Genomic DNA, 72,089 nt, shown 5'->3' on the forward strand with positions numbered 1-72,089 from the left:
AATTAAAACATTTTTCATTTAAGAGAGGTGATGGATTCATAGGACATTCATAACTTTAAGACAAAGTTACTAAATACTAATGATCATGTAATAAGACACAAACACAGATGAACACTTAACATAGGGAAAACGAAAAACAGAGAATGTAAGAACAAGGAATGAGTCCACCTTAGTGATGGTGGCGTTTCCTTCTTGAGGAACCAATGATGTCCTTGAGCTCTTCTATGTCTCTTCCCTGTCTTTGTTGCTCCTCCCTCATTGCTTTTTGATCTTCTCTAATTTCATGAAGGATGATGGAGTGCTCTTGATGTTCCACCCTTAGTTGTCCCATGTTGGAACTTAATTCTCCTAGGGAGGTGTTGATTTGCTCCCAATAGTCTTGTGGAGAAAAATGCATTTGAGGCATCTCCGGGATCTCATGGTGATGAGCTTCATGCGTCTCTTGAGATCCATGAATGGGCTCTCTTGCTTGCTCCATCCTTTTCTTAGTGATGGGCTTCTCTTCCTCAATGGGAATGTCTCCTTCTATGAAAGCTCCAGCTGAGTAACATAGATGGCAAATAAGATGAGGGAAAGCTAGCCTTGCCATGGGGGAGGACTTTTCGGCTATTTTGTAGAGTTCAAGGGAGATGACTTCATGAACTTCTACTTCCTCTCCAGTCATGATGCTATGAATCATGATGGCCCGATCCACAGTAACTTCAGATCGGTTGCTAGTGGGGATGATGGAGCGTTGGATGAACTCCAACCATCCTCTAGCCACAGGCTTGAGGTCCAGTCTTCTTAGTTGAACCGGCTTGCCTTTGGAGTCAATCTTCCATTGAGCTCCTCCCACACATATGTCCATGAGGACTTGGTCCAACCTTTGATTAAAGTTGACTCTCCTTGTGTAGGGACGTGCGTTCTCTTCCATCATTGGCAAGTTGAACGCCAACCTTACATTTTCCGGACTAAAATCTAAGTAATTCCCTCGAACCATGGTGAGATAATTCTTTGGGTTCGGGTTCTTACTTTGATCATGGTTCCTAGTGATCCATGTATTGGCATAGAACTCTTGAACCATTAGGATGTCGACTTGTTGGATGGGGTTTGTTAGAACTTCCCAACCTCTTCTTTGGATCTCATGTCGGATCTCCGGATACTCATTTCTCTTGAGCTTGAAAGGGACCTCGGGGATCACCTTCTTCTTGGCCACAACATCATAGAAGTGGTCTTGATGAGCTTTGGAGATGAATCTTTCCATCTCCCATGACTCGGAGGTGGAAGCTTTTGTCTTCCCTTTCCCTTTTCTAGAGGATTCTCCGGTCTTAGATGCCATCAATAGTAATGGAAAAACAAAAAGCTTATGCTTTTACCACACCAAACTTAGAATTTTGCTCGCCCTCGAGTAAGAGAAGAAAGAATAGATGAAGAAGAAGAAGAAAAAATGGAGGAGAGGAGGGAGAGGTGTATTCGGCCAAGAAGAGAAGAGAGGGTTGTGTTGTGTGAAAATGAGGAAGAATGAAGGGCTTTATATAGGGAAGGGAGGGGGGTAAGGTTCGGCCATAAGGGTGGGTTTTGGGTGGGAAATTGATTTTGAATTTTGAAGGTAGGTGGAGTTTATGAGGTAGGTTTATGGGGAATAGTGGATGCATGTGAGTGGTGAAGTGGTGATAGGGAAGAGAGATTGAGGTGATTGGTGAAGAGTTTTAGGGAAGAGTGTTTATTGGGAAGAGAGGATGAACATTGAGAAGAGGGAAGAGAGTGAGTGGTGGTAGGTGGGGATCCTGTGGGGTCCACAGATGCTGAGATGATCCTGTGGGGTCCACAGATCTTGAGGTGTCAAGAAATTGCATCCCTGCACCAATTAGGCATGTAAAATGCCTTTGCATGCAATTCTGGCATTTAAACGCCGAACTGATGCTTATTCTGGGCGTTCAACGCCCAAATGCAGCATATTTCTGGCGTTGAACGCCAGCCAGATGCTTGTTTCAGGCGTTCAGCGCCAGCTTTTCTTTACTGTGCATTTCTGGCGTCTGAACGCCAGGATGCTGCTTGTTTCTGGCGTTGAACACCAGACAGATGCTCCTTACTGGCGTTTAAACGCCAGTGAGATCCTCCTCCAGGGTGTGATTTTTCTTCTGCTGTTTTTGATTCCGTTTTCAATTTTTTTATTTATTTTGTGACTCCACATGATCATGAACCTAATAAAATATGAAATAACAATAAAAATAAAATTAGATAAATAAAAATTGGGTTGCCTCCCAACAAGCGCTTCTTTAATGTCAATAGCTTGACAGTGGGCTCTCATGGAGCCTCACAGATGTTCAGAGCATTGTTGAGACTCCCCAACACCAAACTTAGAGTTTGGATATGGGAGTTCAACACCAAACTTAGAGTTTGGTTGTGGCCTCCCAACACCAAACTTAGAGTTTGACTGTGGGGGCTCTGGTTGACTCTGTTTTGAGAGAAGCTTACTGTGCCTCTTTTCCATGTTTACAGAAGGATGTCCTTGAGTTTTAAACTCAAGGGAGTCCTCATTCAATTGAAGGACTAATTCACCTCTGTCAACATCAATCACAGCTCTTGCTGTGGCTAGGAAGGGTCTTCCAAGGATGATGGATTCATCCTCATCCTTCCCAGTATCTAGGACTATGAAATCAGCAGGGATGTAAAGGCCTTCAACCTTTACTAATATGTCCTCTACTTGTCCATAAGCCTGTTTTCTTGAATTGTCTGCCATCTTTAATGAGATTTTAGCAGCTTGCACCCCAAAGATTCCCAGTTTTTCTATTACAGAGAGGGGCATGAGGTTTATCCCTGAACCAAGGTCACACAGAGCCTTTTCAAAGATCATGGTGCCTATGGTACAAGGTATTAAGAACTTTCCAGGATCCTATTTCTTCTGAGGCAATGTTAGTTGATCCAGATCACTCAGTTCATTGGTGAACAAGGGAGGTTCATCTTCCCAAGTCTCAATACCAAATAATTTGGCATTCAGCTTCATGATTGCACCAAGGTACTTGGTAACTTGCTCCTCAGTAACATCCTCATTCTCTTCAGAAGAGGAATACTCATCAGAGCTCATGAATGGCATAAGGAGGTTTAATGGAATCTCTATGGTCTCTAGTTGAGCCTCAGATACCTTTGGTTCCTCAAAGGGAAACTCCTTATTGATCACTAGACGTCCTAGGAGGTCTTCCTCACTGGGATTCACGTCCTCTCCCTCCCTTACAGGTTCGGCCATGGTGGTTATATTAATGACCTTGCACTCTCCTTTTGGATTTTCTTCTGTATTACTTGGGAGAGCACTAGGAGGAGTTTCAGTGATCTTCTTACTCAGCTGGCCCACTTGTGCCTCTAAATTTCTAATTGAGGACCTTGTTTCATTCATGAAACTTACAGTGGCCTTGGACAGATCAGAGACTAAGTTTGCTAAATTAGAGGTATTTTGTTTAAAATTCTCTGTCTGTTGCTGAGTGAATGATGGAAAAGGCTTGCTATTACTAAACCTGTTTCTTCCACCATTATTAAAGCCTTGTTAAGGCTTTTGTTGATCCTTCCATGAGAGATTTGGGTGATTTCTCCATGATGAGTTATAGGTGTTTCCATAAGGTTCACCTAAGTAATTTACCTCTGCTATTGCAGGGTTCTCAGGATCATAAGCCTCTTCTTCAGAAGGCGCCTCTTGAGTACTGTTGGATGCAGCTTGCATTCCATTCAGACTCTGAGAAATCATATTGACTTGCTGAGTCAATATTTTGTTTTGAGCAAATATGGCATTCAGAGTATCAATTTCAAGAACTCCCTTCTTCATAGGCTTCCCATTATTCACAGGGTTCCTTTCAGAAGTGTACATGAACTGGTTATTAGCAGCCATGTCAATGAGTTCTTGAGCTTCTGCAGGTGTTTTCTTTAGGTGAATAGATCCACCTGCAGAAGTATCCAATGACATTTTAGCTAATTCAGACAGACCATCATAGAATATATCCAGGATGGTCCATTCTGAAAGCATGTCAGAAGAACACTTTTTAGTCAGTTGCTTGTATCTCTCCCAAGCTTCATAGAGGGATTCACCTTCTTTCTGTCTGAAGGTTTGAACATCCACTCTAAGCTTGCTCAGCTTTTGAGGAGGAAAGAACTTGGCTAAGAAAGCCTTGACCAGCTTATCCCAAGAGTTCAGACTATCCTTAGGTTGAGAGTCCAACCATACTCTAGCTCTGTCTCTTACAGCAAAAGGGAAAAGCATGAGCCTGTAGACTTCAGGATTTACTCCATTAGTCTTAACAGTATCACAGATCTGCAAAAATTCAGTTAAGAACTGAAAAGGATCTTCAGATGGAAGTCCATGAAACTTGCAGTTCTGCTGCATCAGAGAAACTAATTGAGGTTTAAGCTCAAAATTGTTTGCTCCAATGGTAGGGATGGAGATGCTTCTTCCATGTAAATTGGAATTTGGTGCAGTAAAGTCACCAAGCATCCTCCTTGCATTATTATTATTTTCGGCTGCCATCTCCTCTTCCTGTTCGAAAATTTCTGTAAGGTTATCTCTGGATTGTTGTATTTTAGCTTCTCTTAGTTTCCTTTTCAGAGTCCTTTCAGGTTCAGGGTCTGCTTCGACAAGAATATTCTTGTCCTTGCTCCTGCTCATATGAAAAGGAAGGGAACAGAAAAATAATAATAGGGATCCTTTTTACCAAGGTATAGAGGTTCCCCTGTGTGAGTAGAAGAAGAAAAGAATGTAATGTAAAGAAGGGAAGAAGAGAAAATTCGAACACAGATGGAAGAGGGGGTTCGAATTTGGGTGAGATGAAGTGTTAGTAGATGAATAAATAAATAGAAGGAGATTAGGGAGAGGGAGGATTTTCGAAAATAAAATTTTGAAAAGGGGTTAGTGATTTTCGAAAATTAGGAATGAAATCAAATTAAAATTGAAAATTGAAATAACTATTTAATTAAAAAGAATTTTTGAAAAAGAGGGAAGAGATTTTCGAAAATTAGAGAAAGAGAGTTAGTTAGGTAGTTTTGAAAAAGATAAGAAACAAACAAAAAGTCAATTAGTTAGTTGAAAAAGATTTGAAAATCAATTTTGAAAAGATAAGAAGATAAGAAGTTAAAAAAAAAGATATTTGAAAGTCAATTTTTTTTTAAAAAGATAAGATTTAAAAAAAAGATATGATAGGAAGATATGATTAGAATTAGTTTTGAAAAAGATTTGATTTTTAAAATCATAATTAATGACTTGACTCACAAGAAATCACAAGATATGATTCTAGAACTTAAAGTTTGAATCTTTCTTAACAAGTAAGTAACAAACTTGAAATTTTTTGAATCAAAACATTAATTGTTGAAGATATTTTCGAAAATATGATATAAAATTAAGAAAAAGGATTTTTGAAAAATATTTTTAGAATTTTTGAAAATAAATAAGAAAAATGAAAAAGATATGATTTTTGAAAAAGATTTTGAAAAAGATAAGATTTTTAAATTGAAAATTTGATTTAACTCATAAGAAACAACTAAATTTTAAAAAGTTTTGAAAAAGTCAACTCAAATTTTCGAAAATTTATGAGAAAAAAAGGAAAAGATATTTTTTTTATTTTTGAATTTTTAATGATGAGAGAGAAAAACATGAAAATGATGCAATGCATGAAAATTTTAGATCAAAACAATGAATGTATGCAAGAACACTATGAATGTCAAGATGAACACCAAGAACACTTTGAATGTCATGATGAACATCAAGAACATATTTTTGAAAAATTTTTTATGCAAAGAAAACATGCAAGACACCAAACTTAGAAATCTTTCATGTTCAGACACTATGAATGCAAAAATGCACATGTAAAACAAGAAAAGATGCAAAACAAGAAAACATCAAGATCAAACAAGAAGATTTACTAAGAACAACTTGAAGATCATGAAGAACACCATGAATGCATGATTTTTTCGAAAAATGCAAGATGAACATGCAATTGACACCAAACTTGAAAATTGACTCAAGACTCAAACAAGAAACACAAAATATTTTTTATTTTTATGATTTTATGATTTTTTTGGATTTTTCGAAAATTATTTGAAAAATAAAAATAAGGATTCCAAAATTTTTAATATGAATTCCAGGAATCTTGTACTCTTATTCTAAAGCTCCAATCTGAGGGTTAGACATGGCTGAATAGCCAGTCAAGCTTTAGAAGATATTGATACTTTCCATGTATAGAGCAACTAAGTGTGTGAGAATCAACAATCTCTTGTGATGATAAGTTGAAACCCCAGTCCAAAAGATTAGACATGGCTTATAGCTGGCCAGGATTCAACAAATCATCATGAAACACTAGAATTCATTCTTAAAATTTTAAATTACATAATAAGATTTTTGAAAAGAATTTTTTTTTCGAAAACAAAGGAGAATTTTTTTGAAAAATTTTTTTTTTGAAAATAAGAAGAAAATTACCCAATCTAAGCAACAAGATGAACCGTCAGTTGTCCAAACTCGAACAATCCCCGGCAACGGCGCCAAAAACTTGGTATGCGAAATTATGATCTTAGGTTGTGAATTGTTGTTCGAAATTGATTCCCTGGCAATGGCGCCAATACCTGGTGCGCAATATCATGGTCCAAGCATAACTTCACAACTTCGTACAACTAACCAGCAAGTGCACTGGGTCGTCCAAGTAATAAACCTTACGTGAGTAAGGGTCGATCCCACGGAGATTGTTGGTATGAAGCAAGCTATGGTCATCTTGTAAATCTCAGTCAGGCGGATATCAAATGGTTATAGTATTTTCGAATAATAATAATAAATAAACAGAAAATAGAGATAGAAACACTTATGTAATTCATTGGTGGAAATTTCAGATAAGCGTATAGAGATGCTTTCGTTCTTCTGAACTTCTGCTTTCCTGCTGTCTTCATCCAATCAGTCCTACTCCTTTCCATGGCAAGCTTTATGTAAGGGCATCACCGTTGTCAATGGCTACATCCCATCCTCTTGTGAAAATGGTCCAAATGCTCTGTCACAGCACGGCTAATCATCTGAGGTTCTCGATCAGACTAGAATAGGATTCACCCTCCTTTTGCGTCTGTCACTACGCCCAGCACTCGCGAGTTTGAAGTTCGTCACAGTCATTCAATCTCAGAATCCTACTCGGAATACCACAGACAAGGTTTAGACTTTCCGGATTCTCATGAATGCCGCCATCAATCTAGCTTATACCACGAAGATTCTGATTAAGAGATCCAAGAGATAATCATCCAATCTAAGGTGGAACGGAAGTGGTTGTCAGGCACGCGTTCGTGGGAGAATGATGATGATTGTCACGTTCATCACATTCATGTTGAAGTGCGAATGAATATCTTAGAAGCGGAATAAGTTGAATTGAATAGAAAAACAGTAGTACTTTGCATTAATTCATGAGGAACAGCAGAGCTCCACACCTTAATCTATGGAGTGTAGAAACTCTACCGTTAAAAATACATAAGTGAAAGGTTCAGGCATGGCCGAATGGCCAGCCCCTAAAATGTGATCAATATGATCAAAAGATGGTTCAAAAGATCATAAGATGTATAAAAGACTAGTAAAAAGTCCTATTTATACTAAACTAGCTACTAGGGTTTACAGAAGTAAGTAGTTGATGCATAAATCCACTTCCGGGGCCCACTTGGTGTGTGCTTGGGCTGAGCTTGAAGTTTACATGTGGAGAGGTCATTCTTGGAGTTGAACGCCAGTTTGTAACGTGTTTCTGGCGTTCAACTCTGGCTTGTGACGTGTTTCTGGCGTTTAACTCCAGATTGCAGCGTAGAACTGGTGTTCAACGCCCTTTTGCGTCGTCCAAACTCGGCCAAAGTATGGACTATTATATATTTTTGGAAAGCCCTGGATGTCTACTTTCCAACTCAATTGGAAGCGCGCCATTTTGAGTTCTGTAGCTCCAGAAAATCTACTTTGAGTGAAGGAAGGTTAGAATCCAACAGCATCAGCAGTCCTTCTTCAACCTCTGAATCTGATTTTTGCTCAAGTCCCTCAATTTCAGCCAGAAAATACCTGAAATCACAGAAAAACACACAAACTCATAGTAAAGTCCAGAAATGTGAATTTAACATAAAAACTAATGAAAACATCCCTAAAAGTAACTAGATTCTACTAAAAACATACTAAAAACAATGCCAAAAAGCGTATAAATTATCCGCTCATCAACGGCACAGAGGCGGCAGTGCAGCAAGTGCCCACCACTGTCGTGCTCTTTCTCTCTCTCCGTGGGTCCTTTGACAGCATCGTCCCCTAGCAATGATGGCGGCTTCACACAGCTCTAAGGGTGGCGATGGTTGTAGCAGCGGCGCCGGCCTTGGGAGCTCGGTGCCAAGCTGACGGTGACGATTCCTCCCGTGGCGGTGAGGACGCAGCTGGCTGCGCGACTCTCTCTCCCTCTTCGCGTCTCTTTCTGCCAGATCTCTCTCTCTCCTCCTCCTCTAGTGTGGGTGACTGGCGCGACCGCAAGTTGGGCGACGGTGAGGCGTGACAGATCCGGTGGATCGGTGGGGGCGGCAATGGCAGGAGGCGTGGCGGCACGCTCTCTTCTCTCTTCCCTTGCGTGACAGCCCTTAAGGCGTGACACGATGGTGTGGCAAGATGGAACGGCGGCGTTGAGCTGGACGGCGGTGGTACCCAACCAGCGGCGCCAAGCCCCTCTCCCTCTCCTTCCCTCCTTCTGGCTCAGTCTCCCCTTTTTTTTCTTATTTCCGTTCGTTCTTTTCCTTGGGTTCAGGAACCAGGTGTGTGTGTTTAGGATAGGGTTGCACAGTAAGGGAAACATGGAAGGGGGTGAGTGTGGCAAACATTAGGGTTAGGGGCAATTTAGTATTTTTGATAAAATTAGGGTAATAGAGTAATTGAAAACCAAATTTTAATCCAACAATAATATCTATAAAAATACTATGTAATTATTAATTTACAAATTTATTTTCAAATAGATATTCTAATCCCATGACTAAAGATAATTAAATTAGTTTCCTTTAGATCACAAGATAAAATAAAAAATCTAGTCATTCAAACTAAGGCAGATAAAACTCATTATTTTTTAATCACTAAAGTTTTAAATCAATAATAAGAAAATACTCGATTATATACAAATTTCTAGAAATCATATTCTTAAGTAAATAAAATAAATCATTAAATAACCATATTTAGTTTCCGAAAATTCGGGATCTTACACCGAGTCAGCGGTCATCCAATCTGAACGGGGGTGAAGCTCTAGCAGTCCATTCCCTTGGTGATCCTACTCAAAACACCACAGACAAGGTCTTTCGGATCAGAGAATGCTGCTCCTTTAATTCTAGCCTATACCACAAAGGCCCTAATTGCCCCGCACCTCGGCTGAACTGATGTCTCGAGAAGTCCATAATGAAGCCGTGGATTAGCCTTCTAAGAGATGTATAATCAAGCTTGTGGTTTAGTACTATTCCGTCAAGGACTCGCAAGAACCCATGTGAATAGGGATGACGGTCAAGTTACACTCCCAATTCATTAGGATAAAGAATGAAGATACATCTTAGAATAGAATCAAGCATAGATTGAAATAGAATAGTGATATTATTAATCCATAAGAATCAGCAGAGCTCCTAACCTTAACCTTAGGAGGTTAGTGACTCATGCTTACAGAAAAGTGATATGAAATGTATAGAGTGGGCAAGAACTGCGGTAGAAGATCCTAAACATGGGTGATCTTCTCCTATATATACTAATCTAATAACTAAGAATTACAGAAATAAGATAAACTAGTCTTGTAGTGCGAAAATCCACTTTCTGGGCCCACTTGGTGAGTGTTTGGGCTGAGCTTGAGTGAAGCCACGAGTTGGTACTCCCTTTTGGGCGTCCAATGTAAGAACCCGAGTTTTTCACGTAAAATCGTTTTAATAAAATAATTTTAGTTTCCATAATAGATTCAAAATTTAAAAGTTTTAATTTGAAAATATAAAGGTGAAATTTGATTTCAATGTATTTTCTGTGAAAAACCGAAAAAACTGCGAACCAACAGCCGAACCGGTCGAACTGATTCAAGTCTGTCCGGTACTATGTTTTGAGAAAAATAATATTTTAAAAATTGATTTATTATTTTGAAAGGATAAAAATAATTTAGAATTGAAAATTGAGCACTAATCTTAAAGGTTTGGCCTAAAGTGAGTCAAACAGACCAAAAATGCTAACGGGTTGGACCGGGCCCAAACCGGACCCAAGGCCCAACATATATAAGCTCATTAAATGAGTTTCTCAGCTCATTTTCACCCAAATAAGAGAGAGAGGCGCGGTTTTAGGGAAAGAGAGGAAAAGAAGGGTTTCACTATTCACCTCCATCTTTCGGGAGCCATAACTTGAGCTACGGAACTCCGATTGACGAGTCGTTTACGACCACGCGAAGCTCTCAATGAGCTCTTCCTTTCTATATAAGAAAATCTGGTAAGAACTTAAAACCCACTCCTCTGTTTCCTGCCCTAACTTCTGCATTTTTGGGGGTTTAGTTTTTGAGTGGATTTTGTAGTTTTGCTTGTTTAGGTGATTTGTAGTAGCGGGTAATTGTTGGAAATTACTCCAATCCTCTTTGGACAAGGTAAAATTGCTCATAAACCCTTGTGGTGTTGTATGTTGTGGTTTCTAGGTTTTGATTTTGTTATATATGTGATGTTAGATTGAGTTTTGGTATTTGTTAGAGTTGGTTGAGGCTTTGGATCGAGTTTGGTGGCTTCGTTTTGGTGTTTGGTGTGTTTGAAAATCAGCCAAGGTATGGTTTCAGTTTCTTTTATATAATATGTAATATTTCTGGACACTTAGGATAGTTGACCTTAAGATAGGATTGAATGTTTGAGTGTACGATTAATTGTATATAAATTTGATGCTTGATGATAAGTTGTATGAAGGTGTATGATGAGTGTTGTGAGTTATTTGTTGTTGATGAGGGACTAATGATATTGTTGATGAGTGGGAGGTTGATAAGGGGTATGAGGGTTATTGGTGTTAATGATATATTATGATGTGGGTTAATGTTGATGAGTGTGTATGTTGATTGTGGTAATGTAAACGTTGATAATAATTGCTAATATTGAGGTTATTTGATGACTATTGTTGAAGGATGTGAGTTTTATGAGGAATTGTAGTGATTGTTGATGGTTGATGATGATTATGAGTGTTTATGACGGTTTTGGATGATGATGATGATTTTGATTATTAGTTATTGTGGTTCATGTCGAAAGTAAATGAGTGAGGTGGTTTGATGAATTGAATGGATTGATTGATGATAATAGAATGAAAGAATTGATACTTGTAGCATTGGTTATTGTTGAGAATTTGAGTGGTGGTATTAAGGAAATTGGATGTGATGTTAGGTTGAATTCAAAGTTGGATGAGGTGAGTATTAAATGGCTTATATGATTGAATGGTTGATGTAGTTGAGAAATATTTGGTATGGATTCTTGGGTGAGTCTAGTATTTTTGGGTTGTGAATAATTGGTTTTGAATTGAGAGATTTGGTGAATTTGGAGCTTTAAGGTTTTTGGTAAAAACTAGTTTTTGGTGAACTTTGACGGGTCATAACTTGTGCCTCAGTTTTCAAAAGTTGTTGAAATTTGTTTAGATTTAAAATTCATTGAAAACTCTTCAAATTGATATAAAGTTTGTAAAATTTGTATTTTTATAAAGGAAGTTATGATCATTCAAAGTTTGGTGTCAAAATATGAAATTCTGCAATGTTGCAGAATTTTGTGATTTCTGGTATGTGCGCATGCATAGCCTTGTGTGCCCGCACACCCCTGTGATTTTTTGATACCTGTGCGCACGTACAGCCTTGTGCGTACCCACACACAGGGGAAGGCTTGCTGTTGGAAGCACTGGCACAGCCTGTGCACGCACACAATCAATGAAGATTTACAACCTGTGCGCACGCACAGCCCTGTGTGCACGCACACGTTGGGAAAGGCAGGCTGTTGGGGAGCGAGCACAGCTTGTGCGAGCGAACATAATTGAAGAATTTGGTACTTGTGCGTACGCACACCCCTATGCGTATGCACACGTTTTAAAATCCACTTGGGCGTACGCACGCACACCCCTGTGCATATGCACATGTCCTGTTTTACAACTTAAACCTTGTTTTTAAACTATTTCACCTTCCCAACAAGTTGTATACTTCTGTGACACCTATTTAAGATTCTTTAGCTTATTTTCGGGTATCAAAGCATGGGAAAGGTCCTAGGAGATTTAATTCGGGTTTTGCTTCGAAGAGTTAGAGAACAAAGGTTTAGATTTCTAGTGTATTTAGAATGGGTTTGGTTGAGAAAGAAGGAAGAGTAGTGAACTTGGTGATTACTGACAAAGAATTGAGAAACTGATGAACTAATGAGTTCGGAATGGAAATTTGATGATGGTTATGATGAGCTGAGGACAAAGAAAAGAATGATGATCTTGTTGAATATGGAGAGTGTGCCAGGCACTATATCCTTGGGTTAAGTACGATGAGAACTCAGCAAGGAATGATGATCTTGTTGAATATGGAGAGTGTGTCAGGCACTATATCCTTGGGTTAAGCATGCTAATGTGTAGGGTACTATGTCCTTGGGAATGAATTAGGATTAATAACCTTTTCTGTTGCAAGAGTGTGACAGTCACTATATCCTTGGGTTACGCATGCGAGTGTGCCCGGCACTATATCCGTGGGTGAATAGAGTGTGTCTGGCACTATATCCGAAGGTCAATAGAGTATGCCCGGCACTATATCCGTTGGCGTGGCAGAAAAGCTACATCCGAAAGGATGTGTCGGGTTGGCATTTATGGACCGACAAGTAATATCACGAGCCAGTATGATAGACATTCATCATATGCATCTCTTATGTGCTTGTTTACTTTGATTACTTGAGTTTGCCTAATTGTATAACATGTTTACTTGCTTCTTGAGTTACTTGTTATATATGAATACTATCTGTGCTTTACTTGCTTGCATTATCTGTGATTGTCTGGTGCTGAAAAGGATAGGAAGGTAGTGGCGATGGGTCGCGTGGAGGGTAGGTTGGTGAAGGTTGTGGGATACAGCGGTGTGGTTTAATATTAGTTAGAAATTCTCTAAGTTTAGATAGCCCTGTTTATAGTTTATGGATTAAGTTTGTTATTTTATTTCGTTAAGGCTTGAATATTCTGTAGCGATATGAAGTTCTAGGGTTGCCTTCGGTGTCCCGGAACCTTATATCTTACATTATTGGGCACTGTTACCATATTGAGAATCTCCGGTTCTCATACCATATTCTGTTGTGTTTTTCAGATGCAGGTCACAACCCACCTTGGTGAGTTGTTTGGTGGTGACAGAGCGGAGGATCTTCATTCTGTTTTTGGGAGTCTTTTGATTGTTTCTTATATGTCTCTCATCTTTTGTATTTATTTTTCCTAAAGGCTTACCTTTGAGAGAGCAATTTATATAAGCTGTTTTTAATTGTCAAACTTCTATACTATCTGTATATAGCTAGCCGGCTTAAACTCCGCGAGCCGAGGCTAGATTCTTATGCTACCATATTATTACCTCTTATCATATTATATATATGTCCTGTGCTTTAAGTTTGTAGCTTCGTGATTACAATTTGCGCTTTTAAATTCTGTCTTTGAGCTTAATCCTTCATCGGGCTTCTAGAATATGTTATTTCTTTCTACACAAATATGTATAAGCCTTAGAGTTATCGCAACCTTTGATTAACCTTTGCTTTATGGCTAGAGGTAAGGCTTAGGATAATCGGGATGTTACATCCAACGCTAGCTTTGAACTCCTGAATGGGCGTTGGACGCCAGCTACCCCCTTTTGGGCGTTGGACGCCAGGAATGGGGCTGGTAGCTGGTGTTGAATGCCAGTTTTGGGCCTTTATTTTCAAAGCAAAGTATGGACTATTATTTATTTATGGAAAGCCCCGGATGTTAGCTTTCCATATCCATTGAGAACGCACCATTTGGACTTTTGTAGCTTCAGAAATGCTCCTTCGAGTGCATGAAGGTCAGAATATGACAATATCTGCAGTCTTTTCTCTGTCTCTGAATCAGACTTTGCCAAAACTCCTTAATTTCAGCCAGAAAATACCTGAAATCATCATAAAATACACAAACTCAAAGTAGAATCCAAAAATATGAATTCTGCACTAAAACCTATGAAAATGTAATAAAACTTAAACAAAACATAACAAAAACTATATAAAAATTATACCAAAAAGCGTATAAAATATTCGCTCATTAGAGATTCCTCACCAAGGTGCACCACGATCACTTCTATGATGTGGTAAGGCACAAAAAGGTGATTTCTGAGGTTCCCTTCAAGCTCAAAAAACGGGAGTATCTGGAGATCCAACAAGAAATTTAGAGAAGGAATTGGGAAATTCTGACCAACCCTGTTTCAAAGATCGGAACACTTGCAAGAATTTTTTGCCAATGCTTGGGTCACCAAAAATCATGAAACGAGTGTGAACCCAAAGCCAAAAAATAGGCGCACCATGGTGAGATAGCAACTCTTGGATTTTAGCCCAGAAAATGTGAGAGTGGCACTACAATTTCCATAGATGCTAGGTGATCCATACTCTTACACTAGAAGGGTCAACTCTGACCATAGACTGGATCAAGTCCTTGCAGACATCTGTTTGGAAGGAGCACAGTGGAGGATGGACGCACAAGGCGAGCCCTACCAACTGGGTAGGCTTGACCTCAAACCTGTGGCTAGAAGATGGTTGGAGTTTATCCAACGCTCCATCATCTCCACAAGTAACCGATCTGAGGTTACCATTGACCGAGCGATAATGATTCATTGCATTATGCTTGGGAATGAGGTGGAAGTACATGAGGTGATACCTCAAGAATTATACAAGGTGGCTGAAAAGCCCTCCACCCAAGCGAGGTTAGCATTTTCGCACCTCATATATCGCCTATGCAATTCAGCTGGAATTGGCATAGCGGGAGATACCCTCATAGAGATGGAAAAGCCCATCACAAAGAGGAAGATGGAGCATATGAGAGAGCCTGCACATGACCCACAGCAAGAACATGTGTAGCTGCCTCCACCAGAAATCCCTGATATGCCTTAAGGGATGTATTTTTCTCCCCGGGACTATTGGGATCAACTGAATACCTCAAATAGGGGAGCTGAGCTCAGGCGTGGATCAGCTGAGAGTGGACCATAAGGAGCACGCCACCATCCTTCATGAGATGAGAAAAGATCAGAGAAGGTTGATGGAGGAACAGCTGAGATAGGGGCGGGACATAGAGGAGCTCAAACGCTCCATTGGATTCTCCAAGGAAAGTAGCAGCCGCCATCACTAAGGTTGTTGAGTCACATTATCTCTCTATTTGCTTTATTTCTATTTTCATTGTACTTTAATTTATTGTCTGTTTTCTATTCTAGTTCATTATCACATTTAGTATTTCATTCCTTTCTAGTTTTTTTTGTTTTATTTTGGTTATAAGATATCCATTGTATTTTCATCAAACTTGAAAGAAAAATTTTTAAAAGAAATAGTGAAATGCATTAAGTTTCGAGTGTATCATGAGTTATTCTAATTATTTTGATGTGGTGGCCTTTTATTTATCTTCTGAATATATGAGTTAACAATGCATAATTGATATTGGAGTTGAGTATGTTGGCTCTTGAAGAATAGTGAATTTAGAGAAGTATTATTGACTCTCTGAAAAATAAAAAAAATTATTGATTCTTGAAGTAAGAAAAAGCAGTAGAAAAAAAGAAAAAAATTAAAAATTAAAAATAAAAAAAAAAAGAAAATTCAAAAGAGCAAGGATCCAAGGCTTTGCATATCAATTATTAGGAGGGTCAAAATTAGCCTAAAAAGCTCAATTGAGCTGCTATTCCTAACTAAATGCTTGTGGTGTGAAGGTGTCAAGTCAAAAACTTGAGACTGAGCAGTTAAAGTCATGATCCAAAGCTAAAGAGTATGCTTAAGAACTCTGGGCACCACTGTTTGGAAATTAAGCAAAGCTAAATTTGAATCCAAAGGGTTCCCCCAGTTAAGTGCCTGTGGCATTTATGTATCTGGTGGTAATACGAAAAAACAAAACGCTTAGAGTCACGGCTAGATTCAAAGGTGGAAAGCACCAACAAGAAGCTGTGTTCAAGAATCAAGAAAAGCTAAAAGAAGAGAACCAATAATATCATCCGGGTTCTAGTTCCAAGAGATGTCAATATTTCTGAGCTTCAAGGAAAAGTGAGATACCAAAACTGTTTAGAAGTAAAGAGTTAATAGCCCCATTCAATTATTTGGAACTGAGCTTCATGAAAAACTCTAAGACTTATTGTATCATTCTCTCTTCTTTTTAGTCCTACTTGTTTTTTTGGTTGCTTGAGTACAAGCAACAGTTTAATGTTAGTGTTCTGATGAGTGGATATTTTTATACCCTTTTTGGTACTATTTTCTTAGTGTTTTTAGTTATATTTTGTTAAGTTTTATTATGTTTTAGTAGGTTTTCGTGCAAAATTTATATTTTGGATGCTACTTTGAGTTTTTTGTATTTTTCTTATAATTTTAGGTGATTTTTGGGTGAATTTGGCAAGTTTTGGCAAAGTCTGATTCAGAGGCAAAGAAAGGATAGCAGATGCTGTCAAATCCTGACCTCCATGCATTCAAACGAGAATTTCTGAATCTACAGAGGTTCAATTGACGCTCTCTCAATGGTGTTGGAAAGCTAACTTCCAGGGCTTTCCAGCAATATATAATGGTCTATACTTTTGTTTGGAGACGATTGCCCAAAACAGGCATTGAACGCCCAACTTACTCCCTTTCTAACATTCAACGCCCATGTAGGACCAAGGCCAGCATTGAACGCCCAAAACTAGCATTCAACACCTCCAAGGGAGCACAAGACAGCGCATTCACCCCTAGTGGGTGTTCAACACCCACTCACCCAAGTTGGACGCCAAGCTCAACCCAAACACTCACCAAGTGGGCCTAGAAGCGGATTTTTACACCTTTAGTTTAGTTTATTTCATTTTTGTAATTTCTAATTATTATTAATATCTTTTTAGGTCTAGTTATTAGTATAAATAGAAGGAATATCACCCTTGTTAAGGATCTTCATCTTCTTCGAACTTATCATACACTATATCTGTACAGTATGAGCGGCTAAACCTCCTAAGTTAAGGATAGGAGCTCTGCTCATTCCTATGGATTAATATCATTACTTTTTTACTTTAATATATGTTTGATTTCATTCTATGATGCATTGTCGTTCTTCATCCTTATGACTCTGGGGTGGAACTGGCGTATGACCCCTTATTTTACATGAGTTCTTGCGAGTCCCTGGCAAAATAGTATTGAGCTACAGCCCCAACAAGTTATCTGGGCTAATTGGGATATGTGACATAAAATCTCGTTAGTCATGGGTAATTAAGGTTTCTGTGGTGCTAAGACTAGAATCATAGAGCTTCATTCTCTGATCCGAAAGATCCGACCTTGTCTGTGGCGTTTTGAGTAGGATCACCAGAGATTGAATTGCGTGAGCTTCACCCTCGTCCAGATTGAATGACCACTGGTCCTGGCATTTGGTTTGGATCAAAGGAGATTAATGACTACTAGCACTGGCTTAATCACTTACAACCTTGCCATTAAATGAATCACTCATTGTTAAGGTTGTCAGTAAGAAGTATTAATCTGGAAGAACAAGCATCTCCGAGACCTTAACTGATTTCCTATCATTATTTCTACATCTTTTTGTTATTGTTCTGTTTATGTGCTTACAATAAACAACAACTATTTTTCAATTCGCCTGACTAAGATCTGCAGAATAACCACTGATTGCTCAATCCAACAATCCTCGTGGGATCGACCATCACTCACCTGAGGTATTACTTGGACGACCCGGTGCACTTGCCGGTTTAGTTGTGCGAGTTCTAATTTCACGCACTAGCTCTCAAATCGACTTCTTCTTGTTGAGGATAGTCGACCAAAAATTTTGCATTAATAGTAAAATTATCCCGGAAAAGAGTTTGACAACACAACATAGGATGCTCGTCATGGATTTTCGCGTTGAGCAAAAGTTGAGGAAGAGATACCATACGAAGAATCCAAGAACGAGGTGGTGGCGGATGAAAGGTGAGGAACAAAGAAGCTTCCTAAGACGGGTAGGAGAAGAGGCAAAGTGGGATGGGAATAAAATCTAAAGGAATAGGACTAAGAGACAAGGAGTCCTGGTGGTGGACTGCGAGTATACAAGAAAGGATAAAGATAAAAAGTGAGTTCTTTAAAGAGTGGTCTTTATGGCACAATGCAGATAATTGGGAAAAATATAAGATGGCAAAGAAAGAGACAAAAATGGCTGTAAGTGAAGCAAGAAGAAGAGCATATGAGGGTCTGATCTCTACCAGTCTTTGGGCACGAAAGAAGGAGAAAAAGGTATATATAGAATCGCAAAGAGCCGTGAAAGAAGAATGAGAGATTTGGATCAAGTTAAGTGCATAAAGAATAAGGATGGAGAGGTGCTGTCGCAAGAGGAGAGGATTAATGAAAGGTGGAAGAGCTACTTCTACGAGTTATTTAATGAAGGACATAAGACTCTTCCGAGCCTTGGTCGGTTATGCACAAGGGAAGAAGATCAAAACTTTGACTACTATCGAAGGATTTGAGACTTCGAGGTAAAAGAGGCTCTAAAGCAGATGAAAAATGGTAGGGCTGTAGGAGATGATAATATCCCGATTGTGGTTTGGAAGGGCCTTGGCGGAAAAGGTATCAACTGGTTAACCAAGATTTTTAATGAGATTTTAAGGTCAAAGAAGATGCCTGATGAGTGGAGAAAGAGCACCTTGGTACCTATCTACAAGAATAAGAGGGATATACAAAGTTGCGAAAACTATAGAGAGATCAAGCTCATGAGCCATACAATAAAGTTATGGGAAAAAGGGTGATAGAATAGAGGTTGAGAAAAGAGACACAAGTGACAGAGAACCAATTTAGATTTATACCAAGCAGATCCACCACTGAATTGATATACCTATTAAGAAGGATGATATAGAGGTATTGTAGTAATAAAAGGGATCTATATATGGTGTTTATTAATTTGAAAAAAAGCGTACGATAAAGTGTCAAGGGAGGTCTTATGGAAGGTTTTAGAAAAGAGGAAAGTAAGGATCACATATATTCGTGCAATTAAATACATGTATAATGGGGCCACAACTATTGTGAAGACCCAAGGTGATGATGTGACAGAGGAATTTCCTATTGGTATAGGATTACACCAAGGATCATCCTTAGGTCCATACCATTTTACATTAGTCTTGGAAGTACTCACAGAGCACATCCAAGTGCCTGTGTCATGGTGCATGCTTTTTGCCGATAATATCGTCCTTATGGGAGAGTCAATGGAAGAACTAAATAAGAAGTTGGACTTATGGAGAGAAGCTCTAGAAGTGTATAGTCTGTGCATAAGCCGTAGCAAAACGGAATATATGGAATGTAAGTTTGGTCTGAAAAGGAAAAACCCTAATATAGAGGTGAAGATTGGAGAAAACATCCAATGAAAAGTTAAAAATTTTAAGTATTTTGGGTGCATCATATAGGATAATGGAGAGATTGAATAGGATGTAAATCATAGGATCCAAGTAGATTAGTCAAAATGGCGGAGTGCATCTGGTTTTATATGCGACAAAAAAGTGCCTTTAAAACTTAGAGGTAAATTCTATCGCACTGCTATAAGATCGGCTATACTTTATGGTACGGAGTGTTGGGCGGCCAAAAGGGAGCACGAACATAAGCTGAGTGTGGCAGAGATGAAGATATTGAGATGGATGAGTGGTCATACGCAATTGGATAAAATAAGGAACGAAGATATAAGGGAGAGAGTTGGAGTAGCACCCATCGTAGAAAAGATGGTAGAATCGTGTCTCAGGTAATTTTAACATGTGAGAAGAAGACCGACAGAACACCTAGTCAGGAGGATGGATGAGATGGAAGATGGACAAATGGTGAAAGGCAGAAGAGAAGACCTAAGAAGACCATCCATGAGATGGTCAAACGAGACCTACATGTAAACGGTCTCTCTGTAGACATGATACATGACAGAGCTCAATAGCGTCGTTTGATTTATGTAGGCAACCCCACCTAGTAGGATAATGCTTTGTTGTTGTTGTTGTTATATATATATTGCCCCACTATCAAAATTTTTAGATCCATCCCTGCTTAGTTATAATATTACAAGAATGCTAGGGGACCAGCAACTTTTGTGATTTGTAGCCATCAAATAGTCATCAATGATGGTTTTAATGGTGTGAAATTGGTGTGAGATTTCATCCAATGACTTACTTTTCTTTGCTGGTTACATGCTGGTCAGAATTTAACAAAATATTATGTATGTATTATTCTTAGTATTATTCTTTAAGTATTATATATGTATTACTCTTTTTAAGTGTTGTTATCTCATTACCTTTTATTTATAATTATAGCATAAAATTTTGTGTGATAGGATGTTACAAAATCCACCGATAGAAATTTACCTATAGAAATTAAACTTCCACGCAATTTACTTTCTTCTCCCGCCCTTCTTCCCTACTTCCTTCATCTGATGCAAACAAAGCCCGAGAGAATTCCATTTTGGTTAAGTTTCTTAAATGTATATGGTATGTATATAGATATCTCTATTCATACATATATATGTCTTATTTTATATAAATTATACTTAATATAGCATATAGCTATACATCAGGCTTTTTTGGTTCAGCTATATATCATATATCCCTAACAACAAAAAAAAAAAAAAAACCGTTTAAAATGTAGTTTTCACATCCAAACCATGTTTGTTAAATGTTTAATGTGTTATTATAAGTATATATCCCTCAACGTCAGCAACAAATTAGTGTAAACGAAAACAAAATAAAAAACTGTCCCCGTTCCCCACCTGCTTTGCGATCTAATTATGGAATTAATTAGTGATTCCATAGTTGTAACTAGTGAACATTTACTATATATGTCGGAATTGCTCAAGGTTAATCTTGCAAAATATTGCGAGATTCTAACAAGGTTAGTCTTGCAAGCTAGCTTTGCCAAAACAACAACTCTTAATATAGAGAAATCACAATAACAGAATTTGTTGTTTCATCACCGAAATTGATGGCTCCAAATTAAGCCTTGAAACCTCTTCAATTTCCCCTCCCATTCTCAGCTCATTCGCCTTCATGTTATAACAAAACCTGTAAATAAAAAAACCCAACAAGAACCTCACCTTCATATCCTTTCATCATCTTCAAGGTTAAAGCAATAGAAAAACCTCTTTTAAAGGCTCAAAACATTTAATACAAATCATCTCAATTCTCTCATATTGCAATCTCGACATTACATGTCTAACATTTTGCCATCTTACCAGCTTCTAGAACTCAATGTCATATCCGCGCAAGACCTAGCCCTGGTGGGCCGATCCATGCGAAGCTACGCAGTGGCATGGATTGACCCCGACCGCAAACTTTCCACTAGGGTGGATTCCCATGGTGGGGTTAATCCAACATGGAATGACAAATTTGTCTTTCGCGTCGACGAAGATTTCTTGTATGACGAAGAGGCTGTAATAACGATAGACATCTACGCTATACATTGGTTTAAAGATATTCACGTAGGCACCGCCCACGTGCTAGCAGCTGAACATATGCCACCTCCCACCACCACTCGTCCGTACCATAACACCCACAAAAATGCGGGTATGCAGTTTGTAGGGCTGCAAGTTCATCGACCCTCGGGTCGCCCCAAAGGAATATTAAACGTTGGTGTGGCGGTTCTTGATAGCACAATGAGGAGCATGCCTCTCTACAACCCCACAGCCGTTGGATACCACCATGATGACATGGACATTGATCAGCTCAACCTTCAACAAGACCCTACGAAACCCAAGCCCGAGCTTCGGCGCACGAAGAGCGACACAAGCTCGATGATTGGGCCGGAAGCCGTGGCTCACGAGAAGCGAACCAAGGTTAAAAAGGGGAAAGCGAGTTCCGTGGTCACGGCATCTGAGGTAAGCCTCAAGAGTAAGAAAAAGGGTGGCTCTACTTTGAGTGGATCGGATGTTAGACCCAAGTCAAGGAAGGGTAAATCTGAGAAAGTGAAAAAAGCTAGCAAGCTTCAACGTTCGCCTGAACCAAACATCATAAACAATAACTACATTGGCACCCCGCAAAGGAAGGGTGCTGGATATGAAGTTAATCAATCACCAAATCCGCAATATTGGAATTCTCCCGCTATGGCTTATAATAATATCAACAGAGGTGGCGTCCGAGCCACTCCATTGCATGGAGCCACCCCATTGCATGCATATGCAGCAATGAATGCAGCTATGGAATACGGTACCCCGTACAGATCCGATTTGGGCCGGCCCATGATGACAGACTCAGAATTGGGCCCATCAGCCTCTGAGGTTGCGGCAGCCGTTGCGAGACAGCCGGTGGAGGAGGGGGACACTTCTACAATTGGAGGGTGGAGCTTGGACGAAAGCGTTGAGGGGTTGAAGCCGAGGGTGGAGAGGTGGCGGACGGACCTACCGACAGTGTACGACAACGGTGGAGACATTACTTCGACCCACTTCACAAAGTCCAAGAAAGACAACCATTCACGTAGACACACAGATGGTGATGATGAGGGCTTGTTCTCTTGCTTTAGTGTTATTTGTGGCGTTGAGTGTTCCATTGTTTGCGGTGGTGATCGGAAGAAAAAGAAGAAGAATCGTCGTCGTCGAGCTCAGTCCGCAGATGATGCAAGCTTTCTATGAGAAGGTTTAGGACTTCGGTTGCACTACATGCTCGTTCGTTCAACGTGAATGGATAAATGGGAATGGTCTTAAATGTGTAATTTCTGTATCATTATTATTCTTTTAATGTTTACCGAATTTGTTTATTAATATAATACTCTTTCTCAAACTTGAATTTCTGATTATAAAGAATTTGAAATTCCCTTTTGAAATATATTTGGGTTGATTTAATATTTCACTTTTAATTCAATGAGTAAGATTTCCCTATAAAGTAGCATAAAGTAAGTTTAATTCGATGGCCATTTTCCTTAATACTAATTAATGTATACATAGATCTATGTCTATATATCTTATATTTTACACAATAAAAAAATATCACTAATGAGTCATAATCTTTTGATTAGCGAGTGATATATATATATACTGATTCTCTTCTCTTTCTAAATGTTTAGGATCAATAATTTTTTTAAAAATATCCGAAATTCTTTCAATTCTATTCTAATCATAAATCGACAAAAAATGATATCGAAGAATGAGAGAAAAAAAAATCCCCGAAGTTTAGATTAAAGTATTATATAGTATTGTCTTCTGCTTATAAAATCAGTTGTTGCATATGTTTGTGATGGATGAATAAGATGAAAGTTTTAACCTTTTATTTAGTACTGAGGGATTTACAAGAAGAAAAAAAAATAGTACGGGTACAAATGTACAATTCTGGTGAAAGAAGAAAAAAGAGTTCAATTTTGTATAAATTTTGATGAACAGATTAAAATTTTGATGAATACCATTATTTTATGAATTTTGATGATCGATTAAAATGTATTATATCAACCACCCCCTCATCATTGAAACCATTCAAAATGTATTCAATTTTTATCTGGATCATGGATGTAGTTTGCTATTTATTATTATTCTTATTTTTATTTTTTTGGTTGATTCTTCTAGTGTTTCATCTCTTGTTTTTATTTTTTAATTAATTTTGAATGTGTTTCCATACAAATTAAAATAAATATAAGAGAGAAGGGCTATTTTGGTTATATAGAAGTGCTACACTGTATGCAAATTGAAATGAATATAAGTGGGTCTTTTAACTTTTTTTTGGCAATATCTTTTAGCGGGGGTTAGAATTGTGCTAATTATTTTGTCAAAAGTGGATCTTTAAACTTTCTATGTATGATCATGATGCTTGGTAAATTACTGTCAATCAGACCTCCATGTAATTGCATTTGTGACTTGTTTGAGATATGGAAATAAAGGCTTATACACATGATTTTTACATATTTTAAAACTTTTATGACTTGCAAAAAATTACTAGAAATAACGATTGATTTAGTAATTGGTATAAAATTTTTAGAAAAAAAAAATGTTGGTCGCTACACCATCGTTAAGTTTCATTCGCCAACTGATTTTAACGATTAACGAAAATAGTCACTAATAGCAATCAATTTAATGACTGATAATATTTTTCTTTGAGGTCGCTAAAATCAATCGCTATTTTTTAATTTAGCAACCGATTTAGCAACCAAAATAAAAAGTTAGTCTTTAATTTTTTTTATAACGTCCTGATTTTTCATAATTAAATGACATTTTGACGAGTCGTTTCTGAACTCTACAATAAAATAAATGATAATATGATTTTGTTATTATGTTATTTATTTATTTGTTTTATGTGCTATAATTATAATATAGTTTAGATAATAATATTATTATTATCGAATTTGATATTTGCTGATATTAGTAAATATCAATACTCTTTAATGAATTTGACATTGTTAATGCTTCATCGTATATTTTTTTATCATTATATTACTAATGTTATTTATATTAGTAACTTATATATTTAAGTCTACATATATTATTACTTTTGTTTTAATATATCTAAGAAAAAATATAGGGTACCAATATATTATCGGGCCTGCTACACATACAAGCAAAAAGGCCTTACAAGTGATACAAGCCCCCAGCCCACAATCCTTCCACACGCGCAGTGAATAACATTGAATGGAGCGTCATTTACACGCGCTCTACCCAAACGGTTGCACTTCGCGTAAACCGCTCCTTAATGGCGCACTCTTCCACTTCTCAAAGCCATTCAAACAAAACTCAACAGTTCCATTTTCGAGCAACATTCGAAAGCGAAGATATACAACTCGTCGCTAAGATTCGAAAATTCCATCAACACAACATAGAACTCTCGATCGAGAATCTCCAGAAAAAACGAAGTTATAATACTGAAGGTACGTTACGTTACTATTTTAGTCATCCTGTATACATTCCACATTTCGAAATCGAAGAACTAGGTTTTACTGTTCTTCTACATTGTTGTACGTTTTACTGTTCTTCTTGTTCTACGTCTCATTTTACAGTTAATAATGTTCTACTTGTTCTAGGTTTTACTGTTATTTTTGGTTCTATGTTACACTGTTCTTCGTAGTTCTTCTAGGTATCACTGTTCTTGTTGTTCTAGTTCTACTGGTAACTGATTTTTGGGGGTATATTCGGTAGTTTGGTGGGTGTATATGGAGTAATTTGTTGGGTGTATATGGCATAAATTGTTGGGTGTATATTTCTGAACTGTTATATTGTAATAGTCAGCAGTTGCAACTGTTCTTATATTTGCTTGTCCATGGGTGTATATTGCTTGATCTTGTAATGTTGCTTGACCTTGTAAATTATTGCACGTTTGAGTGATATCTGAATGATATATATGGGTGTATATAAGTCATATCTATGGGTGTATCTAACTCATATCTATGGGTGTAACTGACTCATATCTATGGGTGTATCTTACTGATGTCTATGGGTGTATTTTTCATTTCAGAAAAAATGGCAGTGAGAAACCAAGCCAAAAAAAATGTAAGAACAAATATTTGTCTTAGATGAAATCAGTTTTATATAATACAAATATATCTGACTATAATTTGGTTTTTGTTTACAGCAAACCAAAGACCTTAAATGCGCAACACATCTGTTAAATGAGAAATTCAGAAACATGAGTGAGGAGAAAACAATGATTGTGAGGGATTTGGAATTCGGTGGTTTGATGCACATCCCGCCACTAAGGGTGCATTACCAACTATTAAGGGAGTTGGCTAACAACTTCAAATTAGGGGAGAACAGACTGGAAACTGGATACGGTTCTTTTAAAATAACACCAAAAACAATAGGTGATGCGCTTGGCATCAACGCATCAGGTAACTCGCTAAAAAATATAGGTGTATATTAAATGATGCTTGGGTGTATTTAAATTGATGCTTGGGTGTATTTGAACTGATTTTCATACTATGTTATTTTTCTTTTTGTAGGAGATCTATTTCCTCAAAAAGTCAATTATAAGAAACTTTCTGAGGATGATAAAGAAATTTTTAGAAGATTCCAGGATAAGACCCTCAAAAGTCTTACAGATGAGATGATGGATATTGGCGTTGGTAACGAACAGGATCGCCTAATGTTCAAGAGGATTTTCATCCTCTATATACAAATGGCATTCCTTTTACTAACGACAATAAACAAAATCTCACCTGTGCACCTGACCCCAATTTTTGAGATGGACACCATAACAGAGCGAAACTGGGGAGGGCATGTTTTGAGTTTTATAATCAAGGGCATAACTGATTACAAGGACAAAAAGAAAAAGGCAATTGATGGCTGCCTCTTTGCCTTGATGATAATTTACTTTCATCTTTCTAAAAATAAAGACAAAAAAAGGGCAGAAAGACCTCCAAAACCATGGATTGCTAACTGGAGTAAGGAGAAGTTGGTCGAAAGAATGAGGGCGGAAATAGAGAAAAATATGGTAAGTGATCATAATATGTTGGGTGTATTTTTTTACCTGAATGTTGCTAACTAAAATTTCTAATGTTTCAGGGGATTGTAAAAATGGCGGAAACAAGAGAAAAAATGAAAAAAAAAATAGAGAAAAAAGAAAAAAAACAAGAAATAAAAAAAACAAAAAAAAGGAAGGCAAGTTCAACATCGTCTTCGGAGACAGAAACAACTGATAATGACAGTTCTACCTCTGAGTCTGAGACTCAAGAAGACTCAGAGGATTCACCAAGAAAAGAACCCAGCAAAAAAGGAAAAAAGTAAGTACCATACTTAGGTGTATTTTCTTTATAAAGTTGGATGTATTTTGTTTATCAAGTTGGGTGTATGTTGTATATCCAGTTGGGTTTATTTTGTTTATTAAGTTGGGTGTATTTTGTTTATTATGTTGGGTGTATCTTGTGCATTCATTTGGGTATATTTTATATCTTTAGTATGTTTTAAATAATGATTGTTTGCCTTCCAGAATGGACTCCAAAAAAGGAAAGAAGAGTCAAGAGGATTTTGATTCCGAATCCGAATCAACTGATGAGTAATGTTCTGAAATTATTACTCCTTTCTTTTAGCTTTATTATCAAGATTTCATGTATTAAAAGAGTGTCTCTTATTAACTTATAGAAGCGAGGAATCATCACCGGTGAAAAAGCAAAAAAAAAAAAAAAAGAAAAAGACACAAAGAACACCAAAAAAGTAAACACTTCTTTGGATAATATTTTGTGATAAAATTAATTTTTATTTCTGATTCATAATTGTTTTTTCCACCCAGGACACAATCTAAAAAGAAAAAGGTTGTTGTTGAGCATTCATCTCCTGAAGAAGATCAATCCTATCATGGGTACAATACTTTGTAAGCTATATTACCGTCAATCATTAAGATTATTTTTGTTAACATCTTCTTTTATGAATGTAGTGACAGATATGAAATAGGAAGTGAAGATCTAGATGAATTATTAAGGGAAAACAATGAAAATTCTGCTGCACAGGGGTATGTCTTGTTGGGGTGTATATTTCAGATTTTAGGGTGTTTTCTTTGCTAATAATTGTTTCTTGTTTCGCAAGGAGAAGGAAGCTGACCTGCGATCGATGGAAGGTCACTATGTCCCCTCTGAAACGTAAGAAGCTTTATTTGATAAAATCTTGTTATCATGATTTAATTGTAAGATATTTTGTTTGAATAACATGAAATCTGTTTAGAATACCGGACGTAAATTTGGGAAGTGATGATCCTTCCTCTCAAGGACTCACAGAACAAAGCAGCGTAAACAGACCAGCAGAGAGCATGTAATTTCTGTTTCAAATAACCGTTACTTTTGTTCTTTTATTACCTTCTACTTCTAATTCTGTATATATTTTTTTTAGAAAAAAGCCCTTTATTGTCTTATTCGAGAAAAACAGGCAGGAAAAAAAAGCAAAAACTGCAAGTATGTAAGTTCTCAAAAAACAAAGCCTGTCTTTCTTATGAATTGTTCGGGTGTATTTTTGACTTTCTTTGGGTGTATTTTAGGTTGAGTCTGGTTGAAGAGTCAGCCAGTGAGTCGGCTGATTCGAATATGATGGTTGTGAGGGAAGAGACACCGTCCGAAGGTCTTGCAATGTGAGTTTTTCAAGAATATTTCAACCTTATAACCTTTTTATTTTCAAAGCCATTGTTAACCTTTCATTTTTCTTCTTGTTTAGAGTTCCAATTCAAGTTTGTCTACCAGTGTCCCAAACAACCACTGAGCCAGAATTTCAAGAAACACCTGAGACAGAATATGAACCAACCCCTCTGCTACAAATTGAAGGACCTACAAAAACGTAAGAAATAGTATTGGGTGTATATTTTATTACAGTATGGGTGTATATTGGGTTACAGTTTTGGTGTATTTTGGCTTACAGTTTGGGTGTATATTGCTCCTAAATAGTTTTTTTATCTCATGATTAATTTTATGTACTGTGCAGCACTCCTGAACCCCCCCCCCCCCAACAACTTGAAGAAAGCACACCCACACTTCCCCCAGCTCCATCTAAAACGTAAGTTTATCAGAGTAAAATCAATGTATGGGTGTATATTGGCTTACAGTTTAGGTGTATATTGGGTTACAGTTTGGGTGTATATTGCCCCTGAATAGTTTTTTTTTTTACGTCATGATTAATTTTATGTCCCATGCAGCACTCCTGAACCCCCCAACAACTTGAAGAAAGCCCACCCACGCTTCCCACAGCACCATCTAAAATGTAAGTTCATTAGAGTAAAATCAATGTTTTGGTTATCATCTGTATATTCTTATTCTTATAATATGTTATACATGATCACGCAGTAATCCAGCCCCAAAAGACGCTGTTGCGTTGATGATGATGGCACGGACAGCATCGTACGTTCCTAAAATGGATCCGATGCCATCATTCAGCCTTGGCTTCACTCATTCCAGCCAAGAAGAAACAACAACGCAGGAGGGAGCGTCAACGCAAGATGAACACAGGGCAAAAATTCCAGAAACCCCAAAACTGCTGGAACAGTTAGAGGATCTGGTACATAAAATTGCAAGTGGTGGGGTGACAAAAAAAATAAAAAATTTTGCCGATTCCAAAGGAGAGTGGGGCAGAGAGTTTCGAGAAGTTTGAAACTCCTGTCAGGCTGAATTTAAATACTACTGACATGAAACAGAAATGCTACCACTGGGCTATACGAGTAAAGACCTACGCAGATGGGCTAACTGATGAGTTTGATAACGTCTGCAGACTCCAAGCCCAAGATATATACACTTTGTCAAAATTCCACCTTGCATCACTCGCGCCTAAATCACATATAGAAGCTGAGGTAATATTACAACAACTTTAATGTTTTTATCACCAAAATTAACTACAATCCTGATTGATGTAAAATTGATTTCGGCATCTTTTTTTCTAGATTGTCACTGCCATGTGCTTCATCATAAACCAACAAAATATTCAAAGGTTTCAAGAAGAAGTATACTATCTCCCCCCTGATATAGTGGTAAGGGTTGCTTCAACGAATTTTGGGTGTATTTTCTTCATACCTTCGGGTGTATTCTTTTTCTTATATTGGGTGTATTCTTTTTATTCATTTGGGTGTATTTTCTGTGTCCAATTGGGTTTCAATTGTTTATTCGTTTGGGTGTATTTTCTAGATTCATTTGGTTGTTCACAATTTTTACAGAACATGGCCCTTGCAAATCATCCAGACGGCGTATTCTTACAGCCTAAAAACGATAAGCCTTTCAGGGTGGAAGACTACCCAATGTTCATACCCTTCTTGGACCTTCAAAAATTAAAATCGCATCGTTATGTAAGTTTTCATTTCTAAAACTACTTATTACCATTTTTTACTTACATGGCAAATAAACTAAAACAGTGTTCAATCTGAACATATTTTAGATATTTGCACATGTTTGCCATTCACATCATTGGTGGTTATGGATCGCTGATACAAGAAAGAGGAAATTTTATATAGTCGACCCATTACACAACAAATCTCCTTCCGATGCGAGAACTGCGCTGAATAAATTTGTTGTAAGTTGGTTGTGTTCTGTATATATATAGTTGGGTGTATTTCTATTTAATATAAGGTGTAACTATTAACTCCTTTGGGTGTATCTTTTTATTGAAATTATTCATGTATTACTGATCTGTTTTGTGTTTTAAGGAATACGTAATTTCACGAATTAAAGTATATGCTGGGGGCACCTCTGAAATCAAAGGACATGGACAGAGAAATTGTAGCACCATACCTTAAGATCTCGGGCCAAAAGACAAGGTATCAATCTTTCACTCTGAAAATTAAACTTTCCTATATGTAATTTATAATTTATTTTTCTGTTTTCAGCTATGACTGTGCTATCTACGTATTGAGGTGGCTTGAGATATTTGAGCTCGCAAACATTAAGAGGCAGAAGTATGAGTGGGACAATTTGACCCAGGTAAATATGTTAAAAACTAAATAACTCTGTATTACATTACTCAATTAACATGGTTGATTAAACAGAATATTCTTTTTTACTGTAGGACGAGGTGGACCACTTTAGAGTAGAATATGCTTCCCGAATTCTATTTCATGACATGAATCTAGACAAAGATGAAGCCATTAGGGGAAGTAATGCAATCAGACTGTCCAAGCCATCCTCGTTGTTATTGAGTCCATATTGTCAGATAGATTCTCAGGATGTTGATACTACTTAATGTAAATGTTATATAGTTTGTAACAAATGGAAGACATGTAAATATTTGACAATTATAATGCAGTTTATTGTGAAATTTCTTTCAATAATTAAACTCTGTCTGCTGTATTTAAAATGTATGAATTACAGGTACTATAATATGAAGGAAAATATCAAACCAAAATATACACCCATAACCTGCCATTTTTTACACCCAAAGAAAGTTGAATATACACCCAAAAATCTATCACCCCTGATACTTTATCCCTAAGACCCTGAACCCTAAACACTTAATACCATCCATATGCAAACTGTATTTTATAACATAAAACCCATAAAATGTTGTAAAAAAAACAAACAGTATTTTATAACATAAAAATAAGGTTCTGAAGTATATATATGTATATATATATGTAAAATGTGAAATACAAGAAAATTCAAAAATACACCTAAACAAAGAGTTATCCGCTGCTGCTGGTACCCTGAACTGATAATTCATAACACGTGCTTGATATTGGCTGGAATTTGAATGCACCACTGATGCAGCGTCAAAGAGGTTCAACTGAATATAAGAAACTCACATATTAGCTAAACTATTAATGAGAAAATTAAACTCAATCACCACGTATTTAAAGAACATCACTTTTACCTCGTTTAAAGCTTTTGTTTTCTTCTTCTTTGTGGCATTTGCAATCTGTTTGTCCAACTTTGAACCTAGCCTATTTTTTGGACGTCCTCTTGTTCGAATCCTTGGAGGGCTTTGAAGCTCGTTAACGGATTCCAAGTTGGCGTCTTCGTGAGATAAAGAAGATGTGCCCTTCCTTTTGGCTTTCAATGATTCCATCTCAACCATGACGTTATCGTACGCACGGTGCAGAATTGCAGTCAGCTCCTCAGATTCGGATGCAAATTCACAAATATTTTGCGAACGAAAAACCAATTAGTCAAACCTCTTGCTTCTTGGCTCCAACAGTGGCTCGTCGTGGTTGCTCTTGATGTGTGTGTGTTGCCTCTTTACCTTCTTGCTCCATCGTTCCAGTATATATCTCGGTGACACTTGGCTTACTTGTTCAAAGCTTAACACGCTTAGTGCGTGACGGCATAATATCCCTCTCGACTCAAATAATAAGCATTGGCATTTTACCTCGGCTGCTACTGAGTCGTAAGTAACCACAAACTTGTTGAATATTAAGCTGAAAACTTGTTCTCTAACTTCGTATACTGAATAGCCTAGAGCGGAATTCGTTAATCTAGTGATGCAATTTGCCTTTCCTCTGAATTGTGCTTGCACTTCCCTAAACTTTTGATGAGTGTACACATCTTGAAACTGAGCTTCAATGGAGGATTTGGTTGCACACGGTATGACCGTATGAAAATCTGCAGCATTTGATTCTCTCTCTACTTGCTCCCTGCTTCCGAGGCAATTATCGTATTATTTGACGAATTGAATAAGCGAGCTGTTCCGGGTAATAAACTTGTTAAAAAATGAATGTATGCTCTTGCTCCTTTGTGTACTTCTCATCCCTGCCCAGAAGTGGTGATCCAGATAAATTAGAACCCATATATGACGGTCTTCATAGAGATCTGCAGAATACACCCAAACATACACTATGAATACACCCCAAAAAAACATGCAATTTACACCTCTGCTGCATATTTTAAACAAACATTACCTGAAAGCCACTTGTTGTCCACAAGACCAAAATTCAGTAGAAAATCATTCCAATTCCTATCAAATGAGTCTTTGCTATGAGAGTTTCAAACAACTTGGCTCATTTCTTGTTCGATTTCTGCATGTCCCTTGTACCCGTTTAATTTGCTTGGAATCTTCTTCATTATGTGCCAAATACACCAACGGTGAATTGTTGTTGGCATACAGGCCTCTAAAGCCCTTTTCATTGATGCGCATTGATCGGTGAGAAACCCTTTCGGAGCGTTTCCTCTCATGCAACGAAGCCAACATTCAAATAACCATTTGAATGATTCAATTTCTTCGTTTTTCATCAAAGAGCATCCGAGAAGTGTTGACTGACCGTGGTGATTCACCCCGACAAAAGAACCACAAACCAAATTATACCTGAAACAAATTAAAATAGTGCAGAACGGAAAATCATTAGATACACCCAACAAATGCTTTCTATACACCCAAAAACACCCAATATACACCTCTGCCGCGGATTCATAAAAATATATTAATTTAGCATCATAAACAGGGAATGTTTGTTACCTGTTTGTATTGTAGGTGGTGTCAAATGAAATAACATCTCTGAAATACTCAAAGGCAGCTCTACTTCTTGCATCGGCCCAAAAAGCCAGCTTAATCGATTGATCCTCCTCGAGTTCAAGCTCAAAAAAGAAATTCTGATTCTTCTCTTTCATTCTTAACAAATATTTCCCGAATTCCTTTGCATCTTCTTGTTCGGAAACATTCCGCACTTCTCTCGTAATGTAATTTCTTACATCCTTTTCGATAAAATTTAACTCGCGGTGACCCCCGGCAGCCGCAACAAATAATTGGTAGGTTTTTCTTGGTCTAATACCGGCCTCCTCGTTATTCTCTATTGTACGACGAATGGACATGCTTAGTTCCCTATGCTGTTTGAGCATCTCTGCTTTACTTGGACAGCAAGGGTGTGAATGATCCAGCACAACCTTTGAAATGATCCAAGCACCAACATCCTTCAATGTGTGTATATAAATTCTTGCAGGACAGTTTAAACCGGCTGTCAGATTGGTCTTCTCGGTCAGAGATATTTTAGATTTCCATTTTCCCTCTCTGCTACATGTAATCAATTGATTCTTAATCTCGTTTCCCTTCCTATTTGTGCTCCGAACTCTTGTAAAAAAATCTGCAGCCTTGGCATAGTTCCTGTAAAATTTTTCAGCATCTTCAAGGGTGGTAAAGGTCATTCCAACCTTCGGAACAAACTGGTCATCAACAACAGAGAGAGGCTGCAGAATACACCATGTCAAAAACTAAAAATACACCCAATCATTGCTGATATAATACACCCGAACCGCAACAACTCAACTAAAATAACAAAAAAAAATCATAAACTGTAAATACACAGGCTGCAGAATACACCATGTCAAAAACTAAAAACACACCCAATCATGTCTGATATAATACACCCGAACGACAACTCAGGTAACATAACAGAAAAAGCCATAAACTGTAAATACACCCACACTTCTCACAAAAATACACCCAAAAAAGTTCTGATCTACACCCGAGCGTCTGCTATAAATTCCAGATAATTAACCAAAACTAATACATTATAGTCAATCCACATATTCATGTTAACGTGTTAGTTTTACAGTCAATGTTCACGAATTATTCAGCCACACAATGCTATTCAAATGACTGCAACAAAATTCAGAGTAATCGTATGTAAATCAAACCTCAGGAACTTCATTAGATTCAAATTCATAATCCACTTCGCCCTGATTCAGCTGACAATCTGAGGTTGAATCATCCATAATCTTCAAAACGAGTTCAAACTTTGATTTCAGAAAACAACAAATCAAATAGAAAATGAAGCTGGAGTTGCAGAGAGAGGAACTAACGTAAATGACGAAGAACATACCAGTGAGAAAGGAGGGGAAAAGAACGATCGAGAAGAAGGAGGGAAGACGCGCGAGAAGAAGAACGAGCAAATCTGAAAATAAGGAGAACGAAGAAGGAAACAAATCTTTTAAATTTGGTAGTTATATATACGCGGGATCTTATATAGCGCGTGTATTGGACGTATGTGTAGCAGCGCGTTTTTTGGGTTTATTGCTTAATAAACTTGTAAAGCATACAAGCCCTAATGGCTTGTATGCAGAGCTTTTCTGATATATTATATGCCAACTTATTGCCAACAATAATTAATTATTATATTTTAAATACATATATAAAGAGACACATCCAGAAAATATATCTATAAAAACACTTCTATTAAATACAATCATAAAAAAGACATTTTTATTTGACATATCCAAAAAGACACTTCTATTAAACACAATTATAAATAAGAGTTGACAGAAATTGACAAAAATGCTATTAATAACGTAACGAGACCGTATATCTAATTCTCATAATTATCCATTTAATATATTTATAACTTTAACCGCTCAGCAATCCTAAACTTTGACACCCAACCCCCCACTTTTGACACCTAATCACCAATAACCCATTAATAATCTTTCAGTCATGCATGAGTTCATTTTGGAAAAAAGAAAAGAAAGAGAACCGAGAGAGAGAGTACGTGAACTCCATGCTAACCCTTTTCCGAGTTTCGTAACTCCGATAAAAAATTTCAATAATGATAACTTGTTTGGTCAATTTAATTATCCAATTATCACTATAGGATGATTATCAGCTTCAAGGACCAGTCCCTATATTTACCTTGTCCCATTTTGCTTTCATCTGTCTTTGAAATCTCTATGGACCCTTCCCAGTTTGAACATGGTGATCACTGAAATGTGGCCTCTGAAATGACAATTGGGATTGAAGCTTATCCATATTTTAGAAAAGATAAAAAATAAAATAGAAATATTAATCTAGTTGTATTCCATAATGTGATGGTAACAATGTATGATAATGAATTATTTGGCTTATGTTTGTGCAATTGCCTTTGATAAAGAAATATTATGACAATAATCATAATCAATTGGACACCAAAAAAAAAATCATAATCAAGTGTATAATTATCAATCGTGAGAATAATCTTTTTAAATAGATTTATGTGGTGTTAATTTCTATTTCTTAAGTATTATGTGTCAAGCTTTTAACAAAATTCAGGAAATATTATTTTGCAATGATGATTGAATTGGAAGAATATGGGAACAACAGATTAACAAACAATTTTATTCTGTGTTGCAGAGACCATGAACCTCATTTGTTGTAGAAGAATCTAGTAACAAATTGGCTAAAACTGTTTCAATAGAAATGACTCAAGGACAAATAAGGAACTATAGTTTCTATGAAAGCAGATAGTCTGATGATATATATGAACTGAAGCTTGAAAATGCTACTGATGAATAAACTTGATTTCATTCATATTTGAGCACAAGCTAAATTTGTTTAAATAATATCTTGTCATGAATTTCTCATTTATCAAATGATTGATATAAGGAAGAAATCAAAATATAAAATCTCAAAAAGAAAGTGCTTCTGTACAAGTTACTCTCAACTAATCTATTCTCCATTAGCATGATTTATAGCCTACTCAAGTGAGAAGTGAGGTTTAAGAACTCATCCTCCTCGCATGGAATTGTGAGACCGCCATTCGGATGATCATAACCGAATTCTTCTTCTGCTTGGTTTAGCAAGTCTTGAAACAAAGGTTGGTTCAAGTATGATATAGGAATTAAAAACCTCTTCATTTTATCTCCAACATAAACTGCAAGATAGCCTTTTGGGACATCATTGCTCTTTGTTGCTTTTCTAATACCTGGTATGCCGAAAGCCATTGTCTTTTTAGGAGTAAGAAATATTTGAGTTTTTCTAAAACTTGTAATACTTGAGGATATGTGAATGATTGGTGTTGCTTCAGAACACAAGAAGTGGTGTATATATAGTTGCTAGGATCTTCAAACCAATTTCCTGAAGAGAGAATCATGAATAAGATAGGGTCTACCAATTGACAATGTATTATGCATCACAAGAAATCACATGATACTGTCTTGAAGGTGTTAGGAAGTTCATTGAGAGTGCATACCCCACTTCTTCATATAATTGCCAACAGATTAGCCTCTTGAAATTAATGAGCTCTACATCACATGAGTGCATACCTTACATAATGCTTCTTTCATGCATTATACTACAGCTACTCCATTAGTTAGTAGACATTCTTTAGACATCTCTCATGTTTATTCAAATTGAGATTGCTTCTAAGAATGAAATTGTAAGCCTTGACTATGACCTTATCCATTAGCTTTGAAACTATTGGTTGTGAGCCAGTATGAACCTCAGCTTTTTCTAGTACACCAGATTATAAGCAGTACCAACTGGAATTTGAAACCATGGGGAAACATGTTCCAATTACACTTCCTCTTGCATATATATGGTGTACCTAGCATTTGATTGCAAGTGGCTGCTTTATTAGCCATTCCTTTACAAGGTGGGGTATACTTTCTCAAAAGCTGCTTAATCCTTGATAGAGGCCTCTAAGACAGTACCATGTGATCTCTCATGTAGTGATGTGTATGCATTCCTATCATTTTCAAAAATCTTTTATGTTAGAAATAGTTTTCCAAAGAATCTTAAAATCTATAAACACACTTGCTCTTGCCTTCAAAAACAACACAACTCATTGGCAATCTTAAGTGTCAAACACTTAAAAACACATTCTTCTTAAATCGGGAATTTTTCCTTGCTGTTATTCTTACATACATCTTTAAAAAAATGGGTTTCCGTTTACCTGTTATTTGAAGGACATCATCATTCTCAGCTAGCCAAGCAACTTCTAAATCTGTGGAAGTCCCAAAGGGGCATTTAGCAGTGTATGTCGGAGAGAAACAGAAGCGGTTTGTGATCCCCATTTCATACCTGAACCAACCTTCAATCCAAGAGTTGTTGAGCCAAGAAGAGGAAGAGTTCGGATATGATCATCCTATGGGAGGTCTAACAATTCCTTGCAGTGAAGATGTCTTCCAACAAATCAGTTCTCGCTGGGATTGACGATGAATCTCACACTGCAGGAGACTAACATAGATTAGTATACACATTTTGTAGAATAGGCAACTTGTAATTACACATTTTTTAAGTAAATGAAAGAAGAATGACCATTACTATGACAAGTTCAAAGTGTTTCCTCTGTTTTTTTTTTTTTTTTTTTTTTGGTTTTATCTTCTCTCTACAAACAGAACATCATGCAGTATCTAGTATTAAGCTGCCTGGTGTAAGAAAAACCATACTTCATTGCTCATTTGTTCTCATAGATTGCACTAATTCAAAGTATACAAAATTATAATATTTTAAATAAAAGAATATGCATGGAAAACTATAGCTAAAGAAATTTCTTACACGGGATGTATAGCTCATTTATTTATATATGTCTGTTCTCTTATTTCTTCATTGAAGTTTTATCCATGCCTTAATATTTTCCAAAAGCATGTCATGTGTTGCACTTTACTGATTTATGTGCTATTTTCGTCGGCTAACAGAAGTTTTACTTGATAAATTTTATATTTATTAGGCTAATAGGGGATTTAGACTTTGTGATTTTAGTGAGGTTCAACCAAAAAAAACTATTCACATGGTTCCTGCTTTCTGTAGAGGATATACTAATGAAACCATATTTCATGCCCTCCAAGTGCAGAAGAAGTTGGGATATAGTCACAAAATGTGGTTCTCTCTTGGCATCCTATCCCTTTATTTAAGAGATTATGTGATATCTGCAACATAAGAAGTAATCCATTAGATCAGCTTTGTATTTAACCATTTATTAGCTTCTCAGCTGTCTCTTCCTAAAGGTGGCATCAGTGTTTGGCAAGAACTCTCAAGTTTCAAGTAACTTTTCATAAACACAAGCAAGACAATACCGTGTGGCCTCTCATTAGACTTTTGGTGGTCTTGGATTTATTAACTGCTTTTGAAATGTTGAAATTGATTTCCAGTTATATGGTTCAATAAAATAAATTGGATTCAAAATTGGATAATTAAATGTTCCATTTTCACTTTATTTTTCTTTTTTTGAATTCTGAATTCTGAATTCAATATTGCTTTTTTTATGGTTTTATAACCACAAGAAAATTGCTCAAGTTTGTGACATTCAATCATGGAATGTCTCAAGCTTGGAATGCCTCTTCCTTTGCTTTTAATATAAGAAAACTGAGTTCTTAACAGATTTTCAATTGTACTTTCAAACAGCTATTCGAAATTCTAATTTAAATGAAATGAATCATCAACTTCAGTCAATGTCTTCAAAACAACGTTGAATTTAATTTTGACTTGCTGCATAAATATATAAGAGATCATTCAGCTTCAACAAAAGCCAAAAATAAAAAGTATAGAAAGAAGTTAACAAATGAGATGCAATAACTTTCTCTCGTTCATTCATTTTTACACTTTCAAAGGAATGATACAATGAAGAGACCAAAATGGACAATCTTCAAAACAAAAAGAAAGAGCCTTCTGTACAAATTTGTCTCAGCTAATCTATCTCAGTCTCTATGACCCAATTTACTGGCCACTTAATTCACAAGTGAGGTTCAGGAATGTATGCTCGCTGCAAGGAATAGTGAGACCGCCAGTTGGGTGATCATAACTGAATTCTTCTTCTGATTGGCTTAGTAACTCCTGAAATGAAGGTTGGTTCAAGTAACATACAGGAATCACAAACCGCCTCATCTTATCTCCCACATAGACTGCAAGATAGCCTTTTGGAACATTAGTCCCTTTTGATAATACTTGGAATGCGAAAAGCGATTGTTATTGAAGATTTTGTTTGGGAGAAGTATGTGAGTTCTAATACTTGAGGAGATGCAACTGATTTGTGTTGGTTGAGAACACAAGAAGTAATGTATATATAGCTGCTATCCTGAAGACATAATTTTAATGAAGCTGTAAAATGGGGTCTACAAAGTGAGAAATGATCACAAGAGATCACATGTACTGTCTTGGATATCTCTATCAAAGGTTAGGTCTCTATCTATCCACTTGTACTTGTGCTAAAGCTACTCCATCAAACATGTTTCTTCAGATAGACATTTATAGTTCTGAAACACTGTTATGAGGCCAGAAGAGAACCAAAAGTTGGTCTCACAAGCCACTATGGACCTCAACTTTTGAGGTACACCAGATTATAAACAAAACTCTGTGGTATTTGCAAACCATGGGCAATTAGATTTTCTCTTGCATACATGAGTTACAATTTTTTGGCCTACCCTCTATAATGAGGACAATAGCATGTGATCTCTTACATGCCTTTGTCTCCTAATATGTCCCATCTGATAGCCTTCCTCCACCAATCATTCAAGTAGCTACATGTTTATAACATATCCTTCCATCTATATAAATATTCATGGTTGCAAGCATTTAGGACCAACACAATTCATTCACATCCTCAAGCAATAAGAAACTCAAAAGCTTGTATCTTATTTACAAGTCATTTCTAAGACTAGTCTTTCATCAACACATACCAAAATGGGTTTTCGTTTAGCTGGTAGCAGAAGAAAGCTTCATTTAATTCAAACCAAGCATCTTCAAAGGCTTTGGAAGTCCCAAAAGGCTATCTTGCTGTCTATGTTGGAGAGAATATGAAGCGGTTCGTGATTCCCATTTCGTATTTGAACCAGACATCATTTCAAGAATTACTAAGCCAAGCAGAAGAAGAATTCGGATATGATCATCCAATGGGTGGTCTCACTATTCCATGCAGTGAGGAAACCTTCTTGGACCTCACTTCTTGCTTCAACTGACTGTATGTAATTCCAAAGGAGACTGACATAGATTAGTTGAGACACAATTTTGTAGTGGAAACTAGTAGCTATCATCTTAGTGAGATGTCAAGGATGTAAATATATATCAGATTTTTTTTTGCAATTTCAATGAATTTATAAACTTCGTCACTAATTACTTACAGATTCAATTTACTTGGTATATTCTCTTCAATTATGTTTATTCCTTTGTTGTGTTGCTACTACTGTGGTATTAAAAAAATGTCTATTAACTAATAATGGAATGCTGCAGAATTTTACTTTCTAAAGCACATAAGCACTCCACCATGAGAGAAGCATATGGTTAAATTTCATAAATTGGATTCAAGTGTGGATTTCGGATATTCAATGTTACCTGCATTTTGAGTTATCGTCATTTGTTTTAGATACACTAAGTTATTTCTCAAGAATATTATGAAAGTAGTGTCATTGATGAAATCCAAATTCTATCATTCTCTGCTGCAACTTCTTCCAGCCATCTAACTAAAATTGATGAAAAGTAACTCTTGATTGGTTAAGCCCTTGATTGAATCCTCATTGATGCAGAGCAAATAAGCAAATCATTGGAGTTCTTGAAATTCTATCAACATAAGGGATAGATTTTATCAGACAACCCTCAGAGCTAGTCTCTGACTCTCTTCTTCTTCTTCTTCTTCTTTTAATTTTTAAAACAACAACATGGAAGTGCTTCTTCTTCCTTTACTGTTAATATAAGAAAACTTAGTCCTGCCCTAAACAGATTTACGATAGTGATTTCAAACCACTGTTAAGAAACTGTAACTTAAATGTTTGAACGAAATGAATCATCAACTTCTGCAAACATAGTTTAAGTTTTTCACTGGAACTTAGATCTGATATTTTTGCATAAATAACAGATAATACAGAATAAAACAAAAGCCAAAAGGTAGTTTTAACAATGAGATGCAATAACTTTCTCATTCATATAACATTTTTACACTTTCAAAGGAATTATACAAGGAAGAAACGAAAATGGAAAATCTTCAAAGTAAAAAATTAGGAGCCTTCTGTACAATTGTCTCAACTAATCTATGTCAATCTCTGTTAGTTGTTTATTGGCCACCCAACTGAGAAGTGAGATTTAAGAACTCATCATCACTGCATGGAATTGTCAGACCACCAGTTGGATGATCATATCCGAATTCTTCTTCGGCTTGGTTTAGTAATCCTTGAAATGAAGGCTGGTTCAAGTAACATACAGGAATCACAAACCGCCTCATCTTATCTCCTACATAGACTGCAAGATAGCCTTTTGGAACATTAGTCCCTTTTGAGGCAGAAAGTGATGCCTTTCTAATACCTAAAATGCGGAATGCCATTGTTTCTTCTTGTTGTTCAAAAGAAAAAGAAATAGATTGTTCTTGAAGGATTTGATTGAGAGAAATATGTTAGTACTGATACTTGAGGAGATGCAATTGATTTGTGTTGTTTGAGAACACAAGAAGAAGTGTATATATAGTTGCCATCCTGAAGAAATAATTCAGATGAAGCTGTAAAATGGGGTCTACAAAGTGAAATGATCACAAGAGATCACATGGTATTGTCTTGGAGGTCTCTTTCAGGGACTTGAAAGTTAAGTGAGAGTTCATACATCATACCCCACCTTCTGACATAATTGCCAAGAGATTATGCATGTCAAATCAAAGACATCTACATTAATGCTTGTTCAAGCATTGTAGTTATACTAAAGATACTGAATCAGACATGCTATAGACATATCTCATGTTTCTTCAGATAGACATCGCTATTGACAATGAAAGCTGTAAACCATGGCCACAACTCTGAACCAAACTTAGGCACATCCTCACAAACCAATATGAACCTGATTTTTCAAGTACACCAGATTTTTAGAAACATATCTCTTGGAATCCGCAAACCATAGACACCATGATCTAATTTGTGTTGGCTTCCTCTTCATAAGGTAGACTTTGAATTATGTACTTATAACAGGTTTGGGAAAATCCCCTAAGACAACACCATGTGACCTCTTAAATGCCCTTGTCTCCTAATAGGTCCCATTTCATAGCCTTCCTCCACAACCAACCATTCAATTACCCATTTTATTACATATCCTTCATCTATATATATATATATGTTCATGGCTGCAAGCATTTGGCAACAACACAAGTCATTCACATCCTAAAGCATAAGAAACTCAAATACTTGCATCTTATTTACAAGTCATTTGAAAAACTAGTCTTTCTTCAACACATACAAAAATGGGTTTTCGTTTATCCGGCATCGTAAGAAAGGCATCATTTACTTCATCTTCAAAAGCTATGGAAGTGCCAAAGGGTTATCTTGCAGTTTACGTTGGAGATAAAATGAAGCGGTTTGTGATCCCTATATCATACTTGAACCTGCCTTCATTTCAAGATTTGCTAAGTCAAGCTGAGGAAGAATTTGGGTATGATCATCCAATGGGTGGTCTCACAATTCCTTGTGAAGAAAATGTATTCTTAGATATCACTTCTCGCTTGAGTTGATGCTAGCACCATCAAGATTAGGCTGACTTAGAAATAGATTAACACAATTTTTGTAGCAATTTCTTACCCTGAGAAAGATTTTCTCCATTTTTTCTATCCTACTATGAAACTCAATGAGAAATTTACTCACATAAACAAATGTCTCCCATTTTCTCCTTAAATCTAAATGCACTGTTAAGTTCAAAGGCAATAATAAGCTGAAAGTGCGGTTCATAAAATCAATTTTCATGGTCTGGTTTACAATAAAAGAAAAGGGAAGCAGCAGATAACTTTCATGATTTAATATGATGTACTTCTAAGTAAAAAGGTTATTATAAGAAAAACAGTAACTAAGTATGAATTTGCATAATATTAGTTTTAATAATGTGAACGTTTTTTGTCAGTTCAAATCCAATTATCACTGTAGGATGATTAAACAGCTTCCAGGATCAGTCCATGTATTTGCCATGTCCCACCTTACTTTTATCTGTCTTTGAAATCTCTATGTTCCCTTCCCAGTTTGTACATAGTGGTCACTAAAATGTGGCCTCTGAAATTACAATTGAGATTGAAACACTAATCCAGTTGTATTCCATAATTTGATGTTAACATTGTGTGATGAGTTACATTTGTTTGCTGCTATCAGGTCCCATTTCTTCATGTGACTGAGGCCCCATTTTTTCTATGACAGATGATTCCTCAATTTTGAGTCACGCAGCATCCTCACATGTTTGGTTTGAGGGCCACAACAAAATTATATGCAAGTGACTGGCTCCTCACTGATCCATATTCACCACAAAAGCATTTGAAGATATCATAATCCACTTATTCATTGCTATATTTCCTTCTTTCCAATAATGTCAGTTTAACAAATCAAATAAACTTTAGATCCAAAGTAGCCAAATAGACTAAGGGCCAGTGACTTGTATATCAGCTGTCATGAGTATGAAGCTAAAACCATTATCCAACTTTGCACTTTTGGTATTTCTTGGTATGATACAATGGTTCTTACAAAAATTCAGAATAATCAAGACGAATCTAACTGTTGTATGAATCTTTATCCAAGCAAATAGAAGGAATTCAATGCATGTATAAGTCTAAATCCGTAGTCTGATTGGAGCATACTTTGAACTTTATGAACATATATACACTGGCATGTTATCATGTATATGTTGGTTCTCTTTGTAACACTATTTTTTAAACTTAATCTGGTATAAGTTGGCACCTCGCATATGCATGCGAAAAGAGCGAAAAACACAAAAAAAAAAAAAACACACACACACGTTCAAAACGAGTAAAAAATAAACACATGTGCGAAACGAGCGAAAACAACGCACATGTGCGAAATGAGCGAAAAACACAAAGAATAATACACGCGTGTGAAACGAGCGAAAAACAAAAAAAATACACACACGTGCAAAACGAGCGACAAACACACATAAGTGCAAAACGAGCGAAAAACACGCACACGTGCGAAACGAGTGAAAAATACAAAAAAAATACACGTATGAAACTAGTGAAAAACACAAAAAAAAACACAGACACATACACGTGAGAACCAAGCAAAAAATACAAAAAAAAACACACGCATGTGAAACTAGCGAAAAACACCAAAAACAACACACAAACACACACATACACGTGCAAAACGAGTGAAAAATAGAAAAAAAAACACAGACACGTGCAAAACGAGCGGAAAACATACATACGTGCGAAACTAGCTAAAAACACGGACACGTGCGACACAAGCGAAAAACATGCACAGGTGCGAAACAAGCGAAAAAAACACACACACACACACAAGTGCGAAACAAGTGAAAAACACACACACGTGCGAAAGCGAGCGAAAAACAAACACACGCGAAATGAGCGAAAAACACGCCACGTGCGAAATGAGGGAAAAACACCAAAAAAATAACACACACGTGCGAAACGAGCGAAAAATGCAAAAAAAAACACACACATGTGAAACGAGCAAAAAACACAAAAAAAATAAATAAATAAACACACACAAGTGTGAAACGAGCAAAAAATACGCACACGGCGTAATGAGTGAAAAACACAAAAAAACGCGCACACAAGTGCGAGACGAGCAAAAAATACACACACGTGCGAAACAAACGAAAAACGCAAAAATGAAAAACACGCGCGCGTGCGAAACGAGCGAAAAACACACACGTGCGAAACGAGCGAAAAACACACGTGGAAAAAGAGCGAAAAATATACACGTGCGAAACGAACGAAAAACAAGCACGTGCGAAACCATCGAAAAACACAAAAAAAACACACACATGTGAAACAATAAAAAACACACACATGAGCGAAATGAGTGAAAAACACACACAGGCGTACGAAATGAGCGAAAAATATGCATACGTGCATAACGAGTGAAAAAACAAAAAAGATGAAAAAAATAAAAAAAAACACACACATACGTGTGAAATGAGCAAAAACACACACGCGTGCGAAACGAGCGAAAAACACGCACACGTACAAAAAGAGCGAAAAATACAAAGAATAACATACAGACACAAGTGCGAAAACGAACGAAAAACACACATGTGCAGAACGAGCGAAAAACAAAAAAATTACACACACGTGCGAAACGAGCGACAAACACACATAAGTGCAAAACGAGCGAAAAACACGCATACGTGCGAAACGACCGAAAAACACAAAAAAAAAAAAACACACACACACAAACACGTGCAAAACTAGCAAAACAAACACACGTGTGAAACTAGCGAAAAAGCACAAGTACACACACCTACACACGAGAAACAAGCGAAAAACACAAAAAAGACCGCACACGTACAAAACGAGCGAAAAACTCACATACATGCGAAACGAGCGAAAAACACGCACACGTCCTAAATGAGCGACAAACACGTATACGTACAAAACGAGTGAAAAACAAAAAAAAATTAAAAAATACACACACGTGCGAAACAAGCGAAAAACACACAAGTGTGAAACTTGCGAAAAACACAAAAAAAATACACACACATACACGTGAGAAATGAGCGAAAAACACAAAAAAAAAACTACACACACGTTCGAAACGAGCGAAAAACATACACACGTGCGAAACGAGCAAAAAATACACACATGAAAAACGAGCTAAAAACACACACACACGTGCTAAATGAGCGAAAAACACGCATACGTACGAAACGAGCAAAAAACACAAAAAAAATAAAAATTAAAAAACACACACATGCGAAACGAGTGAAAAACACACACACGTGTGCAACGAGCGAAAAATACAAAATAAATAAATAAACAAACACACAAGTGTGAAACGAGCGAAAAATGCGCATGGGTGAAATGATTGAAAAACACAAAAAAATGCACACACGTGCGAAACGAACAAAAAATACACATGTGCGAAACGAACGAAAAACTCGCACACATGCTAAAAGAGCAAAAATCACAAAAAAAATACCCACACGTGCGAAATGAGCGAAAAACACGCACGTGCGAAACGAGCGAAAAACAAAAAAAAATTACACACGTGCGAAACAAGCGACAAACACACATAAGTGCAAAACGAGCGAAAAACACGCACACGTGCGAAACGACCGAAAAAAACAAAAAAAAACACACACACACACAAACATGTGCAAGACGAGCAAAACAAACACACGTGTGAAACTAGCGAAAAAACACAAGTACACACACCTACACATAAGAAACAAGCGAAAAACACAAAAAAAACACACATGTGCAAATAGAGCGAAAAACTCACATACATGCGAAACGAGCGAAAAACACGCACACGTCCTAAATGAGCAACAAATACGCATACGAACAAAACGAGCGAAAATAAAAAAATTAAAAAACATACACGTGCCAAACGAGTGAAAAACACACACACATGCGAAACGAGCGAAAAACACACAAGTGTGAAACTTGCGAAAAACACAAAAAAACTACACACGTTCGAAACGAGCGAAAAACATACATTCATGCGAAACGAGCAAAAACACACACACGTGCACGAGCAAAAAATACACACGTGGGAAACGAGCAAAAAACACACACATGCTAAATGAGCGAAAAACACGGATACGTATGAAACGAGCAAAAAACACAAAAAAATAAAAATTAAAAAATCCACACATGCGAAACGAGTGAAAAACACACACACGTGTGCAACAAGCGAAAAACACAAAATAAATAAATAAACAAATACACAAGTGTGAAACGAGCGAAAAATGCGCACGGGTGAAATGAGTGAAAAACACAAAAAAAGCACACATGTGCGAAACGAACGAAAAATACACATGTGTGAAACGAACGAAAAACTCCCACACATGCAAAAAGAGCAAAAATCACAAAAAAACACCCACACGTGCGAAACTAGCGAAAAACACACACAAGTGCAAAACGAGCGGAAAAAACACGCACACCCCCGTGAGAAACGAGCGAAAAACATAAAAATGAAAAAACACACCCACACGTGTGCGAAACTAGCGAAAAACACACACGTCCGAAACGAGCGAAAAATACGCACATGTGCGAAACCAGTGAAAAGAAAAAAATAAAAAAAGCACACACGTGTGAAACGATAAAAAACACACACATGTGCGAAACGAGCGAAAAACACGCATACGTCCGAAACGAGCGAAAAACACAAAAAAATAAAAAACAAACATATACACACACATGCGAAACGAGCGAAAAGCACACACAAACGTGCGAAACGAGAGAAAAATACAAATAAAAAACACATACACACGTGTGAAACGAGCAAAAAAGATAACAAAAATGAATTAAAAAAACACACATAAGAAACGTGCGAAAAACACACACGCGCGAAACGAGTGAAAAACACAAAAAAATCACACACCTCGTGCGAAACGAGTGAAAAACACAAAAATGAAAAAACACACACCAGTGCGAAACGAGCGAAAAATACGCACATGTGCGAAACCAGCGTTAAACAAAAAAATAAAAAAAAGCACACATGTGCGAAACGTTAAAAAACACACACATGTGCAAAACGAGCGAAAAACACAAAAAAGAATAAAAACACACACACACACACACTTGCGAAACGAGCGAAAAACACACACGTGCGAAACGAGCGAAAAACACAAAAAATACACACATACGTGCAAAATGAGTGAGAAACACAAACGTGGGAAACTAGCGAAAAACACAGAAAAACACACACACATACACGTGAGAAACCAGCGAAAAACACAAAAAAAAACCACACACACGTGCAAAACGAGCCAAAAACATACATTATACATTTATGCGAAACCAAAAAAAATACGCACACGTGCGAAATGAGCGAAAAACACGCACGTACGAAACGAGCAAAAAATTAAAAAATACACACATGCGAAACAAGTGAAAAACAAACACACATGTGAAACGAGCAGAAAATACAAATAAATAAATAAACAAACAAACACACAAGTGTAAAACGAGCGAAAAATACGCACAGGCGAGATGAGTGAAAAACACAAAAAAAAGAAAAACATACACGTGCAAAACGAGCGAAAAACACACACATGTGCAAAATGAGCAAAAAACATGCATACGTGCGAAACGAGGGAAAAACACCAAAAAATAAAAAATAACACACACGTGCGAAACGTGCGAAAAATGTAAAAAACATACACACACACCCACACCTATGAAACGAGCGAAAAACACAAAAAAATAAATAAAAAAACAAACACACAAGTGTGAAACGAGCGAAAAACACGCACACGGCGTAATGAGCGAAAAACACAAAAAAACGCGCACATACGTGCGAAACAAGCGAAAAATACACACGCGTGCGAAACAAACAAAAAACACAAAAATGAAAAGCACACACGCGCACGTGCAAACGAGCGAAAAACACACACGTGCGAAACGAGCGAAAAACACACACGTGCAAAACGAGCGAAAAACACATACGGGCGAAACGAACAAAAAACAAGCACATTTGTGAAACCAGCGAAAAACACAAAAAAACACACACGTGCGAAACGATAAAAATTACCCACAGGAGCGAAACGAGCGAAAAACATGCATACGTACAGAACGAGCAAAAACACAAAAAAGATTAAAAAAATATAAAAACACAAACATACGTGCGAAATGAGCAAAAAGCACGCACGTGCGAAATGAGCAAAAAACACGAACACGTGCGAGAAGAGCGAAAATCACAAAGAATAACACACAGACACGGATGCGAAACGAGCGAAAAAAATGCACGTGCAAAACGAGCAAAAAACACACACAAACGTGCGAAACGAGAGAAAAATACAAATAAAAAATACATACACACGTGCGAAACGAGCGAAAAAGATAACAAAAATGAATTAAAAAACACACGTAAGAAACGTGCGAAAAACACACAATCGCACGAAACGAGCGAAAAACACAAAAAAAATTACACACCTCGTGCGAAACGAGCAAAAAACACGCAAATGTGTGAAACCAGCAATAAACAAAAAAAAAGCACACGTGCGAAACGATAAAAAACACACACATGTGCGAAACGAGCAAAAAACACAAAAAAGAATAAAAACACACACACACACACGTGTGAAACGAGCGAAAAACACACACGTGCGAAACGAGCGAAAAACGCAAAAAATACACACACATACGTGCAAAATGAGCGAGAAACACAAACGTGGAAAACTAGCGAAAAACACAAAAAACACACACACATATACACGTGAGAAACGAGCGAAAAACACAAAAAGAAAACCACACACACGTGGGAAACGAGCGAAAAACATATATTCATGCGAAACCAACGAAAAACACGCACACGTGCGAAATGAGCGAAAAACACCCACGTGCGAAACGAGCAAAAAAAATTAAAAATTAAAAAATACACACATGCGAAACAAGTGAAAAACACACACACATATGAAACGAGCAAAAAATACAAATAAATAAACAAACACACAAGTGTAAAACGAGCGAAAAATGCGCACAGGCGAAATGAGTGAAAAACACAAAAAAAGACAAACACACAGGTGCGAAACGAGCAAAAAACACACACGTGTGCGAAATGAGCAAAAAACACGCATACGTGCGAAACGAGGGAAAAACACCAAAAAAATAAAAAATAACACACACGTGCGAAACGAGCGAAAAATGCAAAAAACACACCCACACACACACCCACACCTATGAAACGAGCAAAAAACACAAGAAAATAAATAAAAAACAAACACACAAGTGTGAAACGAGCGAAAAACACGCACACGGCGTAATGAGCAAAAAACACAAAAAAACGCGCACACACGTGCGAAACGAGTGAAAAATACACACGCGTGCGAAACAAACAAAAAACACAAAAATGAAAAACAAACACGTGCACGTGCGAAATGAGCGAAAAATTCACACGTGCGAAACGAACGAGAAACACAAACGTGCAAAACGAGCGAAAAACACATACGGGCGAAACGAACAAAAAACAAGCACATTTGCGAAACGAGCGAAAAACACAAAAAAACACACGTGCGAAACGATAAAAATTACCCACAGGAGCGAAACGAGCGAAAAACATGCATACGTACAGAACGAGCGAAAACACAAAAAAGATTAAAAAATAAAAAAACACACACATACGTGCGAAATGAGCAAAAAACACATACACGTGCGAAATGAGCGAAAAACACGCACACGTGCAAGATGAGCGAAAAACACAAAGAATAATACACAGACACGGATGCGAAACGAGCGAAAAACACACACGTGCAAAACATGCGAAAAACAAAAAAAATTACACACGTGCGAAACGAGCGACAAACACACATAAGTGCAGAATGAGCGAAAAATGCGCACACGTGCGAAACGAAAGAAAAACACAAAAAAACACACACACAGACACGTGCAAAACGAGCAAAACAAACACACGTGTGAAACTAGCGAAAAAACACAAACACACCCACCTACACGTGAGAAACAAGCGAAAAACACAAAAAAAAAAAACCACACACATGTTCAAAACGAGCGAAAAACTCACATACATGCGAAAAGAGCGAAAAACACGCACACGTACAAGTGTGAAACGAGCGAAAAATGCGCATGGGCGAAATGAGTGAAAAACACAAAAAAACGCACACACGTGCGAAACGAGCAAAAAATACACGCGTGCGAAGAACGAAAAACTCGCACACGTGCAAAAAGAGCAAAAATCACAAAAAAACACCCAGACGTGCGGAACTAGCAAAAACCACACACAAGAGCAAAACGAACGAAAAATAAAAGAAAACCACACACCCCGTGAGAAACGAGCAAAAAACATGCACACGTGCGAAACGAGCGAAAAACATGAAAAAACACATCCACACGTGTGTGAAACGAGCGAAAAATACACACACGTGTGAAACAAGCAAAAAACACGCACATGTGCTAAAGCAGCGAAAAGCAAAAAAAAAAGCACACACGTGCGAAACGATAAAAAACACACACATGTGCGAAACGAGCGAAAAACACATACGCGCGAAACGAGGGAAAAACACAAAAAAATAAAAAACACACACATGCACACACATGCGAAACGAGCAAAAAACACACACACACGTGCAAAACGAGCGAAAAATACAAATAAAAAAAACATACACACGTGCGAAATGAGCGAAAAAGATAACAAAAATAAATTAAAAAACACATAGGTGAGAAACGTGCGAAAAACACACACATGCGCGAAACGAGCGAAAAACAAAAAAAAACCACACACCCCATGCGAAACGAGCAAAAAACACGCATATGTGCGAAACCAGCGATAAACAAAAAAATAAGAAAAAAGCACACACGTACGAAACGAGCGAAAAACACAGAAAAGAAAAAAAACACACACTTGCGAAACGAGCGAAAAACACACACGTGCGAAACGAGCAAAAAAAACACACGTGAAAAACTAGCGAAAAACAAAAAAACATACACACATACATACACGTGAGAAATGAGCGAAAAACAAAAAAAAACCACACACACGTGCGAAAAAAGTGAAAAACATTCATTCATGTGAAACCAACGAAAAACACACACACACGTGCGAAACGAGCAAAAAACACGCACGTGCGAAACGAGCGAAAAATAAAAAAATTAAAAATTAAAAAACACACACATGCGAAACAAGTGAAAAAGACACACGTGTGAAACGAGCAAAAAACACAAATAAATAAATAAATAAACAAACACACAAGTGTGAAACGAGCGAAAAATACGCATGGGCGAAATGAGTGGAAAAAAAATGCATACACACGTGCGAGACGGGCAAAAAATACACACACGTGCAAAACAAACGAAAAACACAAAAATGAAAAACACATATGTGCAAAGCGAGCGAAAAATACACATGTGCAAAGCGAGCGAAAAACACACACGTGCGAAACGATCGAAAAACAAGCACATGTGTGAAACCATCGAAAAACACAAAAAAACACACATGCGAAACGATAAAAAACACACATGAGCGAAAAACACACACAGGCGTACGAAATGAGCGAAAAACATGCATACGTGCAGAACGAGCGAAAACACAAAAAAGATGAAAAAAATGAAAAAAACACACACATACGTGCGAAATGAGAAAAAAACACACGCGTTCGAAACGAGCGAAAAACACGCACACGTGCAAAAAGAGCGAAAACATAAAGAATAACACACAGACACGGGTGTGAAACGAGCGAAAAACACACACGTGCGAAACGAGCGTAAAACACACATAAGTGCAAAGCGAGCGAAAAATACGCAGACGTGCGAAACGAGCGAAAAACACAAAAAAAAAAACACACACACACACAAACATGTGCAAAACGAGCAAAACAAACACACGTATGAATTAGCGAAAAAACACAAACACACACACACCTACACGTGAGAAACAAGCGAAAAACACAAAAAATCACACACACGTACAAAACAAGCAAAAAACTCACATACATGCAAAACAAGCGAAAAACACGCACACGTGCTAAATGAGCAAAAACACGCATACGTACAAAACGAGCAAAAAAGAAAAAAAATTTAAAAACACACACGTGCGAAACGAGAAAAAAATACACATGCGAAACGAGCGAAAAACACACAAGTGTGAAACTTGCGAAAAACACAAAAAAATCACACACACGTGCGAAACGAGCGAAAAACATACATTTATGCGAAACGAGCAAAAAACACGCACACGTGCGAAACGAGCGAAAAATACACACGTGCGAAACGAGCGAAAGACACACACGTGCTAAAGGAGCGAAAAACACGCATACGTACAAAACGAGCGAAAAACACAAAAAATTAAAAATTAAAAAACACACATATGCGAAATGAGTGAAAGACACACACACGTGTGAAACGAGCGAAAAATACAAAAAAATAAATAAAAAAACACACACAAGTGTGAAACGAGCAAAAAACACGCACACGGCATAATGAGTGAAAAACACAAAAAAACGCGCACACAAGTGCGAGACAAGCAAAAAATACACACACGTGCGAAACAAACGAAAAATGCAAAAATGAAAAACACACGCGCGTGAGCGAAACTAGCGAAAAACACACACGTGCGAAACGAGCGAAAAACACACGTGCAAAACAAGCGAAAAACACACACATGCGAAATGAACAAAAAACAAGCACATGTGTGAAACCATCGAAAAACACAAAAAAAACACATACGTGCGAAACGATAAAAAATACACATGAGCGAAATGAACGAAAAATACACACAGGCGTGCGAAATGAGCGAAAAACATGCATACATGCAGAACGAGCGAAAACATAAAAAAAGATGAAAAAAATGAAAAAAGACACACACATACGTCCGAAATGAGGAAAAAAACGCACACGCGTGCGAAACGAGCGAAAAACACACACACGTGCAAAAAGAGCGAAAAACACACAGACACGGGTGCGAAACTAGCGAAAAACACACACACGTTCGAAACGAGCGAAAAATAAAAAAAAACTACACACACGTGCAAAACGAGCGACAAACACACATAAGTGCAAAACGAGTGAAAAATATGCACACGTGCGAAACGAGCTAAAAACACAAAAAACACACACACAGACAAATACGTGCAAAACGAGCAAAACAAACACACGTGTGAAACTTGTGAAAAAACACAAACACACACACCTACACGTGAAAAACAAGCGAAAAACATAAAAAAAACCGCACACACGTGCAAAAAGAGCAAAAAACACGCACACGTGCTAAATGAGCGAACAATACACATACGTACAAACCTAGCAAAAAACAAAAGAAAAATTTAAAAACACACACACAAACGTGTGAAACGAGCGAAAAACACACACAGATGCGAAACGAGCGAAAAACACACAAGTGTGAAACTTACGAAAAACAAAAAAAAATACACACACACATACACGTGAGAAATGAGTGAAAAACACACAAAAAAATCACACACGTGCAAAACGTGCGAAAAACATACATTCATGCGAAACGAGCGAAAAACACGCACACATGCGAAATGAGCGAAAAATACACACGTGCGAAACGAGCAAAAAACACACACGTACTAAATGAGCGAAAAACACGCATACGTACAACATGAATGGAAAACACAAAAAAATTAAAATTAAAAAACACACACATACGAAACGAGTGAAAAACACACACACGCGTCTGAAACGAGCAAAAAACACGAAAAAATAAATAAATAAATAAACAAGTGTGAAACGAGCGAAAAAATGCGCACAGGTGAAATGAGTGAAAAAAACAAAAAATGCACACACACGTGCGAAATGAGCGAAAAATACACACGTGAGAAACGAACGAAAAACTCGCACACATGCAAAAAGAGCAAAAATCACAAAAAAACAACCACACAAGCGGAACTAGCGAAAAACACACACAAGAGCAAAACGAGCGAAAAATAAAAAAAAACACACACGTCCGTGAGAAACGAACGAAAAACACGCACACGTGCGAAACGAGCGAAAAATATAAAAATGAAAAAACACACCCACACGTGTGCGAAACGAGCGAAAAACACACACGTGCGAAAAAAGCGAAAAACACACACATGTGCGAAACCATCGAAAAGCAAAAAAAATAAAAAAAAGCACAGACATAAGAGAACGATAATAAACACACACATGTGCGAAACGAGCGAAAAACATAAAAATGAAAAAACACACCCACACGTGTGTGAAACGAGCGAGCGAAAAGCACACACACGTGCGAAACGAGTGAAAAATAGAAAAAAATCACACACACTTGCGAAACAAGCAACAAATATATAGAAAATAAATAAAAAACACACACGTGCGAAACGAGCGAAACAAGCAACAAATTTTTCGCTCGTTTCGCACATATGCGTGTTTTTCACTCATTTGGCACGTGTGTGTTTTTCGCTCGTTTCGCATATGTGGGTGTTTTTTATCGTTTCGCAGATGTGTTTTTTTTATTTTTTTATTTTTTTGTTTTTTCGCTGATTTCGCACGTGTGCGTGTTTTTCAATCGTTTCACACACGCGCGCGTGGTTTTTTGTGTTTTTCACTCGTTTCGCACGCGTGTGTTTTCTTTTATTGTATTTTTTCGTTTGTTTTGCACGTGTGTGTGTGTTTTTATTTGTGTTTTTCGCTCTTTTCGCACGTGTGCATATTTTTCGCTCGTTTCGCATGTGTGTGCGTGTGTTTTTTTATTCTTTTAGTGTATTTTTTTGCCTGTTTTGCACATCCCTATATTTTTTCTTCATTTTGCACATGTGTGTGTTTTTTTCTCGTTCGCACGTGTGTGTTTTTATTTGTGTTTTTCGCTCTTTTCGCACGTGTACGTGTTTTTCGATCGTTTCGCACATTGTGTGTTTTTTTGTGTTTTTCGCTCGTTTACCATGCGTGCGTGTGTATTTTTTTGTATGTTTCACCCCTTTTGGACATGTATGTTTTTCACTCGTTTCGCACGTGTGTGTGTATTTTTCTTTGTGCTTTTCCACTCTATTCACACGTGTTCGTGTTTCTTGCTCGTTCTGCACGTGGACGTGTGTGTATTTTTCGCTCTTTTTAGACGTATGTGTGTGTGTTTTTCATGTGTTTCCTTGCTCGTTTTGCACGTATGAGTGTTTTTCGCTCATTTTGCACGTGTGTGTTTTTTATTTTTTTTTTATGTTTTTTCTCGTTTCGCTTGTGTGTGTATTTTTTTGTATTTTTTGCTCGTTTTGCACGTGTGTGTTTTTCGCTTCTTTCGCACGTGTGTGTATTTTTCGCTTGTTTCGCACATGTGTGTGTTTTTCGCTCGTTTCGCACATCTGGGTGTTTTTTATCGTTTTGCATGTGTGTTTTTTTATTTTTTGTGTTTTTCGCTAGTTTCGCGCGTATGCGCGTTTTTCGCACGTTTCACACGCGTGTGTGTGTATTTGTGTTTTTCGTTCATTTCAGACATGGCTATTTTTCGTTCGTTTCGCACATGTGTAAGGGTGCTTTTCTTTGTGCTTTTTCGCTCTTTTTACACGTGTTCGTATTTTTCGCTCGTTTGTCACGTGTGTTTGATTTTTTTATTTATTTTTGTCTTTTTTGCTCGTTTCGCACGTGTGTGTTTTTTTTGTGTTTTTCGCTCGTTTTCGCACTTGTGTGTTTTTTGATAGTTTTGCACGTGTGTGTTTTTTTAGTGTTTCGCACGTGTGTGTTTTTTTTGTATTTTTCACTCAATTCACACATGTGTGTGTTTTTCGCTCATTTTGCACGTGTGTGTATTTTTTATTTTTTTTTGTGTTTTTCGCTCGTTTTGCACGTATGCGTGTTTTTTGCTCGTGTGTTTTTCGCTCATTTCGCACATGTGTGTGTTTTTTATCGTTTCGCACGTGCATTTTTTTCTTGTGTTTTTCACTGGTTTTGCACGTGTGCGTATTTTTCTCTCATTTCGCACGTGTGTTTTTTCGCTCGTTTCGCACGCGTGGGCGTGTTTAATCATTTTTGTGTTTTTCGCTCGTTTCGCACGTGTGCGTATTTTTGCTCGTTTTTCATGGGAGTGTGTGGTTTTTTGTGTGTTTCGCTCTTTTTGCACGTGTGGATTTTTTTTCTCGTTTCGCACGTGTGTGTGTGTTTTTTTTCTTTTATTGTGTTTTTCTCTCATTTCGCACGTGTGTGTTTTTTGCTCGTTTCGCACGCGTGGGTGGGTTTTATCATTTTTGCGTTTTTCGTTCGTTTCGCACGTGTGCGTGTTTTTGCTCGTTTTGCATGGGAGTGTGTGGTTTTTTTGTGTGTTTCGCTCTTTTTGCACGTGTGGGTTTTTTTGCTCGTTTTGCACGTGTGTGTGTGTGTGTCTTTTTTATTCTTTTATTGTGTTTTTTCCCTCGTTTTGCACGTGTGTGTGTTTTTCGCTCGTTTGTAAATGTGTGCTTTTTTTGTGTTTTTCGCTCGTTTTTCACGTGTGTTTTTGTTTTTTATTTATTTTTTTTGTTTTTCGTTCGTATCGCACGTCTGTGTGTTTTTTTGTGTTTTTCTCTCGTTTCGCACGTGTGTGTTTTTTGCTGGTTTCTCACGCGTGTGCTTTTTTTATATTTTTTTATTTTTTTTTGTGTTTTTTCCACGTGTCGCACGTATGTGTGTTTTTCGCTCATGTCGCATGTGTGCGTGTTTTTCGCTTGTTTCGTACATGTGCGTTTTTTTGCTCGTTTCACACGTGTGTGTTTTTTGTATTTTCTGCTCGTTTCGCACGTATGTGTGTTTTTCGCTCATTTTGCACGTGTGTGTGGTTTTTTTTTTTTAAATTTTTCACTCGTTTCGCACGTGTATATGTGTGTGTGCGCGCTTTTTTTTGTTTTTTTCGCCATTTTCATGTGTGTGTGTGTGTGTTTTCTCGTTTCGTACGTGTGTGTTTTTTGCTCGTTTCGCACATGTGTGTATTTTTTTGTGTTTTTTACTCGTTTCGCACGTGTGAGTGTTTGTAGCTCGTTTAGCACGTGTGTATTTTTTTATTTATTTTTTTATGTTTTTCGCTCGTTCCTCGCGTATGTGTGGTTTTTTTGTATTTTTCACTTTTTTGTACGTGTATTTTTTATTTTATTATTATTTTTTGTATTTTTCGCTCGTTTCGCACATATGTGTATTTTTCACTCATCTCGCACGTGTGTGTTTTTCGCTCGTTTGACACATGTGGTTTTTTTTTCATTTCGTGCGTGTGTTTTTTTATTTATTTTTTTGTGTTTACGCTGGTTTCGCACGTCTGCGTATTTTTCACTCGTTTCGCACATGTGCGTGTTTTTCACTCGTTTCGCACGGGTGCGTATTTTTCGCTCGTTTCGCATGTGTGCGTATTTACACTCATTTTGCACGCGTGTGTGTGGTGTTTTTTGTTATGTTTTTCCCTCGTTTTGCATGTGTGGATGTTTTTCGTTGGTTTTGCACGTGTGTTTGTGTATTTTTTTTTCTTCTTTTATGGTGTTTTTTCACTCATTTCGCACATGCACGTATTTTTTGCATGTTTGCACGTGTGTGTTTTTTGCTGGTTTCGCACGTGTGTTTTTATTTGTGTTTTTCGCTCTTTCGCACGTGTGCGTATTTTTCGTTCCTTTCACACGTGTATGTGTTTTTTGCTAAAAACTCGTTTCGCACGTGTGCGGGTTTTCCACTCATTTCTCAAGTGTGTGTTTGTTTTTTTGTGTTTTTCGCTCGTTTCGCACGTGTGTATTTTTTTTTTGCGTTTTTCGCTCGTTTCGCACGTATGTGTATTTTTTTGTATTTTTTGCTCCTTTCGCACCTGTGAGTGTTTTTCGCTAGTTTTTCACGTGTGTTTTTTTATTGTTTCGCACGTGTCTATGTTTTTTTTTATTTTCCGCTCGTTTCACACATGTGTGTATTTTTCGTACGTTTTGCACGTGTGTGTTTTTTAAATTTTTTTTGTTTTTTGCTCATTTCGCATGTATGCGGGTTTTTCACTCATTTCGCATGTGTGTGTGTTTTTTATCGTTTCGCACATGTGTGTTTTTTTGTGTCTTTTGCTGGTTTTGCACGTGTGCAAGTTTTTCTCTCGTTTTGCACGCGTGTGTTTTTCACTCGTTTCGCACACGTGTGTGTTTTTATCATTTTTTTGTTTTTCGCTCATTTTTGTGTGCGGTTTTTAATTTGTGTTTTTCGCTCTTTTTTGCACGTGCGGGTTTTTTCGCTCGTTTCGCACGCGTGTATGTCTTTTTTTATTCTTTTGTTGTGTTTTTTCACTCGTTTTGCACGTGTGTGCTTTTTTTTTTTGTATTTTTCGCTCGTTTCTCACGTGTGTTTTTTTAATTTATTTTTTTGGTGTTTTTCGCTCGTTTCGCACGTGTGTGTGTTTTTGTGTTTTTCGCTCATTTCGCATGTGTGCATTTTTTATTTTTTATTTTTTCGCATACGCGCGAAACCAGCGAAAAACAGGAAAAAATAAAAAAATAAATAAAACACACATGCGAAACGATAAAAAAACACCCACATGTGTGAAATGAGCGAAAAACACACACACGTCCGAAACGAGCGAAACAAGCGAAAAATACACACATGTGCGAAACGAGCGAAAAACACACACACGTGCAAAAGGAGCAAAAATTACAAAAAAAAAACACATGTGAAACGAGCGAAAAACATAAAAAAAACACACACATGCGAAACGAGCGAAAAACACTGATACGTGCAAAACGAGCAAGAAAACACAAGAAAAACACACACATGCGTGTGAAACGAGCGAAAAACACACACACGTGCGAAACAAGCAAAAAACACGAACACATGCGAAAAGAGCGAAAAAGCACAAAGAAAAACACACGCGCACGAAATGAGCAAAAAACACACATGTGTGAAACGAGCGAAAAACACAAAAGCAAATATACATACACGTGTGAAATGAGCGAAAAACACACATAGGTGCGAAACGAGCGTAAAACACCAAAAAAATACACACGCGCGCGTGTGAAACGAGCGAAAAACACAAGAAAAATAAAAAAATAAAATAATAAAACACGTGCGAAACAAGCGGAAAACACAAAAACATAAATAAAAAAACACGCACGTGAGAAACGAGTGAAAAATATACACACGTGTGAAAGGAACGAAATACACCCACATGTGCAAAATGATAAAAAAAAACACCCACATGTGCAAAACGAGCAAAAAACACACACGTGCAAAATGAGCAAAAAACCTACATATGTGCGAAACGAGCGAAAAACACAAAAAAATAATAAAAACAAAAAAACACACACGTACAAAACAAGCGAAAAACACATGTATGTGTGAAACGAGCGAAAAACACAGAAAAAATAGAGAAGAAAAACACATACACGTGCGAAACAAGCGAAAATTAATAAAAAAACACACACGTGCTAAACGAGCCAAAAACATACATGTGCAAAACGAACAAAAAACACAAAAAAAATACACACACGTACGAAATGAGCAAAAAGCACACATACGTGCGAAACGAGCAAAAAATGCGCAGTGCAAAACGAACGAAAAACACACACGTGCGAAACAAGCGAAAAACACACACGTGCGAAACGAGTGAAGAACACAAAAAAACATACACACACGTGCAAAATGAGCGAAGGGACACAAAAAATAAAAAAACACACGCGTGAAACGAACGAAAAACACTCACCTAAGGGAGAGAAAAAGAAAACGAAAACGTGTGATGTCTAAAGCATATCTACTAATAAATTAAGTATGTTTTAATGCATGGACTTATTTTTTGTGTCACCTATGCTGTGCATATATCTTTTCTTTCAAAAGGTTAATTTGTTAGCCACTATATCAGAATAGGGTACGCAATCCTTCTCAACTTAGCAATCCATAGAAACACCTCCAAGACAATGCCATGTGATCCCTTATCACTCCTCAAAAATAATAAAGGTTCCCTACTTTTCCCTTAGCATCCATATATACCAAATTTCTTGAGGTCTAAAGCATCACAAGTCATTTGCATCCTCAAGTATCCTAACTGAAATACTTATTTCTCATACAAGTTCTTTGAAAAATCAATACACAATATGGGTTTGCGCATCCCAAGTATTAGAAGGGCAGCGAAAACAATTTCCAAGGGGCTTGAAGTACCAAAAGACTACCTTGCAGTCTATGTTGGAGACAACATGAGGCGGTTTGTATTCCGATATCATACTTGAACCAACCTTTATTTCAAGAATTGTTGAGTCAAGTTGAAGAATATGGATACGATCATCCAATGGGTGGTCTCACAATTCCGTGCAGTGAGGATGAGTTTCTAAATATCGATTCTCGCTTGAATGAGATGTAGATCATGCTATTAGTATGTAGATAAATTAGTTGAGAGATATTTGTACAGAAGGCACTTCATTCTTTGTCTTGTGGAGACTTTCCATCTTGCTTTCAATCCTATGGAATTGTAGAGGTTTTTTTCTGAATGAGAAAGTAGTTATGAACTTGTGGCATGATACTGTTGCAACTTAAAACACTTGTTGCTATTGTTATATTCAATTCTCTAATGAATTTAACTTATTCAAATGATATACTGAACAAGTGAATATAGATCATCAGTCTAACAAAATTATAAGCAAGTGAATGACTGAATGGCTCTTACAAAAATTGAGCTCCAAGGAGAAATTGAGAACTGAAGTTTAGAAATGCATCCTCACTGCATGGAATTGTGAGACCTCTATTTGGATTATCATAACTGAATTCTTCCTTTTTGTTTGAGTACATATACTGCATATAGTTACTAAGGGCTTCCTTGAGAAATAATATTTGATAAGATGGGGTCTACCGTAATATGTACAAGGGATCACAAGAAATCACATGGTATTGATAGAAATCTTTATTAATGCACAAGTAAAACCTAGTTCTTGCTCTTGCAATGTACTGTATATCTCTTCCATTAGTTGGTAACATCTCACATGTGTCTTAGGTGCTGATAATGAAATCAATAAATGATGATCAAGATTCAGGACCTTATCTATGGGTTTGTTAAACAAAGTATTTATATAAACTTCACCTTTCAAGGGCAATATAATGTGAAACTTCTCAAACTATGGGAAACATGATGCAACATTAGATTTAGTTTGCATAGATGCCTCTTAAGTCCATTTCAACTTCATAATAATTCATCTCACAGATATATACTAGTTGGCTGTTACACCTTAACATGTAGGAGGCTATGATCTATTATTGGCCATTGTTTGAGACTCTAAAACAGCATCACGTGATTTCATATGCATGACCCCATCTTTTATCTCCCTTCAACAATCATTTCTCTTGCCTTCAAAAACAACACAACACAACTCCCTGGCAATCTAAAGATCAATACTTGAACACCTTCTTCTTAAGCACTAGAGCTTTCCCTTGCTCTTTCCATTCCCTACATACACAAGAAAAATGGGGAAAGGCATTATTCTCAGCTAAGCAAGCAATTTCAAAATTCATACAAGTCCCAAAGGGTTATCTTGCAGTGTATGTCGGAGATAATCAAAAGCGTTATGTGATTCCCATTTCATATTTGAACCAAGCTTCATTCTAAGAGTTGAGTGAAGTTGAGGAAGAGTTTGGATATGATTATCTCATGGGAAGTGGATATGATCATCCCATGGGAGGTCTCATAATTCCTTGCAGTGAACATGTATTCTACCAACTCGCATCTCCCTTGAGTTGAGATTGATGAAGAATCTCAAAATGAGACTAATTAACATAGATTAGCATACATATTATAATAGATTAGTATAGAGAATTAGAATGACAAATTCAAAGAGTATGTGTTCTATACTTTTTTTGTGGAACACAAATTAACAATGAATTCAATCACTCATATCTATGATATCTTTCAATTCTCAAAGCAAGTAACAGCCTATATATGTTGCCTGAGAAAAACCAGATTCCAGTGCGAATAAATTTCAAGCATGAGAAAAACCAGATTTGATAAATTTCATATTGTGCTAATAGAGAAAGAAAACTCTATTGTGGAACTAGGAGATCCTTCACCATTTCAACTTCATATCATCAATTATACCATCAAACTTCAATATTCTAGAGTAAAAATTAACAGATGACATCATTTCACAAAGTAAGTGTCAAGCATACCATCATATCCAATTTTATAGACTCATAGGGACTAATATCCTTCATCACAATTCGATTTCACAAGACCACATATATTATTACATCTCAATATTGTTGGATAGAAAAAGCCAGATATATCATACATCGCCACAATTTGATTTTGCAGTCATATAGGACAAACATATTACTCTTCGTCACAATCCAATCTCGTAGGGCCACATATATCATCATTACAATTTTATCGGGTCATAAGGACTAAGATCCTTCATCATAGGGTCACATATGTCATTACTTTTCAATGTGATTGGACAGAAAAAGCCAACTAAATTACCCTTCCATACATTTCATTTTTCTAGGATCATAAGCATCATCAACATTATCACACAATTTTACCATCAACAAATCATTACGCAACTTTTTCAAGGGACATCTTATTTGATCCATATAGTAATAAAAATCGTCGCAAAAGAATTGAAACAATTCTACAACTAAGTTTGTCATGATGTAAAAGTCAGTCCTATATCATTCTGCAACAAATGCATTTCTCAAACGCTCAAACATACATTGTGCAAGGTAGAATTAAAATAAATTCAAAGTCCAGAGTCGCATCCAAATCATAAAAATAATAGAGAAAACAGTCCATCCCTATAACTATCAAATGGCAAAACTCAACTGTCCTTAATAACAGAAAAATAGTTGGGGAAATGAAGAAAAACCAACCTTTCCAAAACTAACTCATCCCCAAGATAATAAAAAAATAACACCAATAATCGAAAGCAAACCTTTTTCTTTTTTGGACATGAATATATTCCATAAGAGAAACGATTTGCACACAATTTTGTAAAGCACAAATTGACAATAAATTCAGTCAGTCAATTATTTTTTGTTTGTCTAACATTTTCAACAAAATAATTATCTCATCTTTCAAAGCTTGTGCAAAGCTACTTGTGGTAAGAAAAATCAGATTTTACTGTTCACTCTTTCTGATAAATTTCAAAGCATGAACAAGAAACATCAGAGAGATAAAAAATAGTATTTTGGACACGAGATCCTTCACCACATTTGGAGCCAGAAACCCTTCACCAAATTTTAAGGTCATAGGGTTTACTATCAAACTTCAATATTCATGGGTCAAAAAAAGCCAAATAACATCATTTTGCAGTATAAGGGTCAATCATATCATCATATCCAATAAACTCAGGTCATAGGGACTAAGATCCTTCACCACAATTCAAATTCATAGGGCCACACATCATTGTATCCGATATTTTCGGGTCGGGTCATAGCGACTAAGATCCTTTGCCACAATTCAATTTCATAGGGCCACACATCATTATATCTGAGTTTTTCGGGTCATAGGGACTATGATCTTTCATCACACTTCAATTTCATAGGATCACAAATTATTGTATCCGATTTTCTTGAGTCATAGGGACTAAGATACTTTGCCACAATTCAATTTTGTAGGACCACGCATATCATCTTATCCAATTCTATCACGTCATAAGGACTAAAATCCTTCATCAAAATGATTTTATCAGGTCATAAGGACTAAAATCCTTCATCACAATTCATAGGGCCACATATATGGTTACGTTTCAATATAATTGGACAGAAAAAGCCAACTATATTACCCTTCCACACATTTTAATTTTCTAGGATCATAAGCATCATGGACATTATCACACAATTTTATCATCAACAAATCATTACACAACCTTTTAAGGGACAACATGTTATATGATCCACATAGTAAAAAAATCATCGCAAAAGAATTGAAAAAATTCTGCAACTAAGTTTGTCATGCTGTAAAAGTCAATCATATATCATTCTGCGACAAATTCTTTTTCCAAAAGGCTCAAACATACATTATGCAAGGTAGAATTGAAATAAAAGTCAAAGTCCAGAAGAGAGAAAACAGTGCATCCCAGAACTATCAAATGGCAAAACTCAATTGTCTGTAATTCAATAACAGAAAAACCAACTTATCCAAAACCAATTCATTCCCACGATAACCAAGAAGTAACAACATAATAAAAAAGTAAACCCTTTTTCTTTTCTTGCACAAAAAAGTCATCTTTACAATGGATTCCGAAGTTAAGCACCAAAATGCAAAAGATTTTCGGGAGATGGGAAAGAGAAAAGGGGGGCATCTTTATAAAGAGAACCAACAACAAAAAGGGGGGAATCATCCCCATTACCGAAATGTTACCGAAACGTGCAGATAATAAAGTTTCTTCACTCACCATTGTTGATTCATACATTCTTTAAAATCCTAAACAATCAGATTTTGCAAAAGCACCAACAATTCCCCTCGCATTTACCGTAGAAATTTTGTTGAACCGAGCCTCCGAAATTCACCCACAGTAGAGCCTTGATCACATTACTCCGTTCCCATTATTCAAAGTTATAGCAGAGAAAGAAAGAACCCAGCAATTGGGAAAGAAGAAGAGAAAATAAAGAACAATAGTACCACAGAAAACCAAATTTAAGAGGAACAAGAACCGCTTATTGAGAAATCACAACCAACCTAGGAAGTGCAATTGAGGAGTGAACTTGAGAAGAGTTTCGCATTCTTATATAGGTTGTCAGTGGCGGTGTTTTAGGCTTAGTGCACTGTGTTTAGAAATTTAATAATTACATTTATAATTTTTTAATCCTTTCTAATCTTTCTTTTTTTTGTTTTTTTTTTCTTTTGTAGGTCAATGACTAATTGACTTATGCATTTATTTAAATTCCGGAAGGTCTTTTTCTTTTTTTTTTTTCATTTCTTTTGAACTTATTTATTATCACAATTAATTAATTAAATAGAGTATATTTTTGTGTAAAGCACAGGATAATACATAAAATTATATAAAATTTTTTGTTAAAAATTTAAACAAAAAATATATAGTAATTATTACTATAAATATTTTATAATTTAAAATATTAAAAATAATTAGTATTTTTAATCAATTTGAGTTAGTCGAGCCGTCATCTTATTTGTCTACTTAAGTAAGTATTTGTGGTTCGAATTCCATCTTGTGTATCGCAATTCATTTGCCAGTGATAGATCCTTAATGAATAAAACATCAATACACAGTGGATTAGTCATCGATCTGCGGAATTAGAAAATCTATTTAAAAAAACAGTATTTGTCTTTAAGCAAAACAATTTCTCATTGCTAGCAATACTTATGAAGATTTATCTTTGTTAAAATTTACTTGGAAAAATTTTATTTATTGGTATCGTATTTATTTTTGAAGTAAAAAAAAATCATATTTTATAACATGATTTTTAGATTTTCAAACTTATGGACTTGTATCGTTACAAAAGCTATTATATTGATTAAATTTTTTTTGTAATATTACCAGAACATCACCGTTGAGTATTAATTAATGTGAAGAAAAATCAATAACAATTTTTGTTATTCAATAAAATAATTCATTTGATCGAAAAATAAATTAGTATTTTCTAAATTGGTAAATACATTTTCTTTTAATTCTTACAACATTTTATTCGATAATATTTGCCATTAAAGAATAACAAATGACCACACTATCCTACAATATGATGTATAAAGTAATTTCTTATCTTAAAATTAATTATGATTAGTTAGATAAAATTTAAAATCATTTTTTTTCTTACCCAAATTTGAATTTAGATATAATTAACAACTCACCATGTTTTTAATTTCAATAACAAAATAAAATAAATTAGGTGCAAAATATATAGAATTTAATGATTTCAATTATTTAAATTTTAATTACCAAAAATTAGGTTAGAAATTAATTATAACTTAATAATCAATAATATATATTAGTATATAAATAAAAATATCTAATGTATTAATTATTTATTTTTTTGATAGGGCTAATGTATAATTTATTGAGGGTTGATTTATTGTTAAAAATTTTTTTATAAACTTTGTAATATGTGAAAATAGTAATTTTATTTTTTATTGTTATTTAAAAAATTATTTACAATTTTTTAAAATTATATAATTAACTTATTACTATTTTTCTACTAAAAAATATTAATTTATACTATTTATATATTTTTTCAATACTAATAAGTAAGTAAATATTTGTACTATTATACTTATTATCCTAGATGATGACTTAAATTACTTATTTTGTATATTAAATAAAATAAATAATATCTTGTATCATAAATTTATTAAATATTAAGAAAAAATTATGCAATAAATCATCTAAATAGTCAGTACAGAAAATAAAAAAATATTTATCATATATAATAATTTTTTATACATATAGCGTCATGTATATTTAGAATTATCTATTTTAATTATGTGAGTGATTATAGTTATTTTTACGTTTTCATTATATTAGTAAATAATATTTAAAAACTAAAAGAAAAAAAATACTTAAAAAATTTTCTTAATTTCAATAAAAAATTATCTTGTAAATATATCAAACTTTTGTATATATAATATAATATTTGTTATAACATTGACTCAAAAGAAAGCAAGATCAATCTAAGCGCATTATTAGGGTCCCAAATTCGACTTAAGTTCATTACCTTAAATCCCAATGTAGATGAAGTCCACGTATCCCCTTTCAAATCGGCTTAGATTAGATCTCTGTTGCTAATTAGGTATGGTAATGGATACTCAGAAAGAGCATGGTGGGCTCCTTTTCCATCTTTGCAAGTCTCTGTTTTATTTTCTCTTTAGAAAACGCAAATTTTTTTGAGTATCTACAGATATTTTTTGGACTTTTTGAAAAAAAAAAAGACATATTTTAATAGCGTGCAAGTTAATTTTAATTTTTTTAATAACCATATTTGTCATAACGTAATCGATAAATTATGATAACAAATACTGATTGAATATATTTTTAGTATAATATATGTTTTATTATTTTGTATGGAATAATATTAGTTTTAATTTTTATATTTTTTTATTATTGAGTATTAAAAATAAATAGTATTTATATTAGTATTTTTTTACCTTCCTCAACTCTAACTATGATTAGGCCTAAAAACTCATTCACCTCATTGAAAACAAATGAAATCTAATTAGTTTTTTTTAGGGTTAAGTATGATTTTTCTCCCTAAAATAAGGATTGAAAATTTTTTCCGTCCTAACATTTTTTTACTTACAAAATCGTCCGTAAAGTTTAACTTAGTTTTAAAATTTTTCTTTTTACTAAAATTTTAATTTTTATTACCAAAGTACTCCTAATTAAAAAAATATAAAAAAAAGAGAATGAGTTAAAGTGCTGGGGAAGGTGTAAGACCCCATATTTTAAAAATTAAATAATAAATTATTTATGATTTATTTTATTTATTTGAAAGCATATTTTTAAAAATTTTTGTATTAATTGAGTACTTTTAATTATTGATTTAAAGCTTTAGTGATTTAAAAAGTGAGGATTTTATATGTGCTAATTTAAATAATTAGATTTTGAACTTTACTTTATAATTTTAAAGAAAATTAATTTAATTATCTCTAATTAATGAATTAGAGTCTTTATTTGAAAAATAAATTGTAAGTGATAATTAAATAGTATTTTCATATATATTATTATTTGATTAAATTTGATTTTAAATTGTTATTCTATTACCTTTAAATTTATTAAAATTACTAAATTACCCAAAATCCCCAATTTCATACACGAAACCCAATCCCCAAATTGAAACCCTAACTCCTCCTATCCAACCTACACACACGTACCCCTCTAATCTGTCAACTCCTTGGTGAGCCACACTCACCCTCCCTCATGACTCACTCACCACCGCCATTTTTCTTTCCCTTTACCCCACACCCACACACATGAACAGAGACAGATTAAGAGAAAGAAAGGGAGAAAGGGAAAAGGAAAAACAGAAGCAAAGAGAGATCCGAGAGTGAGAGCTGGCGATGGGAGGCAGAGGAGAGGCGAGGGGCTGTCCCGCGCCGGCGTTGCGCCTCACCGTCCGTGAAGCCACGCGTCTTCGTCTCCCCACCACCGAATCATCGCGCCACCGTCACCGTCGGGCTGCTGTGCCACCATTGACAATGGTTCAGGGAGAAAGGAAGCGCTGCGATGAGGAACAGAACAGGAGCCCGTCGTGTTCGCTGCAATCCCGTCATCCGTGCCTTGCCGCCGCGCTGGAGTCGTCGCCGCCAACGCCAAGCCGCCATCAGTCCCTCGTTGATGAGGAAAGCGCGAACCAGAGAACGGAAGGGAAGCTTTGCCGCCGTTGAGCCACATCGCCGCTGTTGGAGGAGCCATCACCGCCAAACCCTAGCCATCACTACCGCTACTACCAGCAAGAAGAAGGGGCTAGAGCCGCTGCTGCCCTATCCGCGTTCCAATTAGGTTCAACATCAATTGCTCTGGTTTAACCTTTATTCCTTATCCCTGCTCCAATTACACGCCCTACTCTGCAAATATCTTGTTAACATGCTTGTTCTTGTTTAATCCAACTTTGGTCTATGCTCTGTTTTGAATTTCCAGAGCCATTTCTATTTCCAATTCCATTGGATTCCAATTTTCCGTATCTACAAACCTGATCACTGTTGTGGGAGCTAATGTTGTGGCTGTTCCTCCGGTTGTGATGGGGTGCAATGCCGCTGTTATCTTGACTAAAATTGTTGCGTGGCTAGTAATGGTCCAGTCAGCTGTCTCACCGTAATTCCGCTTCCGATTTCTTTTAATAGTGACACTGAGGTAGGGGATTTGTTTTAAAAAATAAATGTTTTAAGTTATGAATGCCAATAAAATTAAATGAGTAACTGCAAATGATTTATGGTTGCTTTGTGTGAATAATTGTTGGAATTGAGTTGAATCATGGTTATAGTTGGTGATTGGTTTAATGATTTAATGTAGTAATTATTGACGATGTTGTGTATTTTGAAGTTATATTTGTTGCTAGTGCTTGTTGATGATGATTTTGTGTATGAAATGTTGCTATGGTTGCTGGAAATTCATTTGATGAATCAGAATTTGAGATATGTTGTTATAGATGAAATGCTGAAGAGTGGATGCTGTGATAATATGGTTACGTTGCACCTATGATATGAAATTGTGATATATTGAATTAAGAGTTCTTGGGCAACTTTGGTTAGTCAAAAGAAAGTTAGAAATGTGGTTTTAGATGAATCCTAGGCTTGGATATAGGATTTGGTATGTGAGGTTGTTGGAAATACTTTCTGCAGAATTTCTGCAGAAATCTGCATAATTGGCAGCAGAACGAATGACATTTTGGGAGCAGTAGAGACCTAATTTTTAGATGAAACTATTTTTCTGTAAAACCTTAGTGTGTCTTGAATATTACATAAAAATTTCAGGGAATTTGGCCAAGGGGTTTGGAAGATATGATTTTTTGAAGTTTAGTGGTTGCTGCAGATTTTTCTGGTTTTCTGGTTCTACAGTACCAACTTCCAGACGCTATAACTTTTAATTTAAACAGAATTTTGAGTTGATTTCAAAAGGATTTTAAAGATCTATCAGTCTATTTTAAGTGAGTACAAGTTTCATGTTCATATCTATTTTGTACACTTAGATAAGTCACATGGAAGGTCGGTTGTTTGCTGGAAACTCTGAACTGGTTTATGAAAACAGGGCTCCACTTCCAATTGATAATTAATTAATCAAATGAAGTGATATGAACCTGAAACTTGTGGATTCTGAAACTTAGGTATGTTGACTGTAATCTCACCAAAATTTAGAAGAAATGGATTAGAATTGAATTTATTATAGATTTATCAAAAACAGGGCTGCTTGCTGTACTTTTTCTGAATTCTCTTTAGTGCAGCAGCAAATTTTATTAAGCTGGCTATCTAATTCAATTCTAATCTAAACGTGGTAAAACTTGGCTTAGAACCAAAGGATATGTACAAATTTGGTAGAATGTATGAACCTAGTTAATCAAAGTTGTGTGAGTTATCCCTAGAAAACGTTTAAAGTTAAATGGTGATGCGGAGGTACGCCTAGTTTCATGGTGATGTGGAGGTACTTTTAGCTACTTGGTGATGTGGAGGTGTGTTTAGTTGTAAGGCTATGCGGAGGCATAATGGAAAGGAAAGAAAGTAAGAAATAAAGGATGAAAAAGATACTTAAAGGGAAAGAAAAAGAATGAGGAACAAGGAATGAAATAAAAGTTGAGAATTATATTGAATGGGCCTTTGTGCCGAGTGCTAATGCGGAAGTGCCCGCCTAACTGATAGTCTAAAATTGCTAATGCGGGAATGTCCGCCTAACTGATAGCATATTGTATGTTTAATTAGACTTTTGTGCCAAACTGCTAATGCGAAAGGGCCCGCTTAATTGATAGCTTGAGATTGCTAATGCGGGAATGTTCGCCTAATTGATAGCACTGTTTCTTACTGTGATACACATTGAACTGTTATTATAATGAGGCCTAATTGACACGGGTAACCGTGATGCCAAGGTGTCTAATTGACACAGTAAACGGACCATATTCGGGGTTCACTCCGAGTAACGTCGGGTTGCGGGTAGACAACCGACGCATGAGCTCATGGCCTGCGCTAGGAATAGGCATGCATCATCTTGTTTATGTTCCTATTGCAGGTTCTCATACTTCTTGCCCTCATTGATAATATCAATTTTTTCCTTTCTGGTATTAATTATCTACATCTGGCTTCCGGTAATTCTATGAGGACTCAACTTTTTACCATTAAGATCAAATGATTTTTTTACTCAAAGAATTCACTTGAGTACTCTCACAAGTATATACTACATATCAAGGAAGAAAAGACCTGAACTGTAACTTGGTGGTGGAGCTGGAAGAAAAGGTACTGTCATTATCATCTTCATCACTTGCATTTTGCAAGTAGACCTCATCGTCGGTGGAATAAGGTTCCTCAAATGACTTGGTTTCCATTTATCTAAAGCTGTAATTGTTACAAGGAAAAAAATAACACGGTTTTGCTGCAAAAAAATTTCAGTTATTGGGTGAGACATTTATACAAACAGATAGAGTGCAATGTTAACGCCACAATTGTGAATGTGATACATACTCTAATTACTACTTCTCTACGAGCTAACACTTCACAGGACAAAATCATAAATATGGAGTTATAACTTAAAAGGTTCCAAAACCAGAAATAAGGTAACAAATACAGCAAGTATAACAGAATTTTTTATAATTATATATATAAATAAAGTAACAAATATAGCAAGTATAATAGAATCCTTTATAATTATATATATAAATAAGGTAACAAACCTCAAAGCTTGAATATCATCCTGCTCTTGTGCAGTAGATTTTCGAATTGCCTCTTCTGTAACATAAAAATCAAACACAAACGTACATGAAGTTTACGTAGATAGTTGTCTGTGAGAATTTGTCTCTGTAAATCTAACAAGCAAGTAACCTCAAACAAGAATAACTACCAGCAAGAACTTAACATCATTTGCTTAGGTAGGTAAAAAAAAGAAACAAAAAATAATACCAACATGCCACAAACAGCAAAGGGAACTTTAAAATAATTTATAATTCATCAGAGGCAGCATAGCATTTAGATATGACAGTAGCAAAAAGATAATTTTTCCA

At 36.3% G+C, this 72,089-nt stretch overlaps 4 protein-coding genes, 1 long non-coding RNA gene and 2 pseudogenes across 5 annotated transcripts; 5 read left to right on the plus strand and 2 right to left on the minus strand.

Moving 5' to 3' along the window:
- The first annotated feature begins 21,197 nt into the window (after positions 1-21,197).
- LOC148574168 (uncharacterized) lies at positions 21,198-22,842 on the plus strand. The gene has a single exon (XM_088505396.1). The coding sequence runs from the start codon at positions 21,317-21,319 to the stop codon at positions 22,730-22,732; it is 1,416 nt and encodes a 471-aa protein (XP_088361522.1). The 5' UTR covers positions 21,198-21,316; the 3' UTR covers positions 22,733-22,842.
- Positions 22,843-35,752: 12,910 nt separating this feature from the next.
- Positions 35,753-36,574, minus strand: LOC148574169 (auxin-induced protein X10A-like). Its single transcript, XM_088505407.1, has one exon. The coding sequence runs from the start codon at positions 36,148-36,150 to the stop codon at positions 35,896-35,898; it is 255 nt and encodes an 84-aa protein (XP_088361533.1). The 5' UTR covers positions 36,151-36,574; the 3' UTR covers positions 35,753-35,895.
- A 510-nt stretch (positions 36,575-37,084) lies between these two features.
- LOC148574170 (auxin-induced protein 6B-like) lies at positions 37,085-37,471 on the plus strand (annotated as a pseudogene).
- Positions 37,472-39,826: 2,355 nt separating this feature from the next.
- LOC110269233 (auxin-induced protein 15A-like) lies at positions 39,827-40,255 on the plus strand (annotated as a pseudogene).
- Positions 40,256-41,047: 792 nt separating this feature from the next.
- On the minus strand, positions 41,048-41,547 carry LOC148574171 (auxin-induced protein X10A-like). Its single transcript, XM_088505509.1, has one exon. The coding sequence runs from the start codon at positions 41,454-41,456 to the stop codon at positions 41,190-41,192; it is 267 nt and encodes an 88-aa protein (XP_088361635.1). The 5' UTR covers positions 41,457-41,547; the 3' UTR covers positions 41,048-41,189.
- A 686-nt stretch (positions 41,548-42,233) lies between these two features.
- LOC148574172 (auxin-induced protein 10A5-like) lies at positions 42,234-43,510 on the plus strand. Its single transcript, XM_088504916.1, has one exon. It carries the CDS (start codon positions 42,357-42,359, stop codon positions 42,621-42,623), a length of 267 nt encoding a protein of 88 aa, XP_088361042.1. The 5' UTR covers positions 42,234-42,356; the 3' UTR covers positions 42,624-43,510.
- Positions 43,511-68,231: 24,721 nt separating this feature from the next.
- On the plus strand, positions 68,232-69,435 carry LOC107625355 (uncharacterized). The gene is made up of 2 exons (XR_001617220.3): positions 68,232-68,910; positions 69,029-69,435. It is a non-coding gene; the product is annotated as an uncharacterized LOC107625355 (long non-coding RNA).
- The last annotated feature ends 2,654 nt before the right edge of the window (positions 69,436-72,089 follow it).

Source organism: Arachis ipaensis, chromosome B2, assembly GCF_059453495.1.
Source record: "Arachis ipaensis isolate K30076 ecotype BB chromosome B2, ASM5945349v1, whole genome shotgun sequence".
Classification (NCBI taxonomy): Eukaryota; Viridiplantae; Streptophyta; class Magnoliopsida; order Fabales; family Fabaceae; genus Arachis; species Arachis ipaensis.

Excerpts from the sequence above, each read along its gene's own strand:
- LOC148574168 (XM_088505396.1), top strand. The coding sequence starts at position 21,317 with ATGTCTAACATTTTGCCATCTTACCAGCTTCTAGAACTCAATGTCATA.
- LOC148574169 (XM_088505407.1), bottom strand. The coding sequence starts at position 36,150 with ATGGCTTTCGGCATACCAGGTATTAGAAAAGCAACAAAGAGCAATGAT.
- LOC148574171 (XM_088505509.1), bottom strand. The coding sequence starts at position 41,456 with ATGGCATTCCGCATTTTAGGTATTAGAAAGGCATCACTTTCTGCCTCA.
- LOC148574172 (XM_088504916.1), top strand. The coding sequence starts at position 42,357 with ATGGGTTTTCGTTTATCCGGCATCGTAAGAAAGGCATCATTTACTTCA.